This window comes from Azolla caroliniana, unplaced genomic scaffold, assembly GCF_043228905.1.
Source record: "Azolla caroliniana isolate FFs.n. ecotype wild unplaced genomic scaffold, voAzoCaro1.0.p SCAF_4, whole genome shotgun sequence".
NCBI classification, from domain to species: Eukaryota; Viridiplantae; Streptophyta; class Polypodiopsida; order Salviniales; family Salviniaceae; genus Azolla; species Azolla caroliniana.
In genome coordinates this window covers 5257233-5329321 of record NW_028230439.1, presented here as the reverse complement: position 1 = coordinate 5329321, position 72089 = coordinate 5257233, and the positions used below count along the sequence as shown (strand labels likewise).

The window sequence follows — 72089 nt, the reverse complement described above, 5'->3', positions numbered from 1 at the left end:
AGGTGAGTAACGGGAAGCGTCCAGCAGCATGGCTCCTACTACACCCGGACTTGGTCGTTTTCCTATTGTCGAGGAACCTCCGCAAGACGTACACGATGGCATTGGTGTTGGGGGCCCCGGACCGAGCAGTGGCAGATGACATGGCCGGGATTGCCACTGTTAGGATTTTGACACAGGATACAAGGTTATGGCAAACAGGAATGATGGAACAAAGTGGAATGCAAATCAGAAATTTGATTAACAAAAACAAGTTGGTAATACAACTGAGAGAGATGGCTAAAGGATGCAAGGATGCAAGGATGCATAGCACACCAAATAGGTTCCCTAGCTTCCTCTTTATATAGCAGAGGAAGTGGAGGGAAAAAAAATGAGGTAAGCTTTTGAAATACAAAAACTGAAATAAACCTAATAAGAAAACTGAAATACAACTAATGTGAAACTGTTTCCTATTACTAATAATAACTTGGGGTGTGGGGTTATATTTAGTAATTAACTAAGTAGTTGCTTACTGACATCTAATTAGTTAATTATAACTTCTAACACTCCCCCTTAACACCAACACCACACTTGAGGCCAATGTTTTGACAACATGACCAGTGTTTGAGAGAAGGGACTGGTTTTGTCAATAAATCAGCCCACATGGTAAGAGTGGGAGTATAACCAATCTGCAAGAGGCCATCTTCAAATAATTCACACAAGAAATGATATCGAGCCTGAATATGCTTATTTTGATCAGTGATTTTAGGATTCCGTGAAATCTTGATGCATGATTGGTTATCACACCAAAGTCGAAATTCGGTTATGTGGATGATGTCAAGTTCCGAAAAAATTGACTGTAGCCAAAGTCCCTCCTTAGCCACCAAAGTAGCCGCAATATATTTTGCTTCGGTGGAGGATAGTGCCACTGTAGCTTGTTTCTTGGTCCTCCATGTAATGGCACCACCAGCAAAAGTGGAAACAAAACCAGATGTAGACCGAGATGTGTCCCTGTCACCTCCCCAATCCACATCTGTCCAACCTTGAAGGACCACCATGTCTCGTTTAGAGGAAAGAGATGAGGCTTTATAGGTTAGTGTCATATCTCTTGAATATTTCAAGTAGCAGATGACATGTTTCAAAGCTTCCCAATGATGAGGGCGAGGGTTCTCCATAAACCTAGATAAGAATCCCGTAGAATAGGATAGTTCTGGCCGAGTGCAACTCACCAAGTGTCATGATGACTTACTTGGTTAACTTGTCGTCGTGGTTTATGTGGACAATTCACAGCAATATGCCCTGGACCACCACAATAGACGCATAGACGATTCGCTCGCCGTCGTTGCTTTTCAGCATCCGATAATGGTCCTCGACGTTGTCGTGACTTGAGAATAGGAGAGAGAAAAATAAGATGAAAATAGAAGGTAGAGAGAGAGAGAGAGAGAGAGAGAGAGAGAGAGAGAGAGAGAGAGTTTATATTATAAGTGAGCAAGGATTACAAAGAGTAGGCTAAGGGGCTACAAACTGGTGTTGAACCGAATGAGTTGTGATGAATGATAGACACCTATTTATAGGTCCTTATGGAGTATTCTAGAATGTTCTAGAATATTTTAGATATTTATGATATTTAATATAATCATGGAATATCGTGGAATGTTCTAGAATACTCTAGAATGTTCTTGAATATTCTAAAATGTTCTAGAATACTCTAAATATCTTGTAATAACTAATAATACATTTATTATAATTATACATCATATATGTTAGTATAATGGTTAAAGGTCTAACATATAGACCAAGACGTCTTGGGCTCGAAACCTTGGAAGGCCAAAATGTATGTCGTCAGGACATTATCCCCCCTTTTCGACGACGAGTTCCACGAGTCGGAAGACAAGATTTCAGATTTGGCTTATGAGGATATTTGTTGTGAAAGGCAGCAACCATTTCGGAGGCATTAGAAAGATTCTCAAGAGTTTCCCATGTTCGATCATTAGGTGTATAACCTAACCAATCAACCAAATAATATAGTTTCTTGCGAACGATCTTGGAGTCGAGAATGGCAGCAACTTCATATTCGGAGCCATCCGGAACTTTGATTGGAGGTGGGGGAGATGTAAGACGACCTGGAATAGAGCTAGTTGTATATGGCTCCAAAAGTGAAACATGGAAGACCGGGTGAAGATGCATATGAGGGGGAAGATCAAGGCAAAATGCCACATCATTGATCTTACTAGATATCCAATTTGTAGCAAGGTCGGGTTGTTTTAATGCGACATTGTAAAAGCCATACTCGATCTCCCACTTGAAACGTAGTCAATGAATCACGTCGATGACGGTCGGCAACCTTCTTTTGAGTGTTTTGAGCATCACATAAATGGTGCAAAAGGATATCTTGAACTTCTTGGAGTCGGGTGGGCCGATCTTCAGTAGCCGGGTTTGTCGGGATTTCGGGATGTTCAAGCATAGTCCAACGATGATGGTACCCAATGTTTGCAAAAAATGGGGAATATCCAGTAGAAGAATGTTCTGAGTTGTTGTAAGCAAATTCCACCAAATGTAATAGATCAACCCAATCATCTTGTTGATAGCAACCAAACAACGACGATATTGTTCTACTATTTGGTTGGTGCGCTCACTCTGTCCGTTAGTTTTTGGATGGTAGTTGGAAGAGAGTTTGCAAGAAGTATGTAAGAGTTTGAACATGTGCCGCCAAAATTTTGAGATGAACTAGGGACCCCGATCACTGATAATATCATCAGGAAGACCATGATGCCGAAACACCTCTCGCATGAGTAACTCGGTTGTCTCTTGGCTCGTAATGGCCTTTGTGCAAGGAAGAAAATGTGCCATCTTGGTAAAACGATCTACTACCGTGAGAATAGAATCAAAACCCTTGGAAGGTGGTAGATCCGTAATGAAGTCCAATGAAATAGATTTCCATGGACTCTCAGGAATAGGCATTGGCTGTAATAAGCCATATGGATGATGTCGAGGTTTTTGGGATCGGCAACATGTATCACAACTACGAACATAATCCGTAACAAAATGGCGAAGTCATGGCCACCAATACCTTCGAGAAATTAACGCCAAAGTCTTGTGGATGCCAAAATGTCCAGCCATTGGTGTGTCATGACATTGTTGCAAGACTTGGAGTCGAGAAGGACCATCAAGCACATATAAGAGATTTTGTCGAAAAAGTAAACCATCATGCCAATTGAACTGGTTGTAGTCTTGACGAGGATTTTGAGATTGTGAACAAGAAGCACGATCTGGGATAATATGGTTTAGAATATCTTTGGGCGAATTCATCAATCTCAAAATGCTCCCGAATGAAGTCCAGAAGACTTGAATCCCTGGGTGTATCTATAGCATGAAAAGCCATTGGTCGTAGACGGTCAGGACCCAAAAGGATTTGCTTCTGACTTTCAAATGCGGCCTCTCTTGGTTGAAGTTCCATACATGAACGCCGAGATAAAGCATCTGTTTTGCCTTGTTGCGTCCCAAGCCGATATAGAATTACGAAATCAAAACGAGTTAAAAATTGCGCCCAATGAGCTTGTCGACGACTCAAGACTCGAGCACTTTGGAAGTACATTAGATTTTTGTGATCATTATAGACAATGATTTGTTGAGACGAACCCTCCAAGAAGCTCTTTGTCGTGAATCTCATAGTTAATTTCTGCAGCTTCGAATTTCCGTGAATGAAAAGCCACAGGGTGCAGTTGGCCATCATTGCTAATCTAGGATAATACGCTTCCTAGTGCGAAGTCGGATGCATCAGCTTCCAGTATAAAGCGCTTCAATGGATCAACATGCATCAAAATTGGTGCAGATGTAAATGCTTGCTTTAATCCTTCAAATGCAAAGTTTGCATTTATACTCCACACAAATGGTCGATTCTTCTGTGTCAGTTGAGTGAGGGGCAATACGATCTTTGAATAATCTTTGATGAACTTGGGATAAAAGTTTGTGAACCCTAAAAAAAATTGTACATCTCGCACAGACTGTGGTGTTTGCCAATCCAAAACGGTTTGAACCTTTGTTGGATCCATAGAGATGTCATGTGAAGAGACTATGTACCCCAAAAATTCCACTTGACGCCGGTCAAAACTGCACTTCTCCAATTTTGCATAGAGACCATATTCACTCAACCGTTCCAAAGCTTGTCGAACGTGTATATCATGATCCTCGTGAGTTTTTTAGTAGATCAAGATATCATCTACGTAAATTATGACGAAAATATCGAGGAAATCTCGAAAAATGTCATTCGCCATATGTTGGAAAACTACTGGTGCATTCGTGAGACCAAATGGCATCACTGTATTCTCAAAATGGCCATAGCGAGTACGAAAAGCAGTCTTCCATTCATCCCCAGGACGAATTAGAACAAGATTGTAAGCACCTCGAAGATCTAACTTTGTGAAATACTTAGCTCCATTGAGGCGTTCCAGAAGGCTCGAAATCAATGGTAGAGCATATCGGTTTTGAATAGTTACTTTATTCAATCCTCGATAATCCACGACCAGACGAAGCCAACCATCTTTCTTCTTAACGAAAAATATGGGTGCGCCGACAAGAGATCTTGAATGCTAGATAAACCCATTCACCAAGTTGTCATCGATATATTCCCGAAGAACCTCTAACTCCGTGGGTGAAAGGTTATAAATTGGCCCCCATGGAGGCTCTTTTCCGGGCTGCAAATCAATCGGGCAATCATATGGTCGATGCTCTGGTAGTCTATTGGCCTTCACCTTATCAAAAATATCGGAGAATTCTATATATTTCTTCGGTAGTTGGACCCCCGATTCTTGTGAGCTCGATGTGGGAGTTGCTAAAACTGCGAACACCAACATGTCTTCCTTTCGTCCTTCCTCATGTAATTGATGTATAGAGATTGTCGAAATCTTTTGGAATGTCATATCCTTTGTTGGAGTTTTAAGAGGCTCAGAATGTATTGTGGCCTCTTCAATGGTTCTTTTTCTCCAATCAATAGGTGGGTTATGTAGCTCAAACCATGGAAGACCAAGAACTAGGGAGTGCTCTCGACTACTAATGATGTTGAATGAGATGACACTAGCCAAATTGCCTAGGACTACATGAATTGGTTCAGACTCTTCAACTATATCACCTGATGCTATGGGGCGTCCATCAATGACTCCGACTGACACTGGGTTTGGGAGCTTATGCAACTGAATATTATGCATTACAGCAAACTCGTGATCCATGAAACAAGAGTTGGCTCCAGAGTCTAAGAGGGCAGAAGCTGGGACTCGATGGCACCTAGATGTGTTAAGCTCAACTTGTGCATAGAAAACTCGCCTAACTTGACCGGATGAAATGGAACCACAACTAGGGACGGACGTTACATGCCTAGGGCTATCCAACCAAATGGCTCTAATTTTGGCCGGACTTGCTCGTTTAACACATCATCTAATTGGCTCAAGACATCAAATGTATTTTTATGATAGGGACTACTAGGCCTACTTGGGTTACGAGAAGGCGGGGCAGAAATTGAGATGGGATTGTCATGAGCACTTACTTGGTTAACTTGTCGTCGTGGTTTATGTGGACAATTCACAACAATATGCCCTAGACCACCACAATAGAGGCATAGATGAATCGCTCGCCGTTGTTGCTTTTCAGCATCCGATAATGATCCTCGACGTCGTGTTGTCTCGATTAGTTGAGCGGCATTCTGAGCGCCAACAAATGTTACGCTTCCGACCAACAGAAACATATGCTTCGAAGGTTGCAACTCCACCCCAAGTATCAAATTCAAGTGTGGTGGAAGGCCCTACTCCAATGGGAATCGAGACAACACGACGTCTGTCATGACGACATAAATTTTGGCCTTACAAGGATTCGAGCCCAAGACGTCTTGGTCTATATGTTAAACCTTTAACCATTATACTAACATATATAATATATAGTTATTATAAATGTATTATTAGTTATTACAAGATATTTAGAGTATTCTATGTAGAAATTCCGCGCTCGGCCACAACCGAGGAACAGGATCGATTCACAGAAAACGGGAAATACAACAGTGCACGAAAAACAATAGAGAAGAGTACACACTGGAAGTTTTACGTGGAAAACCCTAAATGGGAAAAACCACGGGAGTGCAAGACTCCAACTATCACTATACGTGGGAATGTACAATGGCGAGCTGCAAGGCGACGACCTTGAGCTCGCTGTCCTCGCCACAGGCGGCGGTATTACACAGAGGCGTCGACCTCTTCCTTCCTCCTTCTCTCTCACACTCTCTCGGCTGCTCTCACTTCGCTCCCTCTTCGTGGAAAACAGAAAATGAGCAGCAACATCTAAACTGTTTGCCCTAAGTCATATTTATACACATATGACTTTCGGGCTATTTACAAATATAGCCTCAAGGGCCCTTGGCAAACATATTCACAAATATGTCCCCGCATCCGGATCTCTCTCCGGGTACATTCATCATCCGGCTCCGTAGCCGGGTCTTCGTCATCCGGCTCCGTAGCCGGGTCTTCATCCGGCTTCATGCCGGGTACCCTTCATCCTCCGGTTCCGTAACCGCAACCGGGCTTGCCGTCATTCGTATCCGGACATCCCATCCGGAGGGACCGTAAATCCCAACAAACTCCCCCTTCACTTCGGCATGGGATGTCTCTCCAATCCGATCCTCTTCCGGCATGCTTCCAGCTTGTCGGGTGTAAGTACCTTGGTCAGCATATCCGACCCGTTCTCGTCCGTGTGGATCTTCGTCAGCACGAACTCCTTGTCTTCTATCCTTTCCCGGATCCAGTGATATCTTCGCTGGATGTGCTTCGTCCGGGAGTGATAGGCCGCGTTCTTCGCAAGGTGGATGGCACTCTGACTGTCGCAGTAGAGTCGGTACTCCTCTTGCCGGATACCGAGCTCTCTAATGAAGTCCTTCATCCATATTATTTCCTTGCCGGCTTCAACAGCCGCCATGTACTCCGCCTCCGTGGTTGACAACGCAACCGTCTTCTGCAGCCTCGACTGCCACGAAACAGCTCCCCCTGCATACGTCATCACATACCCTGATGTGGACCGGCTGGTATCTGCATCAGCCGACATATCAGAATCAGTAAAGCCGTCGAGTTCGGGCTTACCGGAGCCGAATCGGAGGCACACGTTTGCCGTGCCCTTCAGGTATCGGAGTATCCACTTGGTCGCGTTCCAATGCTCTCTGCCGGGATTGCTCATGTACCGGCTCACCACTCCGACTGCATATCCTATGTCCGGTCTCGTACACACCATGGCGTACATCAAGCTCCCGACGGCTGAGGCATACGGCACTTCCATCATATCCTCCTTTTCAGCCTTTGTCTTGGGACTTTGCTTGCTGGTCAGCTTGCAGTTTGCCGGGAGGGTCGATCCGACCGGTCTTGCTTCCGACATGTTGAACCGTTGAAGCACCTTTGTCACGTACTTCTCCTGTGACAGCCACAACTGCTTCTTCTTTCGGTCCCGGATGATGTGCATCCCTAGTATTTGCCTCGCCGGACCCAGGTCCTTCATTGAGAAGGTTCGGTGAAGCGCTTTCTTCAGCGCCCGTATCTTGACCTGGTCCCGTCCGACGATCAACATGTCGTCCACGTACAGGAGGAGTATTAGAGAGTCTCCTCCTTCGAACTTCTTCACAAACACGCAGTGATCAGACTGCGTTTTGTGGTACCCTTCGTCGGTCATGAAGGAGTCGAACTTCCGGTACCATTGCCGGGGAGCCTGCTTCAGTCCGTAAAGGCTCTTCTTCAACCGGCATACCAGGTGCTCCTTCCCTTTCTTCTCGAATCCTTCCGGTTGCTGCATGTAGATCTCTTCTTCGAGGTCACCGTGAAGGAATGCCGTCTTCACGTCCATCTGTTCTACCTCGAGGTCCATGCTTGCCGCTATGCTCAGCACCGTCCGGATGGAGGTCATCTTCACTACCGGGGCGAATATCTCGTCGAAGTCGACGCCCTTCTTCTGCTGAAATCCCTTCACCACGATCCTGGCTTTGTATCTCGGGGGATTTCCGGCATCTCCCGGTTTCAGCTTGAACACCCACTTGTTTCGAAGTGCCCGCTTTCCTTTCGGCAACTCCACAAGTTCATATGTGTGGTTCTCATGCAGGGAATCCATCTCGTCCTGCATGGCACTCAACCACCTGTGGCTCTGGGTGTCATGCTTTGCTTCTTCAAAGCTCTCCGGCTCCCCCTCGTCGGTTAGCAGCACGTGCTCTGGTTCCGGAAATCTCCGGGGGGCCCTTCTCTCTCTTAGAGGATATCTCCGTTCCGGAGCTTCGGTAGCCGGTTCTTCCGATTCTTCTTCATCCGAATCCATTTCGGGATCAGGGCCGGTTCCGGTATCATTTTCATCTTCTTCGGCCGGTTCTGTTTCTTCATAGTCTTCGGCCGGATCCTCGAGTGTTAACCGGTCCCTTGCCGGTCGGGACTGCTCCTCGTAGAGTTGATCCTCACCGGTCGACTTGGAGCTCTTCATCTTCTTCTCCGACTCCCAGTCGGCGAGTGTCTTGTCCTCCATGAAGATGATGTCTCGACTCCTGAATATCTTCTTGTCGACCGGGTCCCATACTCGGTAGCCGAACTCGTCGTCGCCGTATCCGAGGAATATGCATGGCCGGGTCTTTGGATCTAGCTTTCCTCTCCGGTCCTTTGCCACATGCACGTATGCGAGACACCCGAACACTTTCAGATGCCGGTAGGACACTTCCTTACCGGTCCACACTTTCTGCGGCGTGTCTCCGTCCAAAGGTACTGAGGGTGATCTGTTTATCACGTATGTCGCCGTCGACATTGCCTCAGCCCAAAACCCCTTGGGTAATTTCGCATGCGCCAGCATACTCCGGACCCTCTCCATTATGGTCCGGTTCATCCTCTCGGCCAGCCCGTTTAGTTCCGGCGTCTTCGGCACAGTAAACTCGAGCCGGATTCCCTTCGAGCGACAGTACTCCTGGAACTGCCCCCGGTATTCCCCTCCGTTATCCGCTCGTATTGCTTTCAGCTTCTTGCCGGATTCTCTTTCCACTCTCGCGTGGAGTTCTTTGAAGACGGACAACACTTGGTCCTTTGTCTTCATCGGTGCCGTCCACAGTCTTCGGCTATGATCATCTATGAATGTTACGAAGTACTAGGCTCCGCCATGTGACTTCGTTTCTACCTGACACACATCGGTGTGCACCAACTCCAATGGTGCGCTACGTCTCGTCGGTGGCCTTGAGTGGAAAGAGGTTCGGTTCTGCTTACCGGCCAGGCAATCGGTGCACTTTTCCAGGTGCACATGCTTCACTGGAATAAGGTTGTCTTCTGCAAACCTCTTCATCCCCTTCTCACTCATGTGGCACAGTCTTTTGTGCCACAGCTCACCGGCAGTGTCGGCTGCCACATTCAGCTCTTCCGGACATAGCCGGGAGTTCATCAGGTACAGTGTGTTGACCTTCCGGGCCCGAGCCACTATCAGGCTCCCCTTGCTGAACTTCATGACACCGTTACGGATGCTACCCGTGTAGCCTTCATCATCTAGCCTCCCGGCCGAGATCAGGTTCAATCGGACCTCCGGAACGTGTCGCACATCCTTCAACAGCATCTTGCATCCGGTTGATGTCAACAGCCACACGTCTCCTATGCCGGCAATCCGGCATGTGCCTTCATTTCCCATCCGGACACAGCCGTGCTCACCGGCTGTGTAGGATGAGAAGTATTTCTTCTCCGGGGTCAGGTGGAACGACGCTCCGGAATCGACCACCCAGGTCATCTCTTCACCGGCAAGGTTCAGCTCCCACTCTTCGGTAATGAGCATTATCTCTTCTTCACTTGCCGCGAGTGCCGTCGTTCCTTTCCGGTCCTGCCCTCGCCGATCCGGACCTCTCCGGTCCGTGGCTCCCCGGTATGCACCGTTTCTCTCCGGTGACTTCTTCGAATCGGTGTCGTCGGCTCCGTTGTCTTTTCGGTAATGCCGACAATTCTTCCGGAAGTGCCCCGGCTTCCCACAGTGGAAGCATGTGGGTCTTCCTCTTGACTGCGACCGGGTCCCCGACTTCTCCCGTCTTTGCGGACTCCGGTTCCATTGTCTTCCCCGTTCCGATTCGGTAAGCAGCGCCTTCGAGTCGGAGGCCGGTTCTTTATCTCTCCGACGCGCTTCTTCGTTCAAAATACTTGTCTTTACCGTTTGTAGGGACAAGTTATCTTCGGTGCAGGAGGTGCTGAGAGTCACCACCAAGTTCTCCCAGCTTTCCAGCAATGTACACATCAGAATGATGGCTTGCATTGCATCCTCCAACGGGAACTTGATCGCCGCAAGCTGGTTCACGAATCCCATGAACGTGCTCACGTGTTCCACCATATTCTCGCCGTCCCGGTACTTGAGGTTCACTATCTTCCTCATCAGGGAGGTCCGGTTCAACGCATTCTTCCTCTCATAGAGGCCCGACAGCTTCTTCCACATCTCATAGGCGTTCGTATCGTTCGCCACATGTTGCAGGACACTTACATCGACATATTGCCGGATCGTTGCTACGGCTTTTCGGTTCAGGAGCTTCCACTCCGACTCTATTACCCCCTTGGGTATCTCGGCATTGTCGATCGGTTCGTACAGGTCTCGGACGATGAGAAGGTCTTCCATCTTTATCTTCCAGTCGGCGTAGTTCTGTGAGTTCAACACCATTGTCAGGAACTCTATTAAGGCAGAGAAGGAATTAGTACTAAAAGAAGGATTAGTACTATTGTTGGGGAATAGTACTAAGACAGAGAAGGATTAGTACTATGAGAGGTGTCGAACTTTGAGAGAAGGAATGAGTGAGTGAGAGAGAGAGAGAGAGAGAGAGAGAGAATGATGATGCGAAAGATATATGTATTATATGACGGAAGATATACAACAGTAGTTAGAAGGCTTAAGACTGGCGTTGAACCGATTTGGTTCGAACTAATGCCTTGCGCCTCCTTTTATAGTGTCTTCAGGAATACTCCTGAAGTTTCTAGAATGTTCCAGAGAAATCTGGAATATACATCAATTTCCTAATAAAACCTAAATGAAAATAATATCCTTCAAATTACAACTCATAACCTAATGGTAAAGTCTCGACCCGTGTAACAAAAGGTTATGGGTTCGAGTCTAGTTATGACACTATCCCCCCTTTAAAACGACGAGTTTCACGAGTCGTTTTGGATTGAGGACCCGGTTTCTCGGGATATCGTCGATGGAAGTCTTCTAGAAGAGCACGAGCATTGGTCACATTCTCGATCGGTTCCCAAGTACGCTCGCTGGGACTATATCCTAGCCAATCGACTAGATAGTAGAGCTTGTTGCGAACAATCTTGGAATCGAGGATGGCAGCGACCTCATACTCAGGTCCATCTTCGAGCTCGATAGGAGGTGGAGGTTGTATAGTACGTCCTGGGATAGTGCTCTCGTGATAGGGTTCGAGGAGAGAACTATGAAACACCGGGTGTATCCGAAGTTGCGGAGGTAGCTCGAGACGAAAAGCGACATCATTAATCTTCCCGATAATACGGAAAGGACCTAATCGTCGATAATCCAACTTCTCACATGGGCGAGTAGTCTTGATGTGTCGTCGTAGCAGCCACACCCGATCTCCAATGTTAAAACTGGATGGAAGTCGATGACGATCTGCGTAGTCCTTGTGTGATTGTTGAGCTTGCTGGAGTTGAGTAGATAAATCCGCTTGTATCTTGCGTAACCGCTCCAAACGATCCTCCGCGCAAGGATTTGTGGACACTTCTGGGGTTTCAAGGACACACCACCGGGGATGATATCCGGTATAAGCGTAGAATGGCGTGACTTTAGTCGATGCGTGGATAGCGTTATTATAGGCAAATTCGGCGAACTGAAGAATATCTGCCCAGTCATTCTGATGATAGTTGAGAAAGCACCGCAGATACTGCTCCAGTGTTTGATTTGTTCGTTCGGCTTGACCGTCGGTTTGTGGGTGGTAGCCGGAGGAGAGGTTACAAGTGACCTTCAGCATTTTAAAAAGGTGCTTCCAGAATTTTGACACAAACTGGGGTCCACGATCGCTGATGATATTATCAGGGAGTCCATGATGCCGACATACTTCCCGCATGACAATTTCGGCGGTGTCTTCACTAGATATTTCTTTAGTACATGGTAAGAAATGAGCCATCTTCGTATATCGATCCACCACTGTGAGAATCGCACTGAATCCCTTAGAGACTGGAAGATCTGTAATGAAGTCAAGAGCAATGGATTGCCATGGCTTGCTTGGAATTGGTAATGGTTCTAATAAACCATATGGATGATGTCTTGGCATTTTCGCTCTGCAGCATGTATCGCAAGTCCGAACAAAATCTTCGACAAATTGTCGCATACGGGGCCACCAGAATGATCGTTGTACTAAATCTAATGTTTTAGTACTACCAAAATGTCCTGCTGTATATGTGTCATGGCAGTTTTGTACTACTCGAAGGCGGCAAGAACCATTAGGAACATACAAAAGTTCTTTAAAGAAGAGTAATCCATCACAGTATTTGAATTGCCGATAATCCGTACCTGGTGATTGTGATTGTGAACATGACGCTCGAGAGGGGTCAATTTGTGCTAGTATAGCTTGGGCGAAAGCGTCAGTCTTCAAGTCCTCACGTATAGTATTGGTAATGTCGGAATCCACGGGCATGTCAAAGATCTGTGCTGCTTGCAGTCGTGCTGGACCCAAGATTACTTGCTTCTGGTTATCGAAAGCTGGCTCACCGGGACGTGGTGTTAGATACGAACGCCGTGATAATGCATCTGCCTTCCCTTGGTGCTTCCCCGGACGATATGTAATTTTGAAGTCGAAGCGTGTGAGGAAGTGGGCCCACCGAGCTTGACGTCGATTCAGTACACGAGCATCTTGAAAGTAGGCAAGGTTCTTGTGGTCACTGAATACAGTGACCTGATGAGGAGATCCCTCCAGGAAATGCCTCCATTGCATAAAAGAATCAACTATTGCTAATAGCTCTTTATCATGAATTTCGTAGTTGATTTCGGCGGCGTCAAACTTACGGGAGTGGAAAGCCACAGGATGTAGCTTCTCGTCGTTACCCTGTTGTGACAGAATGCTCCCCAATGCGAAATCCGATGCATCAGCTTCGATAATGAATGGTTTTTCCGGATCCACATGACCTAAAATTGGAGCTGATGTAAACGCCTTCTTAAGACTCTCGAAAGCCATGTCCGTCTCTTTAGACCAAATGAATGATTGTCCCTTCCTGGTGAGCTGTGTGAGAGGCAGCACAATTTTTGAGTAATTTTGTATGAACTTCCGGTAGAAATTTGCAAAGCCTAGGAAGCATTGCACATCCCGCACCGAACGCGGAGTGTGCCATTCTATCACCGTTTTGACCTTGGCTGGGTCCATAGATATGCCTTCTGAGGAGATGACATAGCCGAGAAACTCCACTTGGTTGCACCCGAAACTACATTTCTCTAACTTTGCATACAGACCATGTTCTCGAAGTCGTTTTAGTACTAATAGTACATGAGAATCATGTTCTTCTTGGGTCTTTGAATAAACCAGTAGATCATCCAAATAGATGATCAAAAAATCATCCAAGAGATCTCGAAATATATCATTCGCCATGTGCTGGAAGACTGCCGGCGCATTAGTGAGTCCGAACGGCATGACCGTATACTCGAAGTGCCCATATCTGGTGCGAAACGCGGTCTTCCATTCATCTCCTGGTCGGATCCGTACGAGGTTATAGGCTCCTCGTAAGTCGATCTTCGTGAAGAACCTGGCACCGTTGATCCGTTCTAAAAGACTTGAGATAAGGGGAAGAGCATACCTATTTCTTACTGTGACCTTATTCAAGCCACGGTAATCTACAACGAGTCGAAGCGAGCCATCTTTTTTCTTGACGAAGAAAATGGGTGCGCCGGCTGGAGATTTCGATGCCGAATGAAACCGTTCTCCAAATTCTCCTCTATATAGGCTCGAAGGACTTCTAGCTCGGTTGGTGACAAATTGTAGATCGGCCCCCATGGCGGCTCTTTTCCCGGTTGTAAGTCGATGGCGCAGTCGTACGGCCGATGATGAGGAAGTGTGTTGGCTTGTACTTTATCGAACACATCAGCATACTGACGATACTTCTCGGGAAGTTGAACGGTGGACTCCTCTTTGGTGGTGCTGGAGGGTTGTACTGATATTGCAAAGAGAAACATTTCCTCCTTGCGCCCTTCCTCACGCAACTGACGTAGCGAAATGGTTGCAACCTTCTGGGTAGATCCTTGGGTTTGTCGCAACCGGATTTCCCTTGTCCTCCAATCTATGTCTGGGTCATGTAACTCGAACCATGGTAATCCTAAAACTATGGGATGTTCTGGAATACTAATAATATTAAATGATACTACACATGTTAAGTTATCTAGGACAATATTAACGGGTTCCGACTCTTCTATGATATTACCAGAAGCAATGGGACGACCATCAATGACTACTACTGAGGCTGGACATGGGAGCTTTCTGAGAGATATCTGATGAGCTCGGGCAAAATTCCTATCCATGAAGCAAGAATTAGCTCCGGAATCTAGAAGGGCTAAGGTATGTACTGGAGGGGTACTTTTAGTACTAACTGCTACTTGGACTACGAACACATCACTAACTTGCTTAGAGGGAATGGAACCACTAATGGGCTGCACAGATCTAGGGCTGTCCAACCAAACGGCTCCTATTTTGGCTGGACTTAGTCGTTTAACTCTTCTTCTAATTGGCTAAGGACATCAAATTTGTTTGCGAGATTCGGACTATTAGTACTATTAGGACTATTATGACTATGAGGATTATCAGAGATTCCTACTGAAATAGACTCGGGTTTAGTATAGTCAGAACTAACAATGACTTGGTTTACCTGCCTTCTTGGTCTATGGGGACAGTTTATCGCGATATGCCCTGGTCCACCGCAATAAAGGCATAATCGGTTTGTTCGGCGTCGTTGCTTTTCCTCCTCCGATAGCGGCCCACGACGACGTGTAGTGTCAATTTCCATTGGAGTTGGAGTACTTACTGGAGGCGCATTATATGACTCCCTTTGAAAAGGTTTCGCTACCACTGAGGCATAGGTAGGCTCGGATCTTGCCCTCGGCATCTGAAATTGTCGTTCCGAACGTCGCTCGAAGAGGCGGTTGTCACATCTGACCGCTCGACTGATTGCTTCTGTTAATGATTTTGGCTCTTCAGGGAAAGTCAAGAGTAAATCCTTGACATCGTTGCGTAGACCATAGCGGAACTGCTCCATCAATGCTTGATCATCCCAGGGGATATCGGCGGCGAGTAGGCGGAAATCTGCAGCATATGCGGAGGCTGGACGGTCACCTTGGCGTAATCGCCGGATTTTGTTGATTGCAGTCCTTATGCTGTCAGTATCTCCAAAACATGCTTTAAACTCACTTATGAATTCTTCAAAATTATTTAGTACTGGAGATTCCTTTTCTAGTAGCGGAGCGAACCATGCTAATGCTGAGCCATTTAACAACGTGCCTACTAAACCCACTCGTGATGCATCGGTGGGATATCGGGACGGATGCATTTGAATAACTAACCGTACCTGGTTAAGAAACCCTCTAAACTGCGATCGCGTTCCATCGAACTTCGTGGGAAGGCCAATCTTGGGTTCTTTATGAATCCCTTGTGCTCCGTGCCCTTGTTGTTGCATTGCTACGATGGTTGCTTCGAGTTGTTGCACGCGTAACGCAAGTTCCCCATGCTGTTGTTGCGTTTGCTGCTTTTCTAAGGAAATTTGCTGAAGATCCCCCAACAAGCGTTGATTTTCTTGTTCCAAAGCATGAAACTTCTCTTTCAAGCATTGAAATTCCGAGAAAACGGATTGATACTCTTCAGCGCTAACGGTGGCCATGGGATGAAGGAAAAGGGAAATAAGAGACTAGTAGGAAAGGAGAGAGACAGAAGGAAGAGGGAGACTAGTAGGGGAAATCGGTTCAAACTGTCAGGAACTCTATTAAGGCAGAGAAGGAATTAGTACTAAAAGAAGGATTAGTACTATTGTTGGGGAATAGTACTAAGACAGAGAAGGATTAGTACTATGAGAGGTGTCGAACTTTGAGAGAAGGAATGAGTGAGTGAGAGAGAGAGAGAGAGAGAGAGAGAGAGAATGATGATGCGAAAGATATATGTATTATATGACGGAAGATATACAACAGTAGTTAGAAGGCTTAAGACTGGCGTTGAACCGATTTGGTTCGAACTAATGCCTTGCGCCTCCTTTTATAGTGTCTTCAGGAATACTCCTGAAGTTTCTAGAATGTTCCAGAGAAATCTGGAATATACATCAATTTCCTAATAAAACCTAAATGAAAATAATATCCTTCAAATTACAACTCATAACCTAATGGTAAAGTCTCGACCCGTGTAACAAAAGGTTATGGGTTCGAGTCTAGTTATGACAACCATCATGCCCGGAGGCCCACTACCGCCGCCTTCCATTTTCTGTGTTAACCGTGCTCTGATACCAGTTTGTAGAAATTCCGCGCTCGGCCACAACCGAGGAACAGGATCGATTCACAGAAAACGGGAAATACAACAGTGCACGAAAAACAATAGAGAAGAGTACACACTGGAAGTTTTACGTGGAAAACCCTAAATGGGAAAAACCACGGGAGTGCAAGACTCCAACTATCACTATACGTGGGAATGTACAATGGCGAGCTGCAAGGCGACGACCTTGAGCTCGCTGTCCTCGCCACAGGCGGCGGTATTACACAGAGGCGTCGACCTCTTCCTTCCTCCTTCTCTCTCACACTCTCTCGGCTGCTCTCACTTCGCTCCCTCTTCGTGGAAAACAGAAAATGAGCAGCAACATCTAAACTGTTTGCCCTAAGTCATATTTATACACATATGACTTTCGGGCTATTTACAAATATAGCCTCAAGGGCCCTTGGCAAACATATTCACAAATATGTCCCCGCATCCGGATCTCTCTCCGGGTACATTCATCATCCGGCTCCGTAGCCGGGTCTTCGTCATCCGGCTCCGTAGCCGGGTCTTCATCCGGCTTCATGCCGGGTACCCTTCATCCTCTGGTTCCGTAACCGCAACCGGGCTTGCCGTCATTCGTATCCGGACATCCCATCCGGAGGGACCGTAAATCCCAACATTCTAGAACATTCTAGGATATTCCATGATTATATTAAATATCATAAATATCTAAAATATTCTAGAACATTCTAGAATACTCCATAAGGATCTATAAATAGGTGTCTATTCATTCATCACAACTCATTCGGTTCAACTCAAATAAGCGATTGTCACATCGCACGGCCCGGCTTACTGCTTCAGTAAGAGATTTTGGATCATCATGGAAGGTAAGAAGTAAATCCTTCACATCATTGCGCAGACCTTGACGAAATTGGTCCATTAATGCCGCCTTGTCCCATGGAATATCACATGCTAGAAGACGAAAATCTACAGCATAAGCGGAAGTAGGACGATCTCCTTGCCGTAATCGCCGAATTTTGTTTATTGTAGTCCTTATACTATCAGTGTCTCCAAAGTTGGCTTGGAACTCATTAATAAACCCTTCAAAATCTTCTAATAATGGTGAGTGCTTCTCTAGGAGTGGTGCAAACCACACTAATGCGGTACCCGTTAACAAGTACCAACTATACCCACACAAGCAACATCAGTTGGGTAACAGCTAGGATGCAATTTAATCACAAGCCGTTCCTAATTTAAAAATCCACGAAATTGAGACCTTGTACCATCAAACTTGGTCGGTAGACTAATCTTGGGTTCCTTCGGCGAGGTTTGAACTTCCGCCGCTTGTCGTTGCAATAGAGTAGTCTCCAATTGATGCACCCATTGAGATAATTCTTCATATTGTTATACTTTCTCAGCACCTACTTGTTGTAGGTCTCCCAGCAATCTTTGATTTTCATGCTCTAGTGCCACGAATTTGGTTGTTAGCATTTCGAGCTCGGAGAAAACACGCATATATTCTTGCTTGCTGATGGACTCCATAGTTGCGATAGAAAATTGCTAGATTTGCTTGAATAAGGTTAAGATAAGAAGAAGAAGTTGGAGAAGAAGAAAAGAGATAGATTTGGTTCAAACTGTCGTGACTTGAGAATAGGAGAGAGAAAAATAAGATGACAATAGAAGGTAGAGGGAGAGAGAGAGAGAGAGAGAGAGAGAGAGAGAGAGAGAGAGAAAGAACACTAGAAATGGAAAGAGAGTTTATATTATAAGTGAGCAAGGATTACAAAGAGTAGGATAAGGGGCTACAAACTAATGTTGAACCGAATGAGTTGTGATAAATGAATAGACACCTATTTATAGGTCCTTATGGAGTATTCTAGAATGTTCTAGAATATTTTAGATATTTATGATATTTAATATAATCATGGAATATCCTAGAATGTTCTAGAATACTCTAAATATCTTGTAATAACTAAGAATACATTTATTATAATTATACATCATATATGTTAGTATAATGATTAAAGGTCTAACATATAGACCAAAACGTCTTGGGCTCGAATCCTTGCAAGGCCAAAATGTATGTCGTCATGACAGACGTCGTGTTGTCTCGATTTCTATTGGAGTAGGGCCTTCCACCACACTTGACTTTGATACTTGGGGTGGAGTTGCAACCACCGAAGCATATGTTTCTGTTGGTCGGAAGCGTAACATTTGTTGGCGCTCAGAACGCCGCTCAAATAAGCGATTGTCACATCACATGGCCCGACTTACTGAGCAGCGTTCTGAGCACCAACACATGTTACGCTTCCGACCAACAAAAACATATGCTTCAGTGGTTGCAACTCCACCCCAAGTATCAAAGTCAAGTGTGGTGGAAGGCCCTACTCCAATGGAAATCGAGACAACACGACGTTGAGGACCATTATCGGATGCTGAAAAGCAACGACGGCGAGCGAGTTGTCTATGCCTCTATTGTGGTGGTCCAGGGCATATTGTTGTGAATTGTCCACATAAACCACAAAGACAAGTTAACCAAGTATATCATCATGACACCAAGTATCTTAAACTACCTAGAATATGGCGGTAGGGTATACTTTGCATGAAGGATTCTTCTTCATTTGTAGAGGGAGAGTCAGAGGTGGAGAGATGACAAGGGATTGTGAGAGGAGTGGCAACTAGAGAATAAGTCATCATATCATATTTATGCAAGATGTTGTCAACTAGTTTGCATTGAGATACCGATAGAGTGCCAAGACTTCGATTCTGGTTGACCTCCAGTTCAAGGAAATATTCTAGCTCACCAAGATGTTTGGTGGGAAAAGTTTGTTGTAAGTCGTTGACAAATTGAAGAATGTCAGCCTCAAAGGTGCTAGCAATAGGAAGGTCATCCACATAGACACCCAAAAGAAGAAAATTGTGATCTATCTTTTGAACATACAAAGTTGGCTCGGACTGTAATTGAACAAAACTATTTGTGAGAAGAAATCTATGAAGTTTTGCATACCATTTCCTGGGAGACTGCTTTAAACCATATAATGGTTTATACAATTTGCAGACATAGCTGGGATTTGATTCATCCTTCAAGAGTTGTGGTTGCTCCATGTAGATTTCTTCCTTCAAATCTCCATGTAAGAAAGTTGGTAGGCAGTGATTGCAAAAATAAGATGGAGATAGGTGAGTTTGAGTGTAGGAGAAAAAGTCTCATGATAATCCACACCGGGAATTTGAGTGAAACCCCTTGCAACAAGTCGTGCTGTTGTTGTGAAGAAAACCGTCCCTTAGAGCAATCGGTGCATATCGCGCGTGAACCGGCTCTTCACGCGTGCGCGCCCCTTAATGTATATAATAGAGAATTAGGTACATAGGTGTATCCTGGGTAGTTAGATTCGGTAGGTGGGAAGTAAATGAGGGAGACGGCTCCCTTCTTGAAGCTATAAAAGAGAGGGAGACGCGGGGGAGAAGGGGGATCGCGCATTGAGGAGGACGAAGTGTTGTCGGACCGTAACCGAACGCTTCTCCTCTGTTTGTTCTCCATCGCTCTTCTCTGCAGGTTTTCGGGAGGCTCGCGCTGCTTCGAGGAACGCCCGTGTGCTTCCGGCAGCACCTCCATCCTTTTCCACTTTCGTGCGCAGACGAACAGGCATCGGCATCTGTTCGCCGGCCTGTTCGGTTGTAACCGCTCGCATGCTCTGTTGTGTATTTGTTATTCGTTAATATACAAACTTTCGTGTCTCTCTGTCTCTGTGTCCATTCGTGTTTTCTGCGTTGACGGGCCGTGTCCCTGTGTTTCTTTGCTCATACGTAACCGGTCGTCTCTCTCCTTCTCTTTCCCCTCCTATCACCTGCTCTTCGGTTCAAGACCCCAGTGGTCCCGCCTCGTTTCTCCACGCACGCGCATAGTAACGCGACATATTTGGTGAACCCGACGTGAACAAGGCGGCAGAGGAGCAGAAGATGAGAGGGTCGGATCTTGCAGAGGCCATGGCTTCGGCCGTGGACCGGATAGTGAGCGCACGCGAGGGCACCAGCGCCCTTGACAGGGCTATTGAGGCGATCGTCGGTATGATCGGCCGGTTCAGTAGAAAGGATGCCACGAGTTATTTGGCGTCCTACCGGGTGGAGATGTTGATGAGGGATATTCCGGAAGAGAGGAGTCTTGCCGGATTCCCTCGAGTGGCGATGCCGGGCATCCATGCGGAGGTGCTCGAGGTCCGGGCGGAGAGCCGGACCTGGGAGGAGTTCGAAGGACGGCTCCTGGAGAAATACGGGTTGGATGACGCGCTTCGACTTTCGAAGCGGGGCTTCATGGAGTGGGTGGAGTCCCCCAACAAAGGAAGAAATGTGTCGGCACTCCTCCGGGAGTTTGAGGATCGCTTTGCGTGCCTTTCGGCGCTCGATCGGACTGTTTTGGACACAAGTCGTGTCCTACTGTTTGTCAAATCGGTTGACGCACGGGATCGGGAGCAAGTGGGCTCCTTACTGGAAACCGAAGAGGGCTGACGGCCGACTGGGCCGCGGTAAAAAGAGTCTGCGGCCGTTTTGACAAATGGTGGGAGTGGGCTGATACAGGGGTGACCGGGGCAGGTCCTGTCGCAGCAAGGAATCTTGAACCGATACCGCAGGCGCGACGGGAAGAGACCCAGGAGTGGCCCGAAACCGGTTCGGCTTCGACCGGCGTGGTCAGAGGCTCGTCCGGGGGGACAACTTTGGAGGAGTTGACACGGGCAGTAAAGGATCTCCAGATCGCCCAAGCTCGGAGGGAAGGCGGCGATCAGGCTCGTGACCGACGGCCTCCGGCAGGAAATAGGTGCATGTGGTGCGACGAGGTCGGCCACATTCGGAAAGACTGCGGGGACTTTGCGGAGGCTTTGAGAAGCCGGGTAGTGTACCTGTGGGAAGGTCGGGTGCATGCAAGCGATACCCGGAGGGCCCTAAACCGAAACGACGGGCGAGGAGGAATGAAAAGGCTGATGGAAGAGGCGGCGGCCCGGCACACGGAGACCGTCCACTACTCAGCGTCAGCTGGTATTTGGGTCGGAGGCAGCGAGGCCCGGAAGGAGAGCAAAGCCGGGTTCTGGCCGACGGTGCTGGAAGGCCTCGCCGGTGCCCGACTAAAGAGAGACGAGGCGGACTGCGCGGAGAAGCGGGTCCAGGAGGTAACCGGGCGGAGTGACCCGGTCGAAGAAAAGACGGGTTTCGTCGAAGCAGCTTGCCAGAACTACTAGGCTCTGGTTGAAGACAAACGAGTAGGTAAAACCGGTTTAGGGTTTAGGGTTTAGGGTTTAGGGTTTAAACCTGATGTCCATGGACTTCTACAAGAAGGGGAAATGGCCGATCAACACCAAGCACGGGTGGAAGATACGGGCGATGACGCGTGCCACCGAGGAACTACACAGGGCCTGCCCAAACGTGAGAGTCAAGATCGGCGACGTCGAGATAGACCAGCACTTCTTTGTGCAGGAGACGTCCTCGCACCCGGTCATACTGGGAGAACCATACATTACGGCAGCGCAAATGGAGACCAAGGTGCTGGACAACGGGTCGGCTTATGCGAGGGTCAAGAGTCAGGACGGGCGTCATTCGGTCCAGTTCCTAACGGTGCGACCGAACCACGAGCGAAACTGCGAGTCCCTCAGTGACGAGAACCGAGAGGATTTTTAGAGAGGGTTGTCAAGGCGTGGGGCCGCAACAGTCCGGACACTCCGGGAAAACCCCACAAATGTACGATAGAAGTGAAACCGAAGAAACCTTGTACCATAAGTAGGAAGTTTTGTTTCTCCGACAACGGAGGGTGTACGATAGTCGGCGTCGTTGGCTGAGAAAAGACAAGGACGGAAGAGCGACTTCGGGCGTGCGGAGTTCTCGGTCCCAGCGAAGAAATCAACGGAGCCGTGGAGGCGGTCTCCTTCGACGATACCTTAGGAATACTGCGAGAGGTGATCGGAGAAGGACTTAAAGAGGACCGGACGATACCGGTTTGTTCAGAAGAGATGTACGAAGTCATCGCGGACTTCAGTCGGGGGCTCGAGTCGGATCGGACGGCCCAGGTTAACACGAAGTACAAGACTGTGGACCAGAAGGTAAGGTCAGTCGTGGCACCCTTACCGGAGGGCAGCGAGTTGCGAATCAAGGGGGTCGCGTCGGACCCCAGTTTACGAGATCCGGCCTGCATAGGACACACCTTCACCGACAGAACGCTACGGGAGCTCAAAATCGGTGGGGGCGGTTTCCTACTGCCGGCGGAAGAAGACCGGTTTCGGAGAATGCTCGGAAGGCACGGGAAAGCCTTCGCATTCTCACCGGAAGAGATCGGGTGCGTAGACCCGACAGTCGTGAAGCCGATGGTGATATTCACGGTACCGCATGTGCCGTGGAATCTCAAACCAATTCCAGTACCGAGAGCTCACATCCCGGAGCTGATGGAGCTGTTGAGGCAGAAAATCGATATGGGCATCCTCGAACCGTCGAGTGCCCCGTACTCGAACCGGTGGTTTACCATACCGAAGAAGAACGGGAGGTTGCGCTTCATTCAAGACCTGCAACCGGTCAACAGAGTGACCATTCGGAACGCAGGAATCGGACCAACGATAGACGAGTTTGCGGAGGCCTTCGCCGGAAGGTCGATCTACTCGATCGGTGATCTGTACTCGGGGTACGATCAGTTCCAACTAGCCGTAGAGAGCAGAGACATTACGACGATGCGGACTCCTCTCAGCCTCGTGCGGATGTGTACCCTGCCACAAGGAGGGACGAACTCGGTGGCCCACATGGTGAATGCGATGAACAACGTGCTGAGGGATTGTATCTCGGACGTCACCATGCCATTCTTGGACGATATCCCGATCAAGGGATGTCCGGTGGAGGACAAGGACGAAACGATCGGACCGGACGGATGCCGGAAATTCGTGGCGACACACATTGACGACTGCGAGAGGGTGTTGCAGAGGCTAGAGGACGCGAGGCTCACCTTCTCTGGAGAGAAATCGGCCTTCTGGTATCAACGCAGAGTACTCGTCGGACATCTATGCGGACCGTATGGCCGGAAACCGTCTCCGGCTAAGGTGGAAGCGATCTCCGCAATGAAGCCCGACTGTAACTCGGTCACGGAAATACGGAGGTTCTTGGGAGCATGTGCGTTCTACCACATATGGATCCCGCATTACGCCCACGTTGCCGAACCGCTATATGGGTTGCTAAAAAAGGGGCGAAAATTCGAGTGGCGGGACGAGCATACGGAGTCGGTCCGAAAGATGAAGGAGGCTCTTGCTGCAGCTCCAGCACTCCGGAAGGCTGTCTACGAGAAAGGTACTCCCATCTACATAACGGTAGATACAAGTCCGACCGGGATCGGATGGGTCGTCAACCAAGAAGATGAGGACGGCATTCGGTTCCCAATCCGGTTCGGCGTGAATGTCCTCAGCGAGCGACAGCGAGGATACGCCCAGGTTAAACGCGAACTCTAGGGTATCGTTTCGGCGGTGAAGGCCGATAAAGACTATCTGATCGGGACAGAGGTGATTATCGAGAAGGACTGCCTACCGATTCTCGGCATGGTTTCCGGATGCGCAACCCCGGACCTAGCAATGCTCAAGTGGATAGCGTACATCAAGTCCCTGGATCCGGAAATACGACACATTTCCGGGAAAGACAATGCCATGGCCGACATGCTTTCAAGGGCGCAATTCGACGACGAGGGCGGCATGGTTTCGGAGGACAAGGAAGTCGGCGTGGACTTCTTCGAGGCGGGTTACATAACAACCAAGGGAGGGAGCACTCCGGCGCTTAACGATTTCGACGAGAGCAAGTACAACGGGGAGTGACTGCAGATTGGGGGATTCTTGAGGACGATGACGCCGGACACGTCATGGACAAAGAACGAGGCCAACCGGATCCGGAAGAAAGCGTACCGATTCTTTCTCCGGGGAGGATACTTATGGAAGCACCCGAAGAAGAGAAACGGCATCCCACTCCGAGTGGTGGCGATGGAGGAGGAACAGAAGGAGTTGTTGAAGGCCTACCACGACAGCCCCTGGGCTGGACACCGTGGGACGTGGGCCACATTCGAGAAACTGAAGGGGAAGTACTGGTGGCCGGGACTGTACCGGGACGTGCATCGGTTCGTGACAACTTGTGAGAGTTGTCAGGTGCACTCCATAGTCCGACATCGGGACGAGCTTCACCCTACATACCCTCCGACCATCCACTTCAAATGGATGGTAGATTTGGTGACGATGCCGATGGGCGTAGGGTAGATGCGATATCTGGTGCTGGCCCGGGAGGACCTGACAAACTAGGTGGAAGGCCAAGCCCTGCAGAACAAAACGACCACGGCCATGTGTCGGTTCCTGATCGAGGACGTGATATGCCGGTACGGGTGCGTCGGGAAGATCGTGGCTGACCGCGGGGAGTTGGACGCCGAAGAGGCCGAGGAGTTGTTCGACTGGTTAGGGGTCAAGCTCTCGCTCACCACAGCGTACAATCCGGAGGCGAACGGGAAGGTGGAGCGCGGACACGGACCGATCGTCAAAGCGCTAGTCCGGGCATGCGGAGGCCAGGTCGGGAACTGGCCACGGCTGTTACCTTATGCCTTGTGGGCGGACCGGACAACGCACAGTTCGGTAACCGGGTTCATGCCGTCAGAGCTCATGTTCGGACAGAAACCGATCATGCCGATGGAACGGATGATCTCCTCTTGGGCGACAGTAGACTGGAGAGACGAGATGAGTCGGGAAGAACTGCTAGCCGCGCGTATACGGCAACTCGAGTGGAGGCCAGAGGACGTGGAACAAGCGGCGGAGAGACTTCGGACGGCGAGGATGAAGAACAAAGCCCGGTTCGACCGAACGCACCGGCTCCGACCAAAGAAAATCGAGGAAGGCGACTGGGTGCTAGTTTACGACAGTAGCCTCGACAACCAGCACCGGGCAACACGGAAGTTTGCAAAGCGGTGGTTCGGGCCTTACGTGGTAACGAGCGCCAACGACAACGGGACGTATCACCTGGCGGAACTCGATGGTACGAGGATGGCGATACCGGTAGCAGGGAAACGGATCAAAGCGTTCAAGAAGCGCCACGACGGCGAACCGGATCTAAGAGGCCTGAACAACGACGACGAACAGTCCGAGACGGAGGACAAACCGATGGACGGGGAACCGGAACCCGGACCGGTTTTCTCCAACCAGAACACAATTTTGGCGCATACCGGTGGATGCGCGGTTAGGTGGGGGCGGATGTCGTGAAGAAAACCGTCCCTTAGAGCAATCAGTGCATATCGCGCGTGAACCAGCTCTTCACGCGTGCGCGCCCCTTAATGTATATAATAGAGAATTAGGTACATAGGTGTATCCTGGGTAGTTAGATTCAGTAGGTGGGAAGTAAATGAGGGAGACGGCTCCCTTCTTGAAGCTATAAAAGAGAGGGAGACGCGGGGGAGAAGGGGGATCGCGCATTGAGGAGGACGAAGTGTTGTCGGACCGTAACCGAACGCTTCTCCTCTGTTTGTTCTCCATCGCTCTTCTCTGCAGGTTTTCGGGAGGCTCGCGCTGCTTCAAGGAACACTCGTGTGCTTCCGGCAGCACCTCCATCCTTTTCCCCTTTCGTGCCCAGACGAACAGGCATCGGCATCTGTTGGCCGGCCTGTTCGGTTGTAACCGCTCGCGTGCTCTGTTGTGTATTTGTTATTCGTTAATATACAAACTTTTGTGTCTCTCTGTCTCTATGTCCATTCGTGTTTTCTGCGTTGACGGGCCGTGTCCCTGTGTTTCTTTGCTCATACGTAACCGGTCATCTCTCTCCTTCTCTTTCCCCTCCTATCACCTGCTCTTCGGTTCAAGACCCCGGTGGTCCCGCCTCGTTTCTCCACGCACACGTGTAGTAACGCGACACCGTAAAGCGAATATTCCCATGGGAATCATATTTCTTTGTAAACAACCACTTACGACTTACCACATTTGAGTTAGGTGGCTTTTGGACAATTGTCCATGTGTGATTCTTGTATAGTGCATCAGCCTCAACTTGTACTGCCTCTAGCCATTTGTCTTTGTTTGGGCTTTGTATAACCTGTCTCAATGTAAGTATAGGAACAAATGAAACTGTATCATCTGTAACATATGAATGTAATGCAGAAACATCTGAATCTACAATAGATACGAAGCAGTTCTCTATCATATTTGTAGCATCATAGATTTCGCGTAGAGATCGAGTTTTCCCTTTCTTTGTCCGATCTTGTGTTGATGTTTCTGTTGTAGTAGATATCGATCGTGGTGGTGAGTTTGCCCAAGCATGTGTTGCTTGCTTCCCAAGTATGAATCCCTTCCCATATGGTCTTGTACTCGTTTTGATTCTTTGAGCATCCTTGATTGTTGTATCTCCTTCAGCAGCATCAGGTTGTAATTCTTGTATAGATGCTCCACCATCCATATGTAAGGTTCTGGATGATGATTTACCTTCATCAAATAACCAGTCTTCATCAAATTTAACAGATCTACTATATACCACCTTACCAGTCTGTGAGTTGTAGATTTTGTATGCTTTCATGCCATTGGAGTCACCATATCCAATGAATCTTCCTTTGAAACACCGATCATCTAGTTTGGATCTGTGGTGCTCATGGACATACACATATGCAACTGCACCAAATAATTTAAGATGAGAAACATTAGGTGGATAGCCATACCATAATGTAAAAGGGATTGCATTTCCTAATGCACTATGTGAAAATCTGTTTTGCAGGTAGCAAGTAGTGGAGATTGCCTCCTCCCAAAAATGTTGCTCCATGTGGCCAGTTTTCAGCATGCAGCGGGCTGCATTAAGCAAGGTTCTATTTTTCCTTTCTGCCACACCATTCTGTTGTGGTGTGTACAGGACCGTTTTCTGGTGAAGTATACCATTTTCTTGACAAAACTTTTCCCATTCATGAGAGATATATTCCCCTCCATTGTTGCTGTGAAGTATCTTGATGGTGCTTGATGTTTGTTTTTCTTCATATTTTTTATACTTGCAGAATGCTGCAAATGCTTGATTTTTTTTCTTAATAAAGCTTACAACTGTGAATCTGGTAGTATAATCTATGAACGAAATGAAATACCTTGCACCTGATAAGGATGGTATCGGGAATGGTCCACATAGATCTGTATGGACGAGTTGAAGTAGACGCTCTATCATTGTACAGCAGTCTGTAAATGGTTGGTGTGTCATTTTTCCAAATAGACAGCTTTCACACATGAAATCTGAATTGAAGATTTTGGATGGCAACCCTTGAACTCTTTTTTGTTGTTGACATTGTTGTAGTGCTTGATAGTGTACATGCCCAAGCCGACAATGCCATAATTGAGTTAGTGAAGATCTTTTCTTGTGATTTTGCAGGACTGCTGAGAATGCATTTGGAGGATGACTCCATATTGGATATAAGTGCTTCTCCTTGGGACACACCAACTATGTACTTGTGTTTCCATTTTTGAAAAAATGAATTGCTTTCTCTTTACATAATTGTATTATTAGTCCGTCTACAGTTGCTTGTCCAACTGATAACAGGTGCTTAGCTAGTCCTGGTACATAATAGACATTTGGGACTGTAATCTCATGATTATCTGACAATCTGAGTTGAATGCTTCCTTTGCCAATTGATGTTTTCCGTCCGTTGTCTCCAAAAGTAACTGATAGTGGATTGGACAGAATCTGATAGAAATTTAACCATTCCTTCCGATATGTGAGGTGATGTGTAGCTCCAATGTCTAGGTACCATGTATCATGTTCAGTTTTTGTCTCTTCTGCAGTGACATGATATGCTTGCAAAATATTGTCATCTTCTAGTATTTCATCCGAATCTCCTCCAAATTCTGTGTATTCTTCTGACTTCGAGTTTGATTTTTCTTCTAATGTTGCATTATTTGCTTGTGATTGTCTTTTGTTTTCCACAGCTTGCTTGAATCGACACACCTTTTCTGTATGCCCTTCTTTCTTACAGTATCTGTAAATCAATTTGAAACCACCATTGGACTATTTTGTTGAAGCTTTCCAAGCATCATTTACCTTGCTGGTACTCGATATTTCTGCACTTCTGTAAGCTTCTGATTTAGCTCTATATATATTATTATAAGGTGATTTTTGTGTTTTGCTAAATGATGCAGTCATTTCCAAAGACTGAGTGGATTCTTTTAATTGCCGCTGAAGTTTTTCATGGCGGATATTGGTAATCAAATCAGACAAAGAATTACCTTGGCTATTCATGGTGACAAACGTACTCTAGGATTCTGGAAGTTTACTCAATAGCAACCCAATCTTCATTTCTTCTGAGATTTCATTTCCCGCAGTGGTGGCTTCTTCGAGATATGTCTCCCAAGTATCCAAGAAGGTAAGAACATCTTCTTCTTCCTGCAAAACACACATGTGAAACAGGGTAGCAAGAGTATGGATTCTAGTAGTACCATCTTGTGGTTCAAACATTTCCTTTAGTTTGGACCACATTTCTGCTGCAGTTGCGAGTTTTCGAATGGCATCAGCTTGCTTTTCTTCTACATGTAGCAGTATTTCGAGCTTTGCCCTTTTGTCTTTGTTTTTCCAATCTTTCCATGCTTCTGATTGTGTATTTTTCGATGCTTGACAGGTTCCGGTAGTGACTTCAAGTAGCTCCTCTAGATCAAGTAGTAGCTCCATCCTTGGTTTCCAAATTCTATAGTTCTTTGTGGTAAGTTTACCTACCGAGTATTTCCTTGTTTGAGTGAAGTTTGCCATAATGCTGAGGTGGTTGTCTTTTGCTATGTATATATATATTTATATATATATTTGAACAACAAAAATAGAGTATGGAGTGGGTGATATATTTCTAGGTATCGTACTACTGACGCTCTGATACCATGTTAGGATTTTAACACGGGGTACAAGGTTATGGCAAACAGGAATCATGGAACAACTTGGAATGCAAATCAGAAATTTGATTAACAAAAACAAGTTGGTAATACAACTGAGAAAGATGGCTAAAGGATGCAAGGATGCAGAGCACACCAAACAGGTTCCCCAGCTTCCTCTTTGTATAGCAGAGGAAGTGGAGGGGAAAAAAATGAGGTAAGCTTTTGAAATACAAAAATTGAAATAAACCTAATAAGAAAACTGAAATACAACTAATGTGAAACTGTTTCCTTTTACTAATAATAACTTGGGGTGTGGGGTTATATTTAGTAATTAACTAAGTAGTTGCTTACTGACATCTAATTAGTTAATTATAACTTCTAACAGCCACAATAGAGACAGAGTCCATTGTCCCGACGATGTTGGCGTTGGGCTTCAGTTAGTGGTTGGAACCGAGCATGGTCGATCTCCATCGGGGTATGGAAATTGACCTCCATCATGGCATGGGTATCATTGGGTGATGGTAAGGTTGGCGTGGGAGACAAGTAGGGCCTGTCGATTGATGCGTTTCGGGAAGAAGCTTGAGGCCCACGAGTCCCCCGTTCTTCTTGACGAAGTTCGAAGAGACGATTCTCACATTGGACAGCTTGGGAGATAACTTGAGACAATGATGTGGGCTTCGGGAAGTTTAAGAGAAGAGTCGTGACGTCGTTTTGGAGACCGCGACGGAAATGGTCACATAGGGCTTGGTCCTCCCAACTGACATCGCAAAAAATCTGACAGAACTCTGAGGCATAGACCGAGGCTGGAATGAGCCTTGTTGGAAAGAATAAAGCTTTGTGAGGGTCGTTCGTCGCCAGTCTGTCTCGCCAAATGTCGCTTCGAGCTCCTTAATGAAAGTGGTGAAGTTTTTTAAGAGAGGGGATGAGGTCTCGATCAAGGTTACAAACCACGCTTGTGCCGGCCCGGAGAGAAGCATTCCAACAAGCCCAATCCGAGAAAAGTCACTAGCATACCGTTGGGGTTGTAACCGGATGATAAGCCGAACTTGGTTGATGAAGACGCAAAGATACGCCCTTGTGTCGTTGAATTTGTCTGGTAGGGTTCAAGGACATATGGATGGGAACAGGACGTGGTCGAGCTAGGTGCCAACGGTGGTTGTGACTCGTCGGGTGGTGGATTTCTTGAAGTTCCGGATTGCAACTCTCCTAATGATTCCCGAAGGATTTCATTCTCTAGCTGAAGTTGTTGCAAGGTTGCCATGACTTGGTTTAGGTTGTTGACGGAGCCAGACATGGTAGCAAGAAGAGGGGAAGGTGAACAAATTGTCACGGACAAGTATAATAGAGCAGAGCGAAGATAAGACTAGAAAACAAGAGGGAGGAAAAGAACAAGAACTCAACTTATAGAATCAGATTCTGTAACTAGTGTTGTTCACCTTGATTAGAATCAAGGTACGGCTATGTAAGCCACCTAGAAATAGAGTATGCAATAGAGAATGCATGACAATGTGTGCAAGCTAGAAATGAGGATGCATGCAAGCTAGGAACTTCCAATGTTCAATCTACACTACATGAAGTTAGATTTAGTTCCAGAAGGTTTGGTGTCCAAAGAAGGTTCGTCCCATGGAACAAACAGGAAGAAAGGTAATGGTTTGTCACGATCCTACAACCGTCGGCTCTTGGATTCTGAAGAATATGTAGAATACTCTTGTGTATAGGTATTAAAAAATATTATGAAAATTCACGGCAAAAGCATCCTCTGGTTTCGGGCAGATGGAGGGTTTGCTTAGTGAGGGATTCACTCCCTAACGAAGATATATCCAGAGACGAAATTGAGCGGATTCAGCCATTATGGATCCCATTCTGTAGCAAGTTCTGCTACGACCAAGCTTGGGACTCAGTCACCGGAGCCTGAATAACTTGTTTATTCTTACTAGCCATGGATTCCATCCTTGCGTTAATTTGTTTTTAATTTGACAAATAAAATAGTTTATTAAACTCGATAAACAGCAGTCTACTTAGCATTTCCGGTGCTACACCTTAAACCCCTCGATCACCCTTCCTTTAGGTTTGATTTTTCAGAGTGAGCGATGGAGGATGTATATGTAGCTCAATTGGTAGGGTTGCCCAATAGAGACCATGAGATCTTGGGTTCAATCCATACCTTTCTGTGTGGCATATGTCTATGACAGTAGATGTTGGCTCTATCTTTTTCTTTCAGTTGGTCGACTTCTTTTCTTTAGCTTTCTATTGTTCGTTGTTGCCGGACATCAAGGTCGCTCTGATACCAAATGTTGAAAATGAAGATTGATAGTCCCAAATCAGATTGGGATTGTGTCCTAGTTAGGACAACTTAGGCACACCGCAACAATGATCAATGTTTTAGAAATAAAACATAAACTAAGAACCCTAAATTTCATGAACAAGATGTAAATAAAACCCTAAAACATCAAGTATGTTGTGGAGAAGAAGATGAACATAAAGAAGAAAAGAATAACTAGAGAAGATTTGTTCGCGAGTGAAGTTTGAGGGGGAGATTCTCAAGTTTCAGTGCAACGTCCCAACAATCAACGACCACGATGAACAAGAAGCAAGAAGTATAGTTTAGCTCTAATGGAAACTCTTATTTCTCTTCTGAAAAACTCTCTCACTCTTACAATGTTACAGTTGGGCTTATATACTCAAGCCCTAACTTGGGAACGTGTTCACACTTAAAGATATAAAGTGGAAGGAGTCGTCCTTTTATGCCAACAAAATATTCTAGAATGTTCTAGAATACTCTAAATATCTTATAATAATTAATAATATAATTATTATAACTATATATCATATATCTTTGTATATGTTGTCATAATGGTTTAAGGTTTGACATATATATCAAGGTGTTGTGGGTTTGAATCCGTGTAAGCCAAAATGTGTGTAATCATGACATTAATCTCCTATCAAATGTTGTTGCAAAAGCACCAATGTCATCTCTAATTGTTGTGCCCATCGTGTGAAATCATCATGTTGTTGTGCCTTAGGAAGTAGCCAAACTTGGTTTTAAGGTTTTCCAATTTAGAGACAACAGACATAAAATCTTGTTAGCTATAAATGGTCATAACTATATAGGGCGTAGGAAGTAGCCAAACTTGGTTTTAAGGTTTTCTAATTTAGAGAAAACAGATATAAAATCTTGTTAGATAACAATGATCATGACTCATAACTATATAGGGCTTAGGAAGCGGCTAGGGAAAGAGGATTAGCGGTTCAAATTGTCAAAACTAAGGCAAGATAGTAGTAGAAAGAGTTAGAGGAAGAATGATGATGAAAGGGATATATACGAGATAGTAGTGGATAGAACGAGTGAGAGAATGACGATGAAAGGAAATAGGTGATATAGTAGTAGTACTACTAGTAGAGAGAGAGAGAGAGAGAGAGAATGTGTGTGTGTGTGTGTGTGTGTGTGTGTGTGTGTGTGTGTGTGTGTGTGTGTGTGTGTGTGTGTGTGTGTGTGTGTGTGTGTGTGTGTGTGTGTGTGAAGAGAGAGAGTAACGATGAAAGGAAATATGTATTAAGATAAAGAGATACAAGAGAAAGCTTATTTGAAGTACTTGAAACTAATGTTCAACCGGAATGGTTCGACAAGAGTGAGGGGGCTTCATTATGTAGTGAGACATGGAGCCTTCTAGGGTTTTCTAGAATGTTCCGAGAAGTTCAAGGAGGTTCTAGAATGTTCCCAGAAGTTCTAGAATATTTTGGGAAGTTCTAAGAAGTTTTAGAATGTTCTAGGGTTCTACCCATTCTGATATTATGTTACAATATAATACAAAAAAGCCTCCAACAAAAAAACCTCAAGATGTTGACACAAAAAGAGTTATTTCACGAGATACCAATATTTTTTTGTAAAACTTGAAACAAACTAGCACGAATAAACACGAATTTTCATAATCGTAGCCTTAAATTGTAAATTGGTTGAAGCCTAGTATCTAAAACTATCTTTCCTTTTTTCTCCCACAAATTCTTGTACTACAAAAACATTAGAAAATAATGAGGTTAAGCATAATAGCTATAACCAACTTTTTCTAGATATTGTTCGTTTTTTTATTGTTCAAGAGAAATGCACCTCTCATCTTATCGACACAGATCTTTTCTATATGGAACGCTAGCCATCTTCCACAACACCTCAACCAGGCGAACACCAACCTCTAAAAGAGAACAAAGTTTAAATTCTCCTTGAACAACCAAGACGCAAGCTAGTATAATCAACTCCTCCCAATTGTTTCTTCCACTTCAATGAACAATATGTGCCCTTTGTCCGCATTTACATTGTATGCCAACTTCCTTACAAATCCCTCCATGGTTCCTCCTCTACTTCAAGTAACTACTCCACCACCTTCCAAAACAACCAAGGGAACTTGATTTAAAGGCCATTCTAAAGTCATCAACGAGAAAACCCCTTTGCACTCACATGGGCTTGATGAATTTCACCAACAAAACCCTGTAATGACATAATGAATCCATGGTGTGGTCATAATCAAAAACCCAATCCCTTCACCATGAAGGGCATGGCACAAAGTTTGGCAGCTTCTTTGACTTACAATTCCATGAGATAGGTCAATGCACCATATGCAAGGCGTTTTCCATTAGGCAATAGGTTGCCCTATTGCACAATTTGTAACTCCAACAAGCACCCAAACCCCCCACTGCAAATATAATATGTTGGCCCACACAAGGGCCAGAGTACACCATGCCAACTGGAACTTCACCAACAACGCCCCTTAATGCCATAATGGAGTGAATCCTTGACATTAATCACAATCAACAACCCCATCCCTTCACCGTGAAGGGCATGGCACAAAATTTGGCAACTTCTTGGACCTATAATTCCATGAGATCGTTCGATGCACCAATATAAGGTGTTTTCCATTTGTCAATGAATTGCCCTATTGCACAATTTGTAATTCCAACAAGCACTTGAATCCCCCACAACAAATATAACAAGGAAAGATTACAGCATGTCAACTAGGACCCCTAGCCACATCACATACCTACATTCACACAAAAAATTCCTATGGAACCCACTTCACACAATACCTCTCATCAGGCAACAATGGCCTACCACACCTCTACCAAGTAGCATCCACTACTACAAAACGTCGTAGCCATCATAACATTTATGACCATAACTGCTACTCCAATAGCTCTTTAGAAAGTGAGTAAATCTTCCCAAAAGAAGAGTATCACCACAATGAATGCAAACTTTGCGTTCGCATAAAATGGCAAGACCGTCGTGGTCATCATGAACATCAAACAACTCATGACTATCAATACCCGCCAAGATCAACTTGAAGGGTCAATCCAACCACTATGGAAAACCAAAACCACCCCAAGATGTCTACCAATACAACCCAATTAAAACCTTGTCCCTTACATGCCACCAATGGCCCAACTCCTATCACACGAACCCCACAGTTGTTATGCATCCATTGCAACCAGTTTGGGCACTTCAATAACCAGTGCATATCCTGTGGACCCCACCTATTAAAAAATGCCCATCAGCCAACTTCATTGGGACCATCACCATGGATGTCCTCGTTCAACATGAAAACATTCTTGAAGAACTTCAAATTTCATTATTTTCATCGAATACTTAATCATTAGAAAGCATTACTAGTTAATTAAATTGCATAATTATACTCAAGACAAAGATAACATGAATCTACTAATCATAAATATCCAATTGCAAGCAACATGATTATCCATGCTTTTATATATGTACAAAATTAAAAAAGGTATCGAGGGACATTCGTGCCCTTTCTGATTCTATCACTTCAATCAACTACTAACAAACTCCATCGATTTAATGGTAAGAGATAGTGTCTCACTTTATGTCATCATGACACAAGCTTATGCCAAGTTCAATCATAAACAACCAAACCCCTGTAATATATTGTGGAAACAAATGAACCTAGTGATATTCCAACTCATCCTCTCCATGCCCTATCGCAAAACCTCCAAGTTGATCCAATTATCAACCATGATCATCAACTAGTGTGATTCTCCCTAAGGATTAAACATAATAAAGGGAACATAGATGAAGTTTAGGACTTCATGAATTTGAAAAAGGTTAAGATGGAAATCCTATCTAATCTCATGCAAAGGTTTCTCCATTTTACAAAAACACAAATCCACTAAACCATAAACCATAAACCATCTCCATGATGCCAAAGACTTTCTCTAAATAGTTCCATGTTCGGACCCCGCCGAAACCTCCCTAGTTGTTAGACGAGAGGATGCCATTGCCACTACCAAGTTTTAAGATTGTTAAGTGAGTATTAGAAGATTTTAAAGGTAAGATTATAAAACAAAAGAGGCTTATTCGTGCTAAAGTGGAGGCCTTCTCAAGGTTTATATGTGGTCTTATAGCTCGACGTAGCAATGGAATTTTCTCAAGGTTTATATGTGCTCTGCTAGCAAAGGTGTTATTGGCAACAATGTAGTTTTTTGATAATATGTATTTGTGCAGAGGAAACAGTATTATGTACTATTTGTATATTGCCTTTGGCTTCTTATTAATACCAATGGAGCATATTTTTATGGAAAAAAAAAAAAATTGTTGTAAGAGGTTGTGAAAGTAGCTCTTTCTTGGGAAAGGATAGGAGGGAGTGATGTGGCTTTTGACTTGGCCCTCAAGTTGGCAAATTGTGTTACAAAAAAACCAAGTGAGAGACCTACCCCAACTTCCAAACTCTTTCTCACAAGGAGGTATTTAGTCTCAACCTCCCACAAATCAATACTCTTATTCAACCAAGTGAGAGACCTACCCCAACTTCCAAACTCTTTCTCACAAGGAGCTATTTAGTCTCAAACCCCACAAATCAATACTCTTATTCAACGTCATTGATCAGCTTTTCCTAGGTGGATCAAGTTTTACCTTTAACCTAAAAGGCAACATTTTGCTTGTTCCTACTTGTTCCTAGGAGAAGGTTCATCCTAAGTTGGTATGTGTGTATATAGAATAGTTCAACAATTGGTCATATGTCATTTGATCAACAATTAAGAGAAACTATGCATGGTATATCAAAAGTGGTTACTTTTAGCCCAAGTACTTTTGTGTACACCAAATACAGTATTATAGAATGGTTCTTGTATTAATTAAGAATGAGCAAGCCTCTATTTCACTAATATATTCTCGTGGATTTACCCTACTTTGATACATGGCATCATGGCTACAAATGGAAGTGACACAACATTCATGCCTCATTTCCTTATCTACTTCTCTTGCCCTCTCTTGTTGTCTCCTCATTTGCCTTCCATCCCTTGCCACGATTTCCAAATTGCACCTTAGTTTCTCACCTCTTCAAAGATTGGCAAAATCCATAATGTTCTATTAGGTTTCATAAAATGTGCGCTTTATGACTTATGTAACAAACATGTAGCAACATAGTAGTTAGCCTTGGCAAAGCATAGAGGGGAGGGGGCCTAGTTGACGATCTAGGAAAACAAGATTACCAAAAAGGAAATGTATTCAAACAAATGAAATGTATTTTATTGACAATGGGCATTGATACTTCCGAGCATAATCCCATCACACGTCCAATTTCATACAAGTTCATTACTTATCCCATGACTTACTTGAACCTTCTACTATCTCCCATAGCTTCCCATGAAGTTCCATAACCCTCCTATATTTTTGACAAACTTCTAATAATGATTTATTATATTCTAAGAATTGTTATATAGTTGGTTATAGGTGCCAAAGGTCAAGACTGTCACATTTTTTAATGTGCAATTTGTGACAACAAAAGCCTGGCTAGGGCTGACATACCCTAAGGAACCATGCTCAAAAAGAAAGATTTTTTAATAATTGAGCTTGAGTTTTGTTTTTCCCAAGCCAAAGAAATATTATTATGACTATTGACCTTTATTTATTTGTTTGTTGTTAGACCCTTAACATATATAGGTCATCTTACCCCCTCCAAAATGTCTAAATCAAACCTTTGAGGAGATGCCTTTGCTTTTTACACATTTTGGGAATAAGGATGATTTATGATTCTCGAAGTTGGGTTTATTTGTCCTCGATATTCTCAAATTATTGTATATATTTTGAGAAATACAAATATCATTTTATTATCCACGCATGAGATTCATCGAGTTTATTATTAGCAATCGCTAGGTTGTTTGATTTTTGTGTTTTTAACATGATTTTTGTGTGTTTTTTATTAACAATGCTCCGATATTCAATAATTATGCTACATTTGTTTCATGATGAAGTACATTGAGACATTATTGTGTGTATTTTGACATAATTCAAGGTTTAATTATTCTTTAAGAAACTTATGAGATACAACATAATCATTTGACTACTGACTACTTGGAGCATGTTTTTCAATTTTTCAGAGGCCAAGTGGACATCAAGTTGTTGTCACCTTATATCTAATGTCTTGATTTTCCTTTGGAAAGAACTCTTGTTAAACTCAAATACCCTCGATATCACTTCATTAGACTTTGGTTTCTCCTTTTTCAAAGCAGTTTACTATAGTTACTCATTGTCGTAATACAACAGAAAGTGCCTACAACTTGTCGTTACTTTTAGGGGGAATATAAAGAATAACCCTCCTTTAAAGGATTGCATCAATCTACCAAGGTAATATATTAAAAACATCAATTTTACCCTTGCAAAGAAAGGTAATGCAAGTTTTGTAGTTAAATGATAATCTTTCATGATTAGTTCAAATTGTCCCTCCCTTTTTCACTATTATGTGCTTCACCCCCTCTCTAATCATTTTTCCCATCTATTATATCACACATTCTTGATTCCAGGATGAGGGAGGGAGAGATAGAGAGAGGAATGATTATCGTCTCACGAGTTAAAGGTGAATTGGGGAGAGAATTCATTAAAATCATTGTGGATTATCGTTAAACTACATTATTACATTATCTTGTGTGTGTGTGTGTGTGTGTGTGTGTGTGTGTGTGTGTGTGTGTGTGTGTGTGTGTGTGTGTGTGTGTGTGTGTGTGTGTGTGTGTGTGTGTGTGTGTGTGTGTGTGTGTGTGTTTGGGGGTGGGGGGTTTGAATTGATATATCGATGTTATGTTTAATGGGGTATCTTTTATATCGTTTCCATTCCTTACTTTTTATTTTGCTTCTTAGGCTCTCGGTGTATATATGACAAAACCTCTTGTCTTGAGTCTTGTCCCATCTCCAATTGAGGTGTATTTGGAATGAGGATTCTTAGGGTCCTAGAGTGAACCATCTCCCCGCTATATCCAAATGATGACCTCTATCTATTACATCTACTCAATCTAGCTCCTTTCTAGAATCACGAGATGCCTTACTTCACTTTCTTATAGGTTGATAGTTGCATGTATATCGAGGCCAAGGTTGCACAATATAGTGCCTTATCTTTGAGATTTGTGTCAAGTTCCTAGATCGATGAATTGTCCATTTGTTAATTTTTGCATCTATGTTAATATTGTCATTACCAAACGGATTTATGGTTCTCAATATAGAGTTGTTAGGTGTACTTGAAAGAGTACAAAGAGAAGAAAATATCAATGTTTGGCTTAGTTTTTCGTTACCTCTTGTGCACGGAATCATTGTCGGTAAAGTTTTAAGGATTTTGGAGATTCAAAGCTTCTATCATTAAACTTCCCATTCTCTACATAAACAAATCAAGTGAACTTGCATTAATACAAAACAACATAAATTTCCTACAAAATGTTTCTGAAAAATATGGCTATTTTTTTACAATCTCCTAAAAATACGTCCATAGTCTCATGATGGTTGCCTTATTTCTAGCAAGCATGTTTTTTCCTTTGTTTTGCAATCAATATACGACAAACATAACCTTTATGTTGCCCTCACTAGGCTCTCCTCCAACCATAGTGATTTACATATGTATGATCTTATGTCTTTTAATACATATGTAGCATGTATAATTTTTCATGCGACTCCTTGCATATTCTTACTACGTTTGGAAAATTGAAGTGCATGAACTCCCATTCGCCTAACATGCTCATTTCATATATAAAGTTGGAAGTAATCAGTGTTTCCTTATAAATATGATTTATTGAGGAATATCACCACCCTTACCATGTCAGAAATTGTTTAACTTTTGTTTTCCGATCAAATTTGCTCTAGACAAGTAGTCAATATCAAAAGGCTCTATTAATCAGAAAAAAAAATGTCACTTTTCAAACGCGTCTTCTCACAACAATAGAGTGCTGCTGAGAGCAATGTTAAAAAGTAAACTTTGAGCGTGTTGTATTGATTAAATAGACCATGTTGGGAAAAGGGTTTCATGTTGGAACGGATTGCTTCTCTATTGTTGGTTTCTCCAATGGCTATGTCAAGTTGTTTCTTACATTTAAAAGTGTTCCTTTATTATTTGTAATCAAATCTAGACACAAGAATTATACTAGCACCTAGTGCTAACTGATGCTTTATGAAGAGAGACCTCATAAAACATCCTCAAACATAACCACATAGAGAAAATGGACATAGTTGATTCACCACTTCACATCAACTTTTCAATAAAATGTCGAATAATATATACTTTTGAATAAGAGTTTTATACACTTGTAGGCCTAAATTGTGCAATGATAATCATGTAATAATTCTTGTCATTCAAATCCTAAAAGTATGGGGGACTTAGGAGTCATCACTCTTTTTTGGAAATAAATATTTTATTACTCTATGAAGGAAACTTATTGGATGTTCATCAAACTATTTTCCTCGCATGTTCCTACTATCTATAATGCCATGTGTATAAAGTGGATGGCATACCATTATTGGCTAGGGATAATCCCATTGATCAATGATGAAACGTTGCAACATTAAAAAATATAACAAGGCTTATCAACGTTCACGGTTATGCCGTCAATATAAGGCGTTAATAACTAGGAGGGGTAAATTATTAAATATTGAGCACTTGGCATTCTCATTGATAAGAAGGATTTAAAGGGGATGAAGAAACAATGAACAAAGTTTATAATCACAGATATAGCTTAATTATGATATTTAAACAAGATAAAGACAGGATTAAGCATCTTGGACAAAAATACCTTTATACACATCTTGGCCATATGATTATAATGTAACACCAAGAGTGTGAAATAAAGGAAAATAATTTTCTTCAAGATACCAAAAGTTGAAGATACTATGATTCACATATAAAACCAAAAGGCGAGATCAATTCCATGATTAATTGAATAACATGACATGGAATATTTTCCTCATAGATCATACAAAGTCATCATTGTATTTACTCAAAGCTATGTGAAAGGGGAGATGGTGAAGTGGAGCATGATGGCTAATATAAAGAGCTTCAATGAGATTATCGAACAAAAAGAAGAATGAATCAATGATGCAACAAACCAATATTATCATTAAAAACTTCAATGTTTGCCAACTTCTTTCAAAAGTTGTGTGCAGATACACTTTGTTTTAGCGATGGACACATACACATTCTTATTTTATTTATGTCATTTATGACATCAAGAAGAGTGGTTTCTCTATTTCCAACAAGTTGGACTTTTGTGCAAGGCTTAATCATTGTGTTGGATGTCCCCTCTATTTCCAACAATTAGCCTTTTGTTAGGTAATATCCGACATCCTATAAACACCATGCATGGTCTAACTTGATTGTCATTGTAGCACACTAATCTATATTCAAACGTAAATGTGGTAGATATCAAAGGCATTGTCAAGAAATTGGTGTTAGGAAGATTATACCATGCATGTCCGCCAACGCACACCAACATGTTACGTGTCCTTGGAATTGTTTGTGTATTATCTCATCATAATGAACTATGTAGCTCAATTGTTGGTTTCATGACCAACAAATGTTATTTGCAAGCTTAATTGTTTCTTCCGGCTCCTAGTCCGAAAATTTTCACCATGTTCATTTCACTTCTTTCCTTTGATCCCTCCAATCTCTCTCCTCTTCCAATCCATGATGCCCCTCTTTGCTTTTTTCCATTTCAATGTTTTTTTCCCCCTTGCTATTTTTTTTTCCGAGAAAAAACTACTTCCCATTAGTTAGGTGAATCACATATACAAATCAAGCCATGTACACTCTAAGTATCTATAGATACTCTACTATTTACATGTCCCTTTCATATAGGCCAATTGTTTTTCACATGACAAAACCTATATATTCTTCAACAAGCTTCTAAACACAACTAAACATTGATATCACCGCCTTCTATTGCTCCTTATATCAAGTTTGTCTCTTGGTAGTTTCCTAACAAGGGGTGCACCTCCTATCAAAAGGGGTGCAATGTGCTCATTTTGCTTACACACCAAAGGGTTTATGAACATGAATACAAAAAATAACAACTTTGTTTGTTTGCCGTGGACACAAACAAGTTCGGCATAATAAACATTATATAGGGAGGGTATACTCTTAATAAATAATCAATATCAAAATCAATTTAATCAATTATGGTATTCTAGCTTAAATAGATATATGGAGTCATTAACATCCTCAAATTTCCAATATGACCCTTGGAGCAAAAATGAAACATTATCAAGTAAAATGCTTGGAGTTGATTGCCAACTATCAATGTTCAAGAATTTTATCAATGAACATTACAATTAAGACTGTATATTGTGACTCCACAAAATGTTTATAGGGTAAGTCTAGATTGACAATTTGGGGAAAGCAAACTCAAATATGATCAAAGGTGGAGCACTTAAGAACAGTGGGATACTTAGAAGATGCTAAACTATGAGAGGAGAGCTTACTAAAATACGTATATTGATAATGTCATAAATCCACATTAACATGCAATCGAGATTGTAGTCAACATTCAATTAGAATCACTGAACAAAGAAATGTGTTGGAAACAAGATACAACTTCTATGAAGGTGAATGCCAAAACTTCAGAAATCCTCATCACACTCTAGTCCAAGGGTTTACACACTTCAAGATAAACTAATTACAATAATGAACATTAATGTAATTAGTAATCAAATTTTACATTTACGATTTTGCTCGGGGCATGTCTTTCTTAATAACCTTTCCAAAGGGATAAGTAACTGTTAATAACTGGATAATGAAATCATAGGACATATTATATAACAAATTACAATACAATATGCAAATGCGACAATGTTACGGTTGTGAGCTGGCCCCATCATGCTTGCTAGAGAAATTGGGACTTCGAAGTTGGAACACCTCCACTTGGGGATGGGGACTTTATGAATGGTGTAATGATTGAAGAAGATAGACTCTAGGTAGGATGTTAATACAAACCAAATGGGAAACTTTATTGGGAACGTGCAAAAATTTAGTGCTTTTGCAGAAGAGGCCATACATGTGTGACAAGACAATTTTAGATGATGTCAAACATAATAACTCTAGACACTTTGTGATAGGAAGAAACTTTTCCCAAAATCCCCAACAAGGCATGAAGAAGACCAATGTTTTGACTTGTAAGACTTACATCAACATTTAATGGTGCTACACAAAGTAACTATTGCGAAAATACAAGCACACTTGATTTCTTCACGTTGCGACTCACATCCTTTGGTTTTGTATTTAAATTTAAAGGAGACCCATACACATTTTCTAACAAATCTTATACACCCACACACAAACATGGAGACTTAGCTCAAATCCAAAAAAGAGAGTTAATGTAGAGCATAATTCAATATGAAATCTATCAATGTTGCGCCTCATGCATTGAGTATTGAATTTTGGTATCACGAGGTGTTAAGTACAATACCAATTGGCATGGACAATATTGTACCAACATATTAAAAGGTTTCCTTGCGACTTAACCATCTAGACATAGTCACATATGTGTGAGTGGTGTAGGATGTTAAGATTGTACTAATTCATAACTTAGTCAATTGTTTGGAACAAAGAGCAACTAATTTCATTGAGGATATCATTTTAACATTTCTATTTATTTATTTTTCCCAAAAAAACACTACGTCGCATAAGTTAGCAAACAAAATACATCAAAGTTCAGCCATTAAGATTCACAAGGCCTAATCTTAGAGAGATCTATATATCCAACAACTCCAAAAACCAACAACAAATTCAACAAAACTCACGATGGCCTTCCCCTCACAAATCTAACATTTCTATTAAATGAGTAATTGTTAGAATAAGAGGTATGAAAAAAGGATATATTTGCTTATGAACTTAGTTGCAAAATCATTGAATACCTTAAAATGGTCCTAGAAGGTGAATAAAATGCACAATATTTGTTAGCATATAGAAAATCAAGATTATAGAAACTACCAATCCTTTTTATTGTAAGTGGCTGTCGAGTTTTTTGTGGACGTCAATGCAAGTAAATAACAAGGCAAATGGATTACAACTCCTTTATGTGACAATATTTTTCTCTTTGGAAGTGACAATAAAAAATGAATCATTTACTACCAATTCAGACCATCATTACAAGTTGTTAAAGACAAGACTATTTTTACTGACATTTTCTTGGTTTTTGATGGTGACTATATTTTGTTATCAAAAGGAGAAAGGTGATGGCAGATGCTATGAGATTTGGCCTTGAGTCATGCCAAAAAAGCAACCATCCAAATGGGAGAAGGGGTAGCATTTCAATGTGAACGAGACATTGGCATTAAGGGGATATACGAAATTACCAAAACTAGCCCCAAAAGAAAATGTGCATCTCAAATATAGAATTAAGAGAGAAACTCAAACTATGTTGTTGCAAGACCATTCCTTTTCTCTTTTCTTGGGTAGAAGATTGCCTTCTAACACCCTAGCCTTTCACAAACACCAATTATCTTTTTGATCTTTTATTTCCTCTTTCTATACAAGCAACCAATCAAATCATAATGTGATGTTGCTTACATGGTCCATGACAACAGATCATCTGCTAGGGATGCCCTTGCCCCAAGATAGAGAGAAAGGAATAATATTGTTTTCATTTTTCCTACTACTAATGTGGCCAAATGTTGTGTATGGGGATGAGATCAAGATGTAGTAGTTGCATGTGTCATGTGATTTCCATGTACGCATCCTAATGTGTTGGGGTTTTATGTGAGTATTGTTATTGATATTCTTGGTATCCTTGTTCCGCTTGATTGAGAGAGATATAGATGTATAGACTTTCTACTTGTTGCCACCTAAAAGTGCTCATGAACTTTGAGAAATTGACATGGTCATAGTGCAAAAAGGCTCTAAGCTAAGAGAAGGTTGGAGATGGAGAAAGCCGAAGTGAAAGTTTGCTTTCGCTTTAGGGGTTATGAGATATCGATGTGCATGCAAGTGGGGTCCACGGAAAGTGTGAAAAGGAAATGAGGAGGGACATTAATGGCAGAGAGCGAGTACCCCCAATCGAAGCAACAACAAGAGAAACAAAGAAGGAAGAGGAGGAGAACAAGTGAGGGAGCAAAAAGGCCAAACAAAGCAATAAGGGAGGTGTGTTGTGTGGTTTGTCAAGCACATAAACACACATGCGCATTGCATACATATACATATACATATACACACACACATGTGCACATTTCATACATATGTATACATATACATACACACAAATGTGCATTTCATACGTGCATACACATAACGAACCACAAGTGCATTTCAAAATATCCATATGTATACGCACATACATGACTACATGCATACATACGTATATGTCTACATGTGCATTTCATACATACGTACAATATATGCGTACATCCGTATTTCCGACATACACACAGATACTATACACGCACGCACGCATACATGTATGGATACATACATACATGCGTATATACTAACATACACACATACATGCATGCATGATGCATGCATACAGACAGAGAGACAGACAGACATGGACATAGGCATAGACATAATAGACCTAGAGATTGGGATAGGGGATAGCGATAGCGATAGCGAAAGTGAGAGGTTAGAGGTAGAGAGAGAGGGTTCACACTTGGACACCGCCCATGTGGGTTGGACGGGACGGCCGGGGCGGGGCGGGGCCCACGCCTGTTCTGTACCGCTCTCTGACACGCGCACACATAGACATATATACACACACATACACACACAAAGTAGAGCGAGAATCTAGTGAGAGAGACAAAAGAGCAGCACAGCTAGTGCGAGAATCTACGGGCTCTCTCTCTCTCTCTCTTCTCTCTTCTCTCACTCTCTGTGTGTACTGTATATGTGTGTGTGTCTCTCTCTACAGAGCGAAAGCAGGCTTAGCGGTATTGTCCAAAGCTTCTACGGGGGAGGGGTCGTCCGACGTGGATCACATCTCCAGGTGACACGTGCAACTCTTCCGACGGTCTATCTCGAAAATTTTGGTCCTTTTATAAATTCGGTTTTACTAATGCTTTTTTAATATATATATATATATATATTTTATCCGGTTAAATATGTTAAAAAAATTTGTTTGTTGTTTTATTTTTTGGGGTTTTTCGAGTTCGTTGGATTGCAGCTGACGTACGGTAAGGGGAAAAAAAAGAAGGAAAGAAGAGAGGGGGTCACGTGGCCTCGTGTTCAAACGATAAGGGATCGGTCGGGCGCGGGGGGGCTTTTCAGACACAAATTGCCCTTTTCAGACTTGTCCGGACAAGACCAGGCGCACACCTCCCCTTCAACTCTCTATCGCTCTACCTCTCTGTCTCTATCTAAGGGGCGATTCACATGGGGCCCTCCAAGCCCTTTCGTTGCTTTGTAAGGGTTGCTTTCTATGCTCCCTCCTGCTTCCTCCTGCACCAGCAGCACCTTCCTTGGCTCCCTTAAAACCTGTCTCTCTCTTTCTCTCTCTTCTCTCTGTCTGATCCTTTCTCTTTCTTCTCTTCCCTACCACTCCCTCCCCTGTTTCTCTCTGCAGCACACTCTTCATCAGTCAAATTTAATACACACACACACACACACACACACACACCCCTTTAGCTATGGCTTCTGCTTGCCATTCAGCCTGCAGCACCCGATCATCCTCTGCACCATAATTCAGCTTGCATTTTTCTTTTCTTTTCTTTTCTTTTTCCTTTTCCTTTTTTCCCTCCCACCTTTCTTCCTCTCTCTTCTAAGTTCCCTCTCCCCTTCCCTGACAGACAGGTTCTAATTATCTACCAGTAATTCCTTCTGTTCTTCATTGAACTCTGCTCCCACCCCACTCTACTCTTTCCCCCCTTCATTTGCAGAAGCTCTGCATCAACCCCCCCCTGATTTGTCCTTTCTCAGATTCTGGATCCGCCATCTCTAATTATAGTTCCCCCCCCCCCCCCCTTGTCAGCTTACATTAAGATACGCATAAAAAACCATTTCTTCCCCCTCAAGCTTCTGACATTTATACTGTGTCCTCCTGCATTACCACAAAACATTCCCATGGACTTCGATCCACGAGGCGATGACAGGTTCGGATCGATGAAGCTCGCGGCCCGCACCGATCTCGTCTCTTTTCCCCTGAAAATGGTGGCCAACTTCGGGAGCAGCAATGCCGGGCCGATGAATAATATGGTGTCGGCGGGCGGCGTGTCTTTAGTCCGTAGCAATTCGATGGCCGGCCAACCGGACAATAACAATGGCCGGCCACTTGGAGGTGCGGGATGCTCCCCGACCACGAGCTCGACCACATCCGACGGTTGTGCATTACTCGGGAATGATGGGAGCTATACCAATATGCAGCAGGACCAGCAGGAAGCTGCCGCCATGAGGTCCTACATCATGAGCTCTTCGTGTGGCCGCTCCATGAATGCCGAAGCTCTTGCAATGGCCTCCTACATGGGCAATGCACAAAGAGCCATGGGGTTATACAATCAAGGTAAAAAAATTTAAAAAAACTCCCCCCCTATGGATCATCCATGGGGGTTCAGTATTACCCACCACAATTCATTCCATTTTGTACACTATTCATCCATAATTGAGAATGGACCCCACAAAAAAAATTCCCGATCCTTGGCGAATCCCTAATTGCGATGTCCCGAATTGGCACAAATTAACTGCCATGGAATCAGCACAATTAATTGTCATGGATCGAAACCCTAAAAGCCTTCAAACCAATGCACAATTGTCATGTTGGGGTCTACCTTAGTTACTCATACAAACCAACCTTATAGCCATATACGATTATCATTGCAATCAGAAAGTCTAGCTTCTTCGCTATAATCCTAGTAATGTATTAGCCCTAACTATATATATATTCCTCCATCAGCTAAATCTAATGCTACTAGTGACACACACAAAAAACATCTTTATGTGATTCTTTGTTGTTGTCTCCTAGGTCATGGGGCGAATTATATGATGATGGCGGCCGGAGGGGGTGTTGCGCATGATGCCGATCTGATGGCACAGGCGGCCAATATTTTTACGGCGAGCCAGCTTCGCGAGCTTCAGTTGCACGCACTCATATTCAAGCACCTCATGTGCGGCGTGAATGTGCCCCCCGAGCTCTCCCTCCCCATCCGGACGAGTGTCGCGGCTAGCCGTAAGTGACAATCCACATTCCTTTCTTTAGGGTTTGCTCAAGTTTAGACAAATTTTGTGTTTTTTCTTTCTTTCTTTCTTTAGGGATTGCTCAATTTCCCATTTCTCAAGGTAGAGTTTGCACAAGGGAGACAGAGTTATGCATATATACATATATATATATATATATATAAGATGCATAAAATGTTCTGGTATAGTTAAGGTGCATTGGGGCATATTTTTTTTAAAGTCACATTACAAAACCTTCTCCACTGTCATTGTTAAAAACTGCTTGACATTAATCAGTGATGGGAGACTAGCTGTGTTGATTAGATATGATAAATAACAACATATTTGGTGGTGGGCAGTTGGATGGGGTCATTTTCACTTGGGGTATGGCGGCAATTCGTTCGACCCGGAGCCCGGCCGATGCCGCCGCACTGACGGCAAGAAGTGGCGGTGCTCCCGGGACGTGGTCCCGGATCAGAAGTACTGCGAGCGCCACATGCATAGAGGCCGGCATAGGGCACGGAAGCTAGCTCCCGAGGCCGGCCAGTTAGCCGCCAACACGAACACGGCAACTACCAATAGCGGGTCATCTATAAATCCCTCGTCCGCCACCGCCTCGGCCGCGATGCCTAATTCTGGCATCTCATGCGCTAGTGGTGGTGGTGGTGGTAGCCGATTGGGTGGCCAGCTACCACCAACGTCCGGCCATTCTGCGCCCGGCACGCCGCTCCGCCATCCAGCCACCTCCAGCTTCATCAATCCAGTAGGAGGAGGAGGCCACCAAATGTCCGGCCATGCCACCGGAGGAGGAGGAGGAGGCGGTGCGCTCTCCATCGCCTCCACCACGGCAGCTAGTTTCCCAAATCAACACCACCACCATCAATTTGGCGGTGGTGGCACGAGTACACCTCCATCCACGAGGCCCGATTTGCGGTGAGTGTAGGCTTTTGCAGCCGCCCTGATTTCTAAGCTTTTTTCTTCGGACCAACAACAGCTAACAAATTGTTGGGTTGTGTAAAAATCGACCATGGAATTTGTAGTAGTTATGTATGTGGGACCGACTTAGGCAGCCAAGAGCCGAGTACTTTCTTCTCCGATGCTCGTGGGCTCAGCCTCGAGTCGCCATCGAGCTTGAGCAGCGGGATGTCGGCACACGGGGGATCAGCCGGTGCCATCAATGAGCCCAGTCTAATGATGAGATCTGTGATGCAATCTAAGGTAGTAATTAAGACCTTTGAGACTAAGCTCAATTTGTATGTGGAGGGACATATAAAATGTAGGAATTCCCAGCCATTGTTAGAACTTAGGTCTAGCATTTCTGAGTCAGATTCATAATACAAACCCTAGATTTTTTCTGGTGTTTTGACAAGAATCCTCCTCCTCATTACCAGCAGCAGCAGGAGCAGGCGCAGTCTTTTCTCGGGGCATTCGATGACAATGCGGCCGGGCGAGACCCGGACCAGGCGGGACAGCCACTCCGGCACTTCTTCGATGATTGGCCACGGAGCCGGCCGGACGCAACATCGTCCACGGGGCTCGCCTGGCCGGCCGACGAAGATGTGATGGACCAAAACCTGGTGGATGATGAGCACCGGACGAACAGGGGCTCGTCCACGACACAGCTGTCGATCTCGATCCCAATTGGGTGCCAGGCAGGCGGGGGGGCAGAGCGGTTTGGGGGTTCGGCATCGTCGTCGAATGGGAGCTCGCCACGTGGCAAGCTGGCTGGCCCGGCCTTGAAGTTGTCGATGATGTCATCGTCGAACGCAAGCGGCCAGGGAGGCGGGGGCGGGTCGGGGGATCAATTAGAAGCGGCCGCGACACACATGGGACTGGGGGTGGGCACTCTGCTGGCCAATGAAGAAGAGGTGGCTATAATTCAGCACGAGCAACCGCGGTCGGAGGAAGGGGTTTTCTTGGCGGGCCGGTCGGGGGGTCCGGGTCATCACGGCGGCACTACCATGTCATGGGTGCCCATCACGTGGGGCGGCCGCAACCACCACAACGATCATAATAGCGGAAACTCGGGTGTGGGCGGGCCACTGGCCGAGGTTCTGCACAATTCGAGCAACAGCAGTACGCCGAGAGGGCGGCCGGCCTCAGCCAAGAACCACCACCACCACCACCACAATGGTGGGGCAGGCTCCTCGGGCGCGCCTCTCAACCTGATGGGCGGGGGCGCTACCGGGAGATCCGAGCAAGGTGGCTGGCATACAGATGGGTGTACCGCCACGAGCCCGACGGCACCTCCGGGCCAAATGCAGTACAGCACCTCCGGGGCTCCGGGTTCGGCATCCCCACACCATCGCAGGTGATGTGGATATGGGATCAATCATCCATAACCATAACTATAACTATAACCATCCCCATCATCAATCACCTTCATTGCTTTCAAATTTGAGATCACTTACTTACACTGTCTGAATCAGCCCCCTAGCTCAGTAACTAACCCAATCATGTGTAATTCCTTCACATATCATTCAATGTATTACAAATGGCATGATCCCCCCGCCTCAATTCAGATTTATGTTACACCACCAACAGAAACATCATTAAAACACAGAAACAAAACCATGATATAGGCTTTAAAAATATATATATATACATATATTTTTTTGGGTCTGTACAGAAATTTGGATTTTAACACTACCAATTGGCAGCTTGCATTTGCAGGGCAGGGCTTTCCCATGACCAGCAAAAAAGCAAGCAATTTTGGGTTTGCTAATCTTATCACTAAAAATTACTAATCAACACACGTCTTTGCTTCTTAAAGATTAAGCTCAAGGTTAATTTTTAAGATCAAGCCTAAGATCAATATCTCAAAGTAAAAACTACTTTGACCACATATGGATTTCTTGATTTCTGTATAAACTTATCCACTACTACTTCTTGTGCCCTTTGTATGAATAGTGTGTATTTGCTTGCTACAATAGAAACATTTTGATCCTTTGGATCGGATCGGGAGTTGCTCGAATGCCGTTTACGTGCATTTAGAATGTCGGGCTCCGATATCCGTGCATTCGGAAGGACACAATACACCAGGATGTCTCCATGGTGCGCCCATTTGTAATATGTCTCCTTGTTTTTAAAAGTTTCTTATGTGACATATACATGGAGCCAGTAGTTGCCCAAATGCGGTATATGTGCATTGAGAATGGTGGTCTCGAGTAGTATTCGTGCATTCAGAATGACACAATACACATGGGTCCAGGATGTCTTCATGGTGTGTCCCTTTTGTAATGTGTCTCCTTGTGTTAAAGTTTCTCATGTGACACATATATAGTCAATGCATTCACATGTTTGTTTTATTTTGCATTCTCATTGTCTTTTTCTTTTCATGTTTCTTGGAGAAAAGATTACCCAAGTCAAACAAGACATCATTCACTTCAGAGAGTATGCGTTGCACAAACATTCCATTTCTTTGATTCGATCCGCGTTTCGAACTGAGTATCCGCGCATTCTGACTAGATACCTTCTTGCATGTGTTGTACTATGTGTCCTTGTATTAAAGTTTCTTATGTGACACATATGTTGTCAATTCTTTCATAGTAGACGCGTGTGTTTTTTAGCTCGTGGAATCTTGTTTCCCATTGTTTTAAAATGTAGGTATCAAAGTCACCAAAGACATGATACAGTGCACAAACTACATCCTCTCTTAGCCTGACTTTTAATATCCATGTGGTGTATGTGTGTGTGTGTGTGTGTGTGTGTGACCTAGTGAGTAAACTATCCATAAGCTCATTGTCTCTTCACAAGATTTATCCATACCATTAAATTGTGTCTTTTTGCAAGTACCTAATGTAAATTTTAAGTTAGATTTGGAGAAAAAGAAAACACAATTTATTTGTGGTGTCGACCACTATGGCCAGATAACATAATAACAAAAACAATGGTTTTTAACCCAACCCATATTTGTTAACCTAAATATTAGATACCACTAAGATAAGTTTATTGACATGAGAGAAATATTGAAAAGAGATTTTCCTTGGTAGCATTGTCAAATAATGCCATGAGTTTGATCCCCACATTCTAATACAATACATTAATGCAATATTGGGATTTGAAAACCCCATTACAAGTAATGTTTGAGCAAGACATCCTAATACAATAGGAAACATAGATATTGACCATGGCGTTGAGAAACAAGCATTGCAATACAATCAATCGGGGTATAAACCCCTCAAGGAGGTGTCTCAATGTGCTCATATCTCCAATAAAAAAGAGAGCCAAGAGAGGAATCTTCCATAACAAATTGTCGGGTCACCCAAGATTCATCATTAGACAGATGGTGATCAATCATATATCTTACAATATATTGTGTGTTAGCAACTACAACTCTCTTCAGTTGTTCCCCTAGCATGGCACGGTTGGTTTATGGACCTCATTGTTGGGATATACATCTATGTTGGCTTTCCCTAGCTCCAATTAACAAAAGAAAATTTTCAATTTGCCAATAACACATATGATGCCATGTGATAAGAGGGTCTTCATGTGTGAGATATGGTGCTTCATAGATGGTGTCAAGAGAAAGGTGTCTACATCCCAAGGACTAGTCAGGGCCCAAGGGGTACTATTGACATCCAAATAGAGAAGATAATGTCCAATAACATAATTTATCTCTGTGAGTCATGGTAATTCAATAATGCATTTGATTGGTAATCAAAATGGGGTAACTTGTCTATGTCAAATAAATGTGGTCAACTTATGAAGATGTCTAGTGAGTGTTAACATGAATTATTTCCATGACCTAAAAGTTGGATGGGAGCTTGAAGATTGACATCACATACTTGTGTCCATCGTGTTATGGGGACATCAACGTAAATATATACTCGAGTATATTCAATGCATTTGCCAAAATAATACACTTTCAACTTTCAAGCATTGCATACTAGAATATATATACTTTTACTTGGGTGAAATGAAAACATGGTTTTGTGGTGGTAGGCTTAAATATATTTACAAATGTATACTCACACAAATAATGTATATATATTCTAAATTGTTTGTAATATCAAGAGAATAAAGTGCTCTACAAGAATCTATTTACAATATAATTGTTAGAAAATTATGGTTTGTGTAACTTGAGAAACTGAAAATGTTCTACAACACAATTATGAAAACTATCCTTTATACATAGCATATGAGAATTTCGAGTCTCTCACTAGTTCAATCTAACAATTTCTTACTTACATACAAAGTTCCAATCTTGTAATTCTTAATTTTTTTTTTAAAAACACATAAACAATGATGGGTTCTGGATTCAAGCTGTTTTCATTTTGAAGTGTGGCTTAGACATTCATTTCCACAACTCGAGGTTTAACTCCATGAGTATAAAAGACCCTATAGCAATTGGGCTTTGCAATTTCGTTTACCCCAACCCAAGGGTTAAAAACAATCATATTGCCTTAGACAAGGCAATGCTCGCAATTGGGGCTATGAATGTGCACTCATGAGTCATAATATGTGACCACTATGCATAAATAAACTCATTAAATATACCCATTGAAACCCCATAAGGAGGACATTAATAATGGAACCTAAGTGACTTACTTAAACCGACCAACTAAATATATGTATCGAGTTCTCGAGTTCCCAAAACAAGGACAATAATAATGGAATCTAAGTGATTTTTGTAAACCATATGACTCTTGAACTTATTACACCCACTGATTGAAGAAGTTTGAAAAATAAAGCTTAAGACGTACGTGTAATTTTATTTTTTTTCCAAAAAAAGATACTACATTAGTATTAAGAAATGCCCTAAGGCTATACATAAAAGATACTAGTACCTTTCAGTAGTGAGCCCCTTTTCTAAATTCTAATTGTCGGATTAAATAAATACTTCGGTGTAGAGTAGAACCATTCTACCTTATCAGAAATCGGCCTATAAAATATGTCTTTGTCCCAAATGGCATGAAACTCCAATCGTTTCAGTTCCGCCTATTGTGTATTACCTTTTATGTTATCCAAAGAACCTTTGAGATTAGGCACAATCAAGAGGTATCTGTAATTGTGTAATCTTGCTCGTAATAAACTAGGAAGTAGAAGTAATCTTTAACTAGTTGAAGTGTGAGTAAATGAAATCCCATCGTTTATAACTATTTGGTATCGGTAAGTTAATTGGTTTGAAACCATGCACATGACCAAAAGCTCACACATTTGATATATTAATAACTTATTCCTTAGACACTGGTTTATATTATCAACGAAGCCTATGAGTTGGTATTGTCATGACAACATTTATATGCCAAATATTATTGTGTTTGCATATGATTTTCACAAGGGCGACAACTTCTCAGAGCCATTTGCCGAGGGTTCATGGGCAAAACACTCACACCATGACACTTTTCAATAGATTTGTGTGTGTGTGTGTGTGTGTGTGTGTGTAACAATTAAAGAGAATAAAATTAGTGCACTAGATGGCCCAATATATATATGTTTGCTTGATGATTAATGGCATTGTTGTTAAATACAATGTACACATAAGTGGTGTACGAGGTAAGTTGATATGACATGTACTCATTTACACTTGGTTTAGTGTTTGGCATTGTTGAGCGGAGGACCCTAATTGCATGATTACTAACTTATTTAAAGTACTATTTACTTAAATTCACAAATGGGGTAGTCACGAGACAATAAGAGAAAAAACACCAATATAGCCTAACTTTCTCTCAATAAACCATAATGTTGGTGAATATTTCATGCTTTCTAATAGATACCTAAGCTCCTTGTAATATTCTAAATAATACCATACAAAATCTAAGTGAGATAGGTAACAAACTCGAAAGAACTTTCCGCAACCTAATACACACATTTTTGGCACACTATATTTATAGTTATCATGTAGGCATTCATGATCGTTTGGCTTAGATTTTATATTTAAGAGTGAACTCATTGTGGGCCTTTGCTTACAGGGACGAAACATTCATAGTGTATACCTAGTGTAATCATTTTTAGATTTTGCAACAAGAAGGGAAAATGTTGCTCCAAAACTTTTGTCAACATTATGTGTGTGTGGTTATCTTACATGACAAAATACAATCACATTGTTGGTTATCTCCACCTAACAATGTGGCCTTATTGTTTGACCAGTACACATGTTTGTAAAATGCAACATGTTTGAACAAGAATTTTATTGCATGAAAGGTGTGCATAGATGGTAGAGGTTCAATGCGCATGAAGGATGTGGCATTATTTCCTAGTGTGATTCCCTTTTCCATGGTATACTATTATTGTCTTGCAATTTTAATAACCCAAATGTTTTGCCTTTTGGATACTTGAGCCAAATATGAAGACTAAGATCCATGCCATGATTTTAAGGGGACTAAGAGGTAAGGGGCATACATCAAGGTGCATTACATGCTTGGGAAGAGTTTGCACCATCCATAAGCCTTGATAACAGCCATGAGGAAGAACACTAGAAAGAGGATACACATTACTTCGAAGGTGAGATAGTTCAAGGCTTGGTCTAATTATCCGCACACGTATTACTCAACTCATCAGAGGCCCTATGCACGTTGATGGTGCATTCCTGCTCTCTTCGTAGATTTATTGTCTTCTCTCCTTTATTAGATAAATAATCTTGAGTATGATAACGTACGATTTCCCCAAAGAGATTCAGATGGTCTAGGTCGTGGGCATTCTCATATCTCGGTCAATGAGTCGGTCGGTCAGGTAGGCTCCCTCTCTTCCACAGTTTCTTGGAGCCAAAACACATGAAAGGTGAATTTGGGGGCACGTCCAAGCAAAGGCCAGGTCTAGGTCTGGGTCTTGGGTCTTGGGTATGGGTCCAAAGGTCCGAGTACGAGTGTCCAAAGTCCGAGTGGGCGGACAAAGTCCATCCCACGTAGTCATAGCTTCTTCACTCCAACATACACGTTTTGTTTTTAAAAAAAAAACTTGGGTTTCAAATTTTTGTGCAGCGTTGACAAAGAAAAAGGAATTCGAAAAGTAAAACAAAAATCCAAAGAAAAACAGAAATCAAAACTAATTTCTGTTCTGCAGCCCCCCACAGCAAAAAAAAAAAAAAAACAAAAAAAAACAAAAAAAAACACAAATTTCTCAGGGCAGGCTATGGCGTTCTGAAGCTCTCTCTGTCTGTCTGTCTCTGTCTCTGTTTCTCTCTCACAGACACACAGAAACACACACACACACACACACACAAGCACACGCACGCACTAATGGAATCCTCCTCGAAGCTTGAGGTAAGGAATAGATCTGACAGTAACCCTCTCCCTCAAAGCCATGACGCGGATTTCCACCTACGAAGCATCCATACCCATTCCCATTCCAGTGAACCAAACCTTCGTGGGAGCTCAGAAGCTATGAGCATCCCTCCCCGGAGGAGCTCTGAAACAGGGCAGAGGAAAAGACCACGGTCACGGTCACGGTCACGGTCAAGGTCACGGTCAAGATCGAGGTCATGTTCAAGGCCGAGGTCAAGACCATCATCTTCCACTCCTGAATGCGAGTTTGACCCATCTAATGGTACGAGCTGTGATTTTGTAAGGAGAGACGTATGTAGGGTTTCACCTAGAAGTTCTATTGCTTCGGATGAAGATAGTCTTGCAAGAGTCAAAGAGATGGAGTGTGATCAGAGAGATGAGAGAATGCAAAGAATATCTAGTATGATGGATAACCATGCAATTTCTTCTTCATCAAAGTTCTCTCTCAGAAAAGACATGGATTCTACACATCTTGGTGATGTGAATGCTAGAACTTTGCCCAAGTCAAGATCGAACCCTTCCTACAAGGAAGAGTGTTACTATAAAGAAAAGGGTGATTATAACTCCATTAATGAGGATGGTATTAGGTCTCAAAAGAACAAACTTGCCGTTAATGGAGAGAATGGGACAGAGGCAAGACACCGAAATGTGGAAATGCAAAGAGAGAAGAGTCATCGCGGGGCTTTTGCCCACATCTCAAAGAAGCCTAGGCTAGATATGGCCAGTGAACAACAGAATAAGCTCTCTCAAATTCTTGACTTTGGGAAGGACAAAAAAGCAAAAGATGATGATGTAGTTATTTCTGAGGCCGATGATGCAATCAATGATGCCGTCTCAACTCTTAGAACAATGTCTCAGGTTAGTATCAAGGTACAAAATGAGAAAAAATCGATTTTAAATAAAAATGATGATGATAAGAGTGATATGGAAGAAGGTGAATTGGAGCCCGAAGGAAATGCTACTGAAAATGATGAAATACTAGATACCATGAATCCTACGGAAAATCAAGCAATATCTGATATAGAAGGGGTGCATACATCCCCTATGCATGCTTTGGAAGGGAAGGAAGTTTTTGGAGATCCAATTGATACAGAAACTCAACCATGTAGAAGCAGTGAAGAAACATCGAGAGTTCAGGGTGGTTCTACGAAGCTGCAAACTCTAGCAAAAAATGAAATGAACTTGCATTTGCAATGTAAGGATATAGTAACATCTAGCAAGGAGACCCTTGAAATGGCAAAGGAAGTGGTGACATTTCACCTCCTAGAGGAAAGAAAAGATATGAAGAGATGTGATCGGAACCATGTTGATGAAGTTAATGACTCGGGCAATGAATTAACATTGTCCCTTTTCACAAAATTAGCTACACGTGGTGAAAGCAGTGATATAGAGGGACATAATGTAGGGAATCTCAGCAGATCTGAAGAGCACCGAATGGAAGCCATTCACACCATGGAACAAAGAAAGGGTATGGATCTTTTGGGTGGCTTGGACAAAGAATCAAGTCAATATTCTAGCCAGAAGCAGAAGAAATCGAAGGTAGAGCCACTTCAGCTATCTTTGGCAATGCCAGGTACTAGTAATCCTCCAGATTTGGTGGTTCCGGCTGCAGAACCAGAGAGGAGTATACACTCTCTAACAAACACTCATACACAAACCCAGAATTTTTCTATGTCTCAGACTCATGCTAACTCGGATGGATTTACTTCATCGTTCTCTTTTTCACAATCTGAATCGTTTATACACAATCCGAGCTGTTCTTTGAATTGCACTTCGGTGGAAAACCAAGAACTTTCATGTGGTGGAAGCAAACAACAATTTTCCCAAGGAACTGAGCACATGTCTCATAGGAGCTGGCCAGCTGTTAACGGAAATCAACACGAAATGCATACAGTTACGAGTTTGTCTCGAGAAAGGTCTAAGAATAGGCATAGAAACCCACTCTATCAACGTGTTTTACAGAATGGCAGCATGCATCAGGGGTTTCCATCAGTTACTGGAAGCAATAGAAGCTCAGGAAGCAACCATATATCCCAACGGACTTGCCAATTCGTGCCGAAATTGGAAGGTCCAAAAATGGTAGAGTCAAGCATACAAGGCCTCGAGGGATCAGGAAAACAAGCATTAACACATGAGGAATTAATAAGGGAGAGAATCCGTCAGCAAAAAGCATGGTTTGCATCAAAACAAGAAGCATTATCCGGAAAAGTTGGATTTGATACAAATGTGCCGCATGGGAAGGACAAGTTCATTGATCCTTCGTCAGGTAATGCCAAGCCAGCCACCTCTCCAACAAATGATGATGTGCTAGAGGAGAGAAACACGTTTTGTGAAAAAATTGGGCTCCAAGAGATTGCAACACAACCAGTTGCAATTATGGCACAGAAACTGCAAGAGTTACCTGATAGCTTTCTCGAGGGTTTGAAAGGATTGGCACGCATGGTGCTATGTTGTTTCGAGAAGCGAGAAGAATTCATGATTCTGCAAGACAATATCAGAAAGCGGAAAGACTTGACAGAGAATGTCCTGTTGCGTGCACATCGTACACAACTAGAGATTCTTGTTGCGTTGAAAACTGGGATGCAAGCATATGTTGAAGGAAAGTCGAAGACACAAACATACAAGGCCCTTATAGATATCTTTTTACAAACCAAGTGTCCGAACACAGCATGCCAGCAGTCATTACCAGCTGGTGGATGCGAATGCACGATTTGCTCCAACAAAAGTGGTTTTTGCCATGAGTGCATGTGTGTAGTGTGCTTCAAGTTTGATTCAGATAACAACACTTGCCGATGGGTGGGTTGTGATGTTTGTTTGCATTGGTGTCATACAGATTGTGCCTTAAGAAAATCTTATATTGCACCCACTTCAAGTACACAAATTGCAACCGATGCTGCCGAGATGCAATACCACTGTGTTGCATGTGATCACAAGTCAGAATTGTTTGGATTTGTGAAGGAGGTGTTTCAAAAATGTGCTGAAGGCTGGGGTGCTGAGACACTTGCGAAAGAGCTTGACTGTGTTCGCAAGATCTTTCATGGAAGTGAAGGTATGAGAGGAAAACAGTTATGGTTGAAGGCAGAACAGATGTTACAGAAGCTTGAAAATAAGGTCAATGCAACCGAAGTTTGCAGGAGCATGTTGCGGTTCCTTAATGGTAAGATTGATCTCATGTTACTTTGACTTTTGTACCCTTTTTCAATGAGACACTAAGCATTTCCCACTAGGTGGGTGACTTCAAATGCAATGATGTTTCATCTGCCTTTCGTAAATGTGCATCTATTTGTGCTCACTGCTCAGCTTGGCTAACATGTATTGCTATACAAGTGCTTATTTTCATAGCTGTTATGTATCATTAAAGGATAGAAACAAAATCTTTAGGAACTGCTTTTTGTATGTTTTAAGTGAGTGTTCTAAGGAGGATAAACTGTAATTTCAGTAAAGCAAAATATGTAATTTCAAGATAGGGCTACAACAATGGTAATGTACAAATATGTGCTAACATTATTTTTCAATTTCATACAGAAGGGGATGCTGAACTAACTGCTGGAACACCCGATAGAAAGCCTTCATTCCAGCCAAATGATTTGAATTCTGACCATCTCGAAACAATTGCTAAAGCTGCATCTAGTGGGGGTAAGAGACTTTCAGATATAGATAAAGCACAAGGAGGATTTCACAGCAATGATCAAAATCCAGGGAAAAAGAGAGGAGCCCAATTGCAATTTGATCGGGCTTTGAGAATGGCAGAGATTGATGATATTGAGAGTGCTGTACGGATCAAGCAAGCTGAATCAAATATGTTTCAGATGCGTGCAGATGAAGCTCGGCAAGAAGCAGGGGGGCTTCGACGCATTATCTCTGTAAAGTGCGAACAAATCGATAAAGATTATGAATGCAAGTGTGCGAAACTTAGGCTTGAGGAATCAGAAGAAAGGCGGCAAAAATGGTTTGATGAGTTGCAAACATTGGAGAGTTCACATCACGAATTCCAGAAGATGAAGAGTCGGATGGAATCGGATGTAAAAGAGTTGCTTCTAAAAATGGAACTAGCAAAACGACAATTTGCGTAAGAAAACAACACAAACAAAGAGTATTGAACTGTTTTTAGTGTTAGGTGTGGTGTGTTTTTTGTTTACAACTCTGATCGATGAGCTGAACAATGCCTGATCTGTAAATCAAGCAAGAAAACTTTCTCTCAGTGCCAGTTTTTGTTGATCATGCTCTATGTAAGTATTTCATTTTCATTTTGAAGAAGAAAATGTGTTTGATCTATACAGCCATGGGTAGAAATTGCCTCGATGAAATTTGTTTCCTTTGTGTGCTTTGTAATGGATGGTAGTGATAGAAAGGAAACATATACAGATATTTACTCATAGATTTGTTTGCCTCCATATGTATGGGATTCAATAGAATGCTAAAACTTTTAGTGCGTTAGCATCAAAGTGTGTTTAAAGACAAATCCATCTTATAGCTATGCACAAAATAACATGTGCTTCTCTAGTCATCAAGTTCCATGTCCAAAAAATGTCCTTTCCACCATCTAGGCACTATCTTGAAAGAGCACCCATGGATAGCAACCGTTTGTTGTATTGACCGATTGTTGTAACACTCCCCCCCCCAATTGTGATAGCTTATTGAGCCATACATTGAACATGAGTTACTTTAGCCATAGATTAGATGTATAACCGATGGGATTTTTGGCCATTCTCTATTATTTCGTTTGGGTTTTAGCTATGTCTTGGTGCCTATTTTGCTCTCTATACCTTGTATAAACTAGTATACCCAATTCATTATTATGTACATGAGGGTTAGTTGATAGTATACTAGCCAAACATTTCTATTCTTAATATTCGTCTGGAGAGTGGCATAACACTCTATGCAACATTCATACCTCAAACATTGTCACTTTTGCCTCTTGTCTATTAGTTATGTTGTGCAATTTACACCAACTAGAGAATACCAAATATGAGTGCAAGCAAGAATCAACAACACAATATCAACAATGAATTCTATTTACATGGATGAACATAGAATCACGCCTCAACTAGCCATAAATTGACAAGCACAAAATATTCTCCCTCGACTACAAATGTGCCATTTGGATGTCTTATATATGTTACATGATGGCTTGCTCCCTTGTTCAACTTTAATGTCCTATTTGTTGGGTCTCTAAATCAAGTTTCCTTAAAGGGGCCAACTTGTCTCATACCTTAGAGTGTGCAATTCCAAGGGTCGCTATCGAATCTTGAAGATTCACCTTCCTCTTGGTGGGTAACCAAGGGATTTGGAGATGTCGGTAATATGCTACGGGTTCCCAACATAAATGCATTTGCCTCTATGTTGCATGCAACCCTTGAAGCCCTCAAAGGCGTCTTAAGTTAATATAAATTTAACACATATCTAATCATTACACTATTTAAAAAATATGATTTATCTTAACTAAATAGATAATGAGTTAAAACATATAAGGTATTCCAACAAATTAGATAAATATTACGTAAAAAAAAATCTTGATTAATTAGTGTGGAAAAGTTATAGAGAGAAAGTGGCTCTTCTTGGATGCAAACGGGAGAGAATGAAGATGAAAATGTAGCCCCCAAAGTCATGGCACCCAAATGTCCTTTTTACATGAGAGTCATGCTCTTTTATACAACTTGGAAACCCTAACGAGTCTTGTCCACATTACAACTCTATTAGCCATTAGTGATTCTTACATATGGTTGTCCATAAATTACAATATGATCATTAGCCTTATAAGGCTGTCACAACTAAAGAACATGACCTTATTTTCCTTAATAGTCTTCTAAACAATCATCCTTGACATATTAAAACTAGTCCTAAAGCCTAATTAAGCATATTTTCTTCTCATATTTTATAGATGGTCTTTTGCTTGTTTCACATTTGCTGGACGATCAATGATATCACACACTTGTGGGACAATGGATTCAATGGAAGAATCCACCTTTGGATAGAGGACGCTATGATGAACAAAGGTTTTGGGTTTACACAATCAGGAGTAAGAGCTTGATCATGGCTAAGATGAGTTCATCTTCAACAAAAGCTCATCGAATATTGGTGTTGAGAATGGGGTTGATAGTCTTTTAGCAAACATGATTGCTTTGGTGTTTATGGGAAAATAGGGACCAATGATGGTTGATTTGGCATTCTCAGATGGAGTGGAAGCAACAATATCTCGAGGGGTGTGCATGTGTTTAGTAAGTTCTTGTTCCCACTTAAAGACAAGATGAAAAATATCATAAGTCATACCCATCACTAGTTCTTGTTGGGAAACAAGTCCCTCCAGATGGGAGGTGTCGGTTTGTTGGATCTAGATGAGGAACTAGATTGGTCGGGAAGACGTCCGACATGCATCCGGATTCTGGAAAGCATCTGGATTCGTGATCCAGTTGTAGTTGATAAGAGGCTATATTTGTAAATAACCATTACAACGTTTAAGAATATATATAGTTATGGCTAACATGTTAGTTGTGTTGTTGTAGAGTTAGTTATCACTATACAGAGTTGTAATCTGAATGTGGACGAGAAGAGAGTGAGTGTGTGTGTAACCGTCAGTTAGACGAAGATGAGCTCAAGGTTGTTGCTTGTGAGTCTCCTTGTATTCTCTCCTCCTATAGTGGAACAATTCGGAGTCTGTGGGCTCCCATGGTTTTTCCCATTACAGGGTTTTCCATGTTAATATCTTGTGTCATTGTGTTGTTGCATCATCTTTGTGTTTAGTACTCTGTTTTCCCTTTGTGTGCTTGCAATTCGGTTGTGTTTGAGCCCCATTTCCTAACAAACTGGTATTAGAGTGAAGGTTCATAACCTTCAAGTGAAAGAAAATGGAAGACTCATTCGACGGAATGTTCAAGCTAACTGGCTCCAACTACTCTGCGTGGAAGTTGACGATGAGGGACATGTTGGTTGCCGGTGCAATACGACAAGACCAAGGCTGACAAGATCGACACACCGACTTGGGAAGTCTTGCATCTAAAGGCAACAACATACATAAGGTGTTTTATAGACATGACTCTATACAACAACTTTAACGAAGAGACATATGTCGATGTCCTTTGGAAGAAGATCGGGGTCATGTTTGAAAATAAGAACGCCGTAAATAGAGTCTCAGTTTTCAGGAAGATAGTGAGACTGATATATCAGGATAGCTCAAGCATAGTTGAGCACCTGAATACCTTCCAAGGATTGATAAATCATACCACCTCTCTAGAAGTACCTCTAGCTGACGAGGTACTGGCATTGTTGTTGTTGGGATCCCTTTCGAACAATTGGGAGACGCTCATGGGGACCTTCGGAAACACAGGACCACAAGGGAAGCAATTGTCCCTAGAGATGGTGAAGTCAAGCTTGTTGAATGAAGAAGCTCGCCAGAAGGATAGAGAGTCCATCTCCGATCATAAGGCCCTAGTCATAGAAGGTGACTCCTACAAAGGAAGGGGCTGGCAAAGAAGTCCGCAAAACAAGGACCTAGACCGAGGTCAAAGTTGAAGGGAAGACCCATGTGCTTCTATTGTGGGAAGCTGGGGCACTTCTAGAAGAATTGTTAGCACTACCAAAGAGACAAAGGGGGAGTTGATGGTGTTGAGCCGAAGAAGATTCTGGACAGCAAAAGCAGGTCATTAGCAATCGCTGTGAGTGAGGAGGAGCCGTTGTTCATCAGGATGGGATCCAGAGGAGCCGGATCGCCGGAAGGTATCCGAATGGATCCGGTGTGAACCGGATCCAGGGACATATATGAAAATATGTTTCTGGTGCTTGTAAAGGCTATATTTGTAAATAGTCTTAAAGTCATATAAGTATAAATATGACTTAGGGCAATCACTTTAGATGTGTGGTTATTGTTGTTGTTAGTTGTATCATAGTTGTACAGAGAGAGAGAGAAGAGAAGCCGCTGGTTTGCGAAGATACAGAGCTCGAGGTCGTTGCCTCTGAATCTCTTGGGGTATCTCCTTTCTCATATAGTGATAGTTGGAGTCTGTGGGCTCCCGTGGTTTTCCCTATTAGGGTTTTCCACGTAAACATCCTGTGTTGTCTCTTCTCTATAAGTGTACGAACCTCCATTTTTGTTTTGTTCTCTCATAAAGTGTTTGAGTCTCGGTTGTGGCTGAGCGCTATTATGCACAAACTGGTATAAGAGCTAACAAGAAAATGGAAGAGTCATTCGAAGCATGTTCAAGCTCACCGACTCCAACTACCCAGTGTGGAAGTTGAAGATGAGGGACATGCTCGTGGTCAAAGATCTCTGGCTGCTGGTACAGTTCGGGGACAAGAAACCGGACAAGATCGATGCCACGACATGGGAGGTGATGCACATGAAGACGATGGCATACATACGGTGCTTCATCGACATGAGCATGTACAAAAAATTCAATGAAGAAAGTATGGCCGAAACCGGGGAAGAGGCCGAAATCGGAGTCCCCAAAACTAGGACAAATCGGGGACGAGATCAAAGTCAAGAGGGAGGCCTACTTGCTTCTACTGTGGGAAGCCGGGGCACTTCCAGAAGAACTGTTGGCATTTTTGGAAAGAGAAAGGGGTCGACACCACCGATTTGAAGAAGAGTTCAGATCGAAATGGTTCAGATTGGAGAGGTCTGGATTGGAAAGGAATGTTGGCAATCACGACAAGTGAAGAAGAACTGCTCCTCATCACCAAGGAGAATGAGTTAAACCTTGTCAGCAACGAGACAACCTGGGTTGCTAATTCTTGAGCATCGTTCCACCTGACACTGGACCAGAAATGCTTCTCGTCCTATAGAGCCCGAGATCTTGGTTGTGTCCAGATGGGGAATGAAGGGTCATGCCAAATTTTCGGCATAGGAGATGTGTGGTTGACGACATCAATCGGGTGCAAGTTGCTACTGAAGTATGTCCGACATGTTCCGAAGGTTCGGTTGAACCTGATATCAGCCGGTCGGCTAGATGATGAAGGCAAGACGGGTAACATCCGGAATGGAGTAATGAAATTCACCAAAGGAAACCTGATCGTGGCTCGAGCCCAAAAGATCAACACGCTGTACCTGATGCACGCCTAGGTATACCGAGAAGAAGTGAACGTAGCATCTAACAATGTCGGTGAGCTGTGGCACAAGAGACTATATCATATGAGCCAAAAGGGGATGAAAAGACTTGCCGAAGATAACCTCATTCAGGAGGTGAAAGACGTGCATCTTGAGAAGTGCACCGATTGCTTGGGCGGCAAGCAAAACCGAACCTCCTTCCGGTCAAGACCATCGATGAGACGGAATGCACCACTGGAGTTGGTGCATACCGATGTGTGTCAAGTGGACACGAAGTCACATGCCGGATCGTAGTACTTTGTGACGTTCATAGACAACCACGGCCGGAAGTTGTGGGTCTCACTGTTGAAGATGAAGGATCAAGTGCTATCCGTCTTCAAGGAGCTCCATGTGAGAGTGGCAAGGGAAACCAGATGGAAGGTAAAGGTGGTTCGAGCAGATAACGGAGGCGAATACCGAGGGCAGTTCGAGGAGTACAGCCGGTCGAAAGGAATCCAACTCGAATTCACTGTGTCGAAGACGCCAGAATTGAACGGGTTGGCTGAACGGTTGAACCGGACCATAATGGAGAGAGTCCGAAGCATGCTAGCACATGCAAAGTTATCCAAGACGTTTTGGGCTGAGGTGTTGATGACGGCGATGTACGTGATTAACAGATCACCCTCAACACCCTTGGAAGGAGACACACCACAGAGAGTATGGACCGATAAAGATGTGTCTTACCGGCATCTGAAGGTATTCAGTTGTCTCGCTTATGTGCATGTTGCAAAGGATAAGAGAGGAGAGTTGGATCTGAAGTCCCGGCCATGCATATTCCTTGGATACGGCGATGATGAGTTCACCTACCGAGTGTGGGACTTGGTCGAGAAGAAGGTGTTTCGGAGTCGAGACATAGTCTTCATGGAACACAAGACTATTGCCGACTGGGAGGCGGAGAAGAAGATAGCAGACTCTAGATTGACCGACAGAGATTGGTCGAAAGACAAAAGGACTCATCTGACTGGAAGCCGAATGACACTCAAAGAACTGGTCTGAGGCGGACAAGAATCCAGACCTACCGAAGAAGAAGGTTTGGACACCAGAACTGTTCAAGACCCTGAATCAGATTCGGATGAAGAACAAACGGAGGAACCGGTAATTGAAGACCAAGGACAGAGATACCCTCTCAGAGAGAGAAGAGCCCCCTGGAGATTTCCGGATGCAGAGCACGTTGTCGTGAAGAAAACCGCCCACAAGAGGAATCGGAGGAACAAGGCGTGGGAAACGGCTCTACACACACACGCGCGCCAAGAAGTACCTAAGGACGAAGTAGGTACATACGAGGATCCTAGGTGGGTAGATTCGGTTGGTATGCAGTTAATGCCAAACGGCCTCTTGACGGGCTATAAAAGGAAGAGGAAGAATAGAAGTGGGGTATCTCCCGCGGAGAGGACGAAGTGCTGCCGAACCGATTTCGGAGCTTCTCTCTCACTCCTGCTCTCTCTGTCTTCTGCTCCATCGCGTACCTGTGCAGGTTTCGAGGAGGCTTGCGCTGTTCCGTGGAACGCCCCGAGTGCGTCCTGCAGCACCTCCGACCTGTTTTCCCTTTCTGTGCGTCGCGACATACAGGGGTCGGCAGCTGTTCGCCGCCCTGTTCGTTTTCGTTAGTATCTATTTTGTGCCCCACCGTGGGTTGTAATACTTTAGTCTGTTATTTTCTTGCATTCATAAGCACATATCTCTCGTTGTTGCGTCCATCTGCGTCGGCGTCTATTTGTGATCTCTGTTTGTTGGGCCGTGTCCCTGTGCAATCGTCGGTTCTGCGCAATCGGATCTTCGGTTCTGTGTAATCGGGTCTCTCTCTCTTACTCCTCTCTCTCTTGCTCTTCGGTTCGAGACCCCCGTGGTCCCTCCTCCTTTCTACACGCAAGGGCGTAGCAACCCCGACATCTTGGTGAACCCGACGTGAAAGAGGCGGCAGAAGAGTAGGAAATGAAGGGGGCGGATCTTGCAGAGGCCATGGCTTCGGCCGTGGATCGGATAGTAAGCGCGCGCGAGGGCACCGGCGCCCTCGATAGAGCTATTGAGGCGGTCGTCGGAACGATCGGTCGATTCACCGGAAAAGATGCCACGAAGTACCTGGCGTCCTACGGTGCGGAAATGTTAATGCGGGACATTCCGGAAGACAGGCGTCTTGCCGGTTTTCCCCGAGTGGCGATGCCGAGCATCCACGCGGAGGTGCTCGAGGTGCGGGCGGAGAGCCGTACCTGGGAGGAGTTCGAAGGTCGGCTCCTGGAAAAATACGGACTGGACGACGCGCTCCGGCTTTCGAAGCGAAGCTTCATGGAGTGGGTGGAGTCTCCCGGGAAAGGAAGGAATGCGTCGGCACTCCTCCGGGAGTTCGAGGAGAACTTCGCGCGCCTTTCGGCGCTTGACAGGATGGTCCTGGATACAAGCCGGGTCCTGCTGTTCGTCAAATCGGTTGACGAGAGGGATCGGAGTCACGTGGGCGCCCTGCTAGAAACCGAAGACGGGCTGACAGCCGACTGGGCGGCGGTCAAGAGAGCCTGCGGCCGTTTCGACAAACGGCGAGAATGGGAGGATGACAGAGCAGCCGGGTCGGGCTCAGTCGCGGCGAGGAAACTCGAGCCGGCGCAGCCGGTGCGAAGGGAAGAGACTCGGGAATGGCTGGAATCCGGTTCAGCTCCGACCGGCGTGATCAGAGGCTCGACTGGAGGAGCTGCGTTGGAGGAACTGACGAGGGCGATAAAAGACCTCCAAATCGCACAAGCCCGCAGAGAAGGCGGAGAACCTGCTCGTGACCGACGGCCGGCGGCAGGGAACAGGTGCATGTGGTGCGACGGGGTCGGCCACATCCGAAAAGACTGCGGCGATTTCGCAGAGGCGCTGAGGAACCGGGTGGTGTACCTATGGGAAGGCCGGGTTCACGCCAACGACACGAGAAGGGCCCTAAACCGAAACGACGGGCGAGGCGGAATGAAGAGGTTGATGGAAGAGGCGGCGGCCCGACATGCGGAAACTGTCCACTACTCGGCGTCGGCCGGTATTCGAGTCGGGGGCGGCGAGGCCCGAAAGGAAAGCAAAGCCGGATTCTGGCCGACGATGCTGGAAGGCCTTGCCGGTGCAGGGCTTAAAGGGGAGGAATCGGACCGTGCGGAGAAACGGGTACGGGAGATGACCGGGTGGAGCGACCCGGTCGAGGAAAAGACGGGCTTCGTGGAAGCCGCTTGCCGGAACTACGAGGCTCTGGTAGAAGAGAAGCGGGTGGGGAAACCCGGGACGACCGGGCCCTCACAACGATACGAGACCCGGTCCGGGCCACGACGGGACGAAGCCGGCGGGGCCGGTACGCAAGATAAACCCCAGAAGGGCGGGTACCGTCTGGGGACGGAGATAGAAAGAACCACGGACTTACGAAAGGTCCTGGAGGAACGGATCCTCGACAGCAAGGTGGAGCTGTCGCTACGGGAGGTGCTGGGAATCGCCAAGAAGGAGTTCCACGACTCCATCGTGGACTTGGTGAAACGGAAGAGGCTGTCAACGGAGACAGAACCGGAAAGACCGGTGGAAGTGCGGACGACGCACCTAGACGACATGGCGCTGGGAGACGAGTGGGCGGAAAGCCACTATTCGAGACCGCACTGGGCCCGAGCGACCACGGAAACCCCGGTGAAGATCGGCGATGTCCAGGAACCGGTGATAGCTTTGGTGGACCACGGATCGGAGATCAATTTGATGTCCATGGACTTCTATAAGAAGGGCAAATGGCCGATCAACACCAAGCACGGGTGGAAAATAAGGGCAGCAACGCGCGCCACCGAGGAACTGCACGGGGCCTGTCCGAATGTGCGAGTCAAGATCGGCGACGTCGAGATTGACCAGCACTTCTTCGTGCAGGAGACGTCTTCGCATCCGGTCATACTGGGAGAGCCGTACATCACGGCGGCGCGGATGGAGACCAAGGTGTTGGACAATGGTTCGGCCTACGCGAGGGTCAAAAGCCAAGACGGGCGCCATTCGGTCCAGTTTCTGACGGTACGGCCGAACCACGAACGTAACCGCGACTCCCTCGGTTCCGATAACCGAGAGGATTTTTAGAGAGGGCTGCCAAGGCGTGGGGCCGCGACAGTCCGGACACCCCGGGAAAACCCCACACCTGTACGATAAAACCGAAGAAACCTTGTACCATAGGTAGGGAATTTTTGTTCTCCGACAGCGGAGCGTGTGCGATGGTCGGCATCGCCGGCCGAGAGAAAACAAAGACGGAGGCGAGACTTCGAGCGTGCGGAGTTCTCGGCCCGGACGAGGAAATCAACGGAGCCGTGGAGGCGGTCTCATTCGACGACACCTTGGGAATGCTGGGAAAGGTAGTCGAAGAAGGCCTTAACGAAGACCGGACGATACCGGTGTGTTCCGAGGAGATGTACGAAGTCATCGCGGACTTCGGTCGAGGGCTCGAGTCAGTTCGGACGGCCCACGTAAACACCAAGTACAAGACTGTGGACCGGAAGGTAAGGCCAGTAGCGGCACCCTTACCGGAGGACAGCGCGTCGAGAATCAAAGGGGTTGCATCGGACCCTAGTCTACGAGATCCGGCCTGCATAGGGCACACCTTCACTGACGAGACGCTCCGAGAGCTCAAAATCGGTGGGGGCGGGTTCCTACTGCCGGCGGAGGAAGACCGGTTTCGGAGAATGCTCGGAAGGCACGGGAAAGCCTTCGCATTCTCGCCGGAGGAAATCGGGTGCGTTGACCCGACGATCGTGGAGCCGATGGTGATATTCACGGTACCGCATGTACCATGGAATCTCAAGCCAATCCCGGTTCCGAGAGCTCACATCCCGAAGTTGATGGAGCTGCTGAGGCAGAAAGTTGATATGGGAATTCTCGAGCCGTCGAGCGCCCCATATTCGAATCGATGGTTTACCGTACCGAAGAAAAACGGTTCGCTGCGCTTCATCCAGGACCTGCAGCCGGTCAATCGAGTGACCATTCGGAACGCAGGGATCGGACCGACCATAGACGAGTTCGCGGAGGCCTTCGCCGGAAGGTCAATTTACTCGGTCGGGGATCTATACTCAGGGTACGACCAGTTCCAGCTAGCCGTGGAGAGCAGAGACATTACGACGATGCGAACTCCCCTCGGCCTAGTTCGGATGTGTACACTGCCGCAAGGAGGGACCAACTCGGTGGCCCACATGGTGAATGCGATGAACAAGGTTCTGAGGGACTGTATCCCGGACATCACCATGCCGTTTCTGGACGACATCCCGATCAAGGGATGCCCGGTGGAAGAAAAGGACGAGACGATCGGGCCGGACGGATGCCGGCGATTCGTGGCGACGCACATCGACGACTGCGAGAAGGTGCTGCAAAGGCTAGAGGATGCGAGACTCACCTTCTCCGGGGAGAAGTCGGCCTTCGGGCAGTCAGAAATCATGGTGGTCGGACACCTGTGCGGACCATATGGCCGGAAACCGTCTCCGGCAAAGGTAGAAGCCATCTCCGCGATGAAGCCCGACTGCAGCTCGGTCACGGAAGTACGGAGATTCCTGGGGGCATGCGCGTTCTACCACATGTGGATCCCGCATTACGCACACGTCGCGGAGCCACTGTACGGGTTGCTGAAAAAGGGACGAAGGTTCGAATGGCTAGACGAGCACGCGGAATCGGTCCGGAAGCTGAAAGAGGCCCTTGCAGCGGCACCGGCACTCCGGAAGGCGGTATACGGGAAGGGTACCCCGGTATTCATAACGGTGGATACCAGTCCGACCGGGATCGGATGGGTCGTGAACCAGGAAGACGAGGACGGCAATCGGTTTCCGATCCGATTCGGCGCGAAAGTCCTCAGTGAACGGCAGCGAGGATACGCCCAGGTTAAACGCGAACTCTGGGGTATTGTTTCGGCGGTTAAGGCCGACAAAGACTACCTGATAGGGACAGAAGTGATCATCGAGACGGATTGCCTGCCGATTCTCGGAATGGTTTCCGGATGCGCGACTCCGGACCTGGCGATGCTCAGGTGGATAGCGTACATCAAGTCCCTGGACCCGGAAATACGACACCTTTCCGGGAAAGACAACGCCATGGCCGACATGCTTTCGAGGGCGAGGTTCGACGACGAGGGCGGCATGGTTTCGGAAGACGAAGAAGTCGGCGTGGATTTCTTCGAGGCGGCATACATAACGACCGACGGGATGAGCACTCCGGCGCTTAACGAGTTCGACGCGAGCAAGTACGACGGGGAGTGGCTGCAGATCGGCGGGTTTTTGAAGACAATGACGCCCGATGCGTCATGGACGAAGGACGAGGCCAACCGGATCCGGAAGAAAGCATATCGATTCTTTCTCCGAGATGGGCATCTATGGAAGCACCCGAAGAAGAGGGACGGCGTCCCGCTCCGGGTGGTGGCGATGAAGGAAGTACAGGAGGAGCTACTGGCGGCCTACCACGACAGCCCTTGGGCTGGACACCGTGGAACATGGGCGACGTTTGAGAAGCTGAAGGGGAAGTACTGGTGGCCGGGATTGTACCGGGACGTGCATCGGTTCGTGTCAACTTGCGAGAGTTGTCAGATGCACTCGATAGTCCGACACCGGGACGGGCTTCACCCTACGTACCCTCCGACTATCCACTTCAAATGGATGGTAGATCTGGTGACGATGCCGATGGGGGTAGGACAGATGCGGTATCTGGTCCTAGCGCGGGAAGACCTGACGAACCAGGTGGAAGGCCGAGCCCTTCAGAACAAGACGACCGCGGCCGTGTGTCGGTTCCTAGTCGAGGACGTGATATGCCGGTACGGGTGCGTCGGGAAGATCGTGGCTGACCGAGGGGAGTTGGACGCCGAAGAGGCCGCGGAGCTGTTCGACCGGCTTGGAGTCAAGCTCTCGCTCACCACTGCGTACAATCCGGAGGCGAATGGAAAGGTGGAGCGCGGACACGGACCGATCGTCAAGGCGTTGATTCGGGCATGCGGAGGCCGAGTCGGTAACTGGCCGCAGCTGCTACCTTATGCTTTGTGGGCAGACCGGACCACGCACAGTTCGGTAACCGGGTACATGCCGACGGAGCTCATGTTCGGCCAGAAGCCGATCATGCCGATTGAACGGACGATCTCCTCGTGGGCAACGGTCGACTGGAGGGACGAGATGAGCCGGG

At 44.6% G+C, this 72089-nt stretch overlaps 2 protein-coding genes across 6 annotated transcripts; both read left to right on the top strand.

Moving 5' to 3' along the window:
• The first annotated feature begins 46397 nt into the window (after positions 1-46397).
• On the top strand, positions 46398-50548 carry LOC147864943 (uncharacterized). 4 transcript variants are annotated; one of them, XM_087317616.1, is made up of 5 exons: positions 46398-47013; positions 47473-47676; positions 48023-48596; positions 48704-48881; positions 49034-50548. In XM_087317616.1, the coding sequence occupies exons 1-5, from the start codon at positions 46578-46580 to the stop codon at positions 49976-49978; spliced, it is 2337 nt and encodes a 778-aa protein (XP_087173742.1). In that variant the 5' UTR covers positions 46398-46577; the 3' UTR covers positions 49979-50548. The 4 variants fall into 4 exon arrangements, with proteins under 4 accessions (XP_087173742.1, XP_087173743.1, XP_087173746.1 ...); XM_087317617.1 differs by having other exon boundaries at positions 46399-47013; positions 48707-48881; XM_087317620.1 differs by having other exon boundaries at positions 46399-47013; positions 49058-50548.
• Positions 50549-55703: 5155 nt separating this feature from the next.
• LOC147864942 (protein OBERON 4-like) lies at positions 55704-60157 on the top strand. 2 transcript variants are annotated; one of them, XM_087317615.1, is made up of 3 exons: positions 55704-56064; positions 56101-59045; positions 59414-60157. In XM_087317615.1, the coding sequence occupies exons 1-3, from the start codon at positions 55844-55846 to the stop codon at positions 59959-59961; spliced, it is 3714 nt and encodes a 1237-aa protein (XP_087173741.1). In that variant the 5' UTR covers positions 55704-55843; the 3' UTR covers positions 59962-60157. The 2 variants fall into 2 exon arrangements, with proteins under 2 accessions (XP_087173741.1, XP_087173740.1); XM_087317614.1 differs by having other exon boundaries at positions 55704-59045.
• Positions 60158-72089: the final 11932 nt, after the last annotated feature.

Bases quoted from the DNA above. Each gene is read 5' to 3' on its own strand.
- LOC147864943 (XM_087317616.1), top strand. From the start codon at position 46,578: ATGGACTTCGATCCACGAGGCGATGACAGGTTCGGATCGATGAAGCTC. The intron at 47,677-48,022 runs GTAAGTGACAAT...GGTGGTGGGCAG, and splicing joins GACGAGTGTCGCGGCTAGCC to TTGGATGGGGTCATTTTCAC. The intron at 48,597-48,703 runs GTGAGTGTAGGC...TGGAATTTGTAG, and splicing joins TCCACGAGGCCCGATTTGCG to TAGTTATGTATGTGGGACCG.
- LOC147864942 (XM_087317614.1), top strand. From the start codon at position 55,844: ATGGAATCCTCCTCGAAGCTTGAGGTAAGGAATAGATCTGACAGTAAC. The intron at 59,046-59,413 runs GTAAGATTGATC...AATTTCATACAG, and splicing joins CATGTTGCGGTTCCTTAATG to AAGGGGATGCTGAACTAACT.